The sequence below is a fragment of the Epinephelus moara genome, chromosome 6 (assembly GCF_006386435.1).
Source record: "Epinephelus moara isolate mb chromosome 6, YSFRI_EMoa_1.0, whole genome shotgun sequence".
In the NCBI taxonomy this organism is placed as follows: Eukaryota; Metazoa; Chordata; class Actinopteri; order Perciformes; family Serranidae; genus Epinephelus; species Epinephelus moara.
The window spans coordinates 28,054,533-28,117,852 of record NC_065511.1 but is presented as its reverse complement, the minus strand read 5'-3'; the positions used below and the strand labels follow the sequence as shown (position 1 = coordinate 28,117,852).

At 41.5% G+C, this 63,320-nt stretch overlaps 6 protein-coding genes across 7 annotated transcripts; 3 read left to right on the top strand and 3 right to left on the bottom strand.

The window, feature by feature from the left end:
• Window positions 1-1,601: 1,601 nt before the first annotated feature.
• On the bottom strand, window positions 1,602-12,423 carry LOC126391687 (meprin A subunit beta-like). The gene is made up of 16 exons (XM_050046590.1): window positions 12,000-12,423; window positions 11,743-11,829; window positions 11,011-11,029; window positions 10,861-10,899; window positions 10,693-10,721; window positions 9,461-9,545; window positions 8,907-9,024; window positions 8,527-8,705; window positions 7,594-7,812; window positions 6,346-6,507; window positions 4,187-4,417; window positions 3,607-4,056; window positions 3,317-3,490; window positions 3,060-3,165; window positions 2,551-2,933; window positions 1,602-2,173 (listed from the first exon to the last, which is right to left on the bottom strand). Exons 2-16 carry the CDS (start codon window positions 11,803-11,805, stop codon window positions 2,112-2,114), a joined length of 2,319 nt encoding a protein of 772 aa, XP_049902547.1. The 5' UTR covers window positions 11,806-11,829; window positions 12,000-12,423; the 3' UTR covers window positions 1,602-2,111.
• Window positions 12,424-26,433: 14,010 nt separating this feature from the next.
• On the bottom strand, window positions 26,434-28,224 carry LOC126391689 (apolipoprotein A-I-like). Of its 2 annotated transcripts, none has more exons than XM_050046593.1 (4): window positions 28,120-28,224; window positions 27,964-28,015; window positions 27,389-27,539; window positions 26,434-27,264 (listed from the first exon to the last, which is right to left on the bottom strand). In XM_050046593.1, the coding sequence occupies exons 2-4, from the start codon at window positions 28,001-28,003 to the stop codon at window positions 26,688-26,690; spliced, it is 768 nt and encodes a 255-aa protein (XP_049902550.1). In that variant the 5' UTR covers window positions 28,004-28,015; window positions 28,120-28,224; the 3' UTR covers window positions 26,434-26,687. The 2 variants fall into 2 exon arrangements, with proteins under 2 accessions (XP_049902550.1, XP_049902549.1); XM_050046592.1 differs by having other exon boundaries at window positions 27,964-28,018; window positions 28,125-28,182.
• Window positions 28,225-28,358: 134 nt separating this feature from the next.
• On the bottom strand, window positions 28,359-39,083 carry LOC126391694 (uncharacterized). Its single transcript, XM_050046597.1, has 2 exons — window positions 38,702-39,083; window positions 28,359-30,262 (listed from the first exon to the last, which is right to left on the bottom strand). The coding sequence occupies exons 1-2, from the start codon at window positions 38,789-38,791 to the stop codon at window positions 29,672-29,674; spliced, it is 681 nt and encodes a 226-aa protein (XP_049902554.1). The 5' UTR covers window positions 38,792-39,083; the 3' UTR covers window positions 28,359-29,671.
• Window positions 33,262-34,736, top strand: LOC126391691 (apolipoprotein A-IV-like). Its single transcript, XM_050046595.1, has 4 exons — window positions 33,262-33,356; window positions 33,463-33,514; window positions 33,655-33,805; window positions 33,928-34,736. The coding sequence occupies exons 2-4, from the start codon at window positions 33,475-33,477 to the stop codon at window positions 34,502-34,504; spliced, it is 768 nt and encodes a 255-aa protein (XP_049902552.1). The 5' UTR covers window positions 33,262-33,356; window positions 33,463-33,474; the 3' UTR covers window positions 34,505-34,736.
• A 3,843-nt stretch (window positions 39,084-42,926) lies between the features above and the next one.
• apoeb (apolipoprotein Eb) lies at window positions 42,927-45,228 on the top strand. The gene is made up of 5 exons (XM_050046594.1): window positions 42,927-43,022; window positions 43,279-43,340; window positions 43,424-43,574; window positions 43,744-44,031; window positions 44,126-45,228. The coding sequence occupies exons 2-5, from the start codon at window positions 43,298-43,300 to the stop codon at window positions 44,469-44,471; spliced, it is 828 nt and encodes a 275-aa protein (XP_049902551.1). The 5' UTR covers window positions 42,927-43,022; window positions 43,279-43,297; the 3' UTR covers window positions 44,472-45,228.
• A 6,807-nt stretch (window positions 45,229-52,035) lies between these two features.
• Window positions 52,036-53,200, top strand: apoc1 (apolipoprotein C-I). Its single transcript, XM_050046600.1, has 4 exons — window positions 52,036-52,162; window positions 52,529-52,598; window positions 52,703-52,838; window positions 52,954-53,200. The coding sequence occupies exons 2-4, from the start codon at window positions 52,544-52,546 to the stop codon at window positions 53,000-53,002; spliced, it is 240 nt and encodes a 79-aa protein (XP_049902557.1). The 5' UTR covers window positions 52,036-52,162; window positions 52,529-52,543; the 3' UTR covers window positions 53,003-53,200.
• Window positions 53,201-63,320: the final 10,120 nt, after the last annotated feature.

The window sequence follows — 63,320 nt, the reverse complement described above, 5'->3', positions numbered from 1 at the left end:
TGAAATTAAAACGTCATAGTATAGCATGTTGTCAAATTGGAATAAAAACGTTATAGTATAGTATGTCGTCAAAAATAGGATAAAAACGTCAGAGTATTTTATGTCGTCAAAATTGGATAAAAACGTCATAGTATATAGTATGTCGTCAAAAACAGGATAAAAACGTCATAGTATAGTATGTCGTCAAAAATAGGATAAAAACGTCATAGTACAGTATGTTGTCAAAATTGGGATAAAAAAACGTCATAGTATAGTATTTCGTCAAAAATTTCACCAAAATGTCACAGTATAGCATGTTGTAAATTTTGAGATTAAAACATCATAGTATAGTATAGTATGTCGTCAAAGATGTGACAAAAACGTCATAGTATAGTATGTCATCAAAAATAGCATAAAAACGACATAGTATAGTATGTTGTCAAAATTGGGATAAAAACGTCATAGTATAGTATGTCGTCAAAAATAGCATAAAAACGTCATAGTACAGTATGTTGTCAAAACTGTGACAAAAATGTCATCTTCTAATATGTCGTCAAAAAAATTGATAAAAACGTCATAGGATAGTATGTTGTCAAAAATGTCACCAAAATGTCATAGTATGGTATGTCGTCAAAAATTTCACCAAAATGTCATAGTATAGTATGTTGTCAATGTTGAGATTAAAAAGTCATAGCATAGTATGTCGTCAAAAACAGGATAAAAACGTCATAATATAGTATGTCGTCAAAAACAGGATAAAAACATCATAGTATAGTATGTCGTCACAATTGGGATAAAAACATCATGGTAAAGTATGTCGTCAAAAATGTCACCAAAATGTCACAGTATGGTATGTGGTCCAAAATTTCACCAAAATGTCAATGTTGAGATCAAAACATCATAGTATAGTATGTTGTCAAAATTGGAATAAAAACGCCATAGTATAGTATGTCGTCAAAAACAGGATAAAAACGTCAGAGTATAGTATGTCGTCAAAATTGGATAAAAGCGTCATAGTATATAGTATGTCGTCAAAAACTGGAGAAAAACGTCATAGTATTTTATGTAATCAAAACTGGATAAAAATGGCACAGTATAGTATGTCGTCAACAATGTGACAAAATTGTCATAGTATAGTATGTCGTCAAACACGGGATAAAAACGTCATAGTATAGTATGTCGTCAAAAACAGGATAAAAACGTCATAGTATAGTATGTCGTCAACATTGGATAAAAACGTCATAGTATAGTATGTTGTAAAAAATGTGACAAAAACGTCATAGTATAGTATGTCGTCAAAAATTTCCGAAAAATGTCATAGTATAGTATGTCGTCAAAAATGTGACAAAAAATTCTTCGTATAGTGTTGTCAAAAATTTCACAAAAACGTTATAGTATAGTATGTCGTCAAAAATGTTATAGTATAGTATGTCCCCAAAAATGTGATAAAAATGTCATAGTCTTTTATGTTAATCAAAATGTGATAAAAACGTCATATGTCTATGTCGTCAAAAATGTCACAAAATGTCATTGTGTAGTATGTCCTAAAACGTGTTAGAAATCATAAGATAGTATATCATTAAAAAAAATGAAACAACACAAAACATTTTGCATGCATTTTCTTTTATTCTTAAATATGCTTGTTGAATCACAGTACAGAAAGAGCTACAGAATTTCACCTCCTATCATAAACCTAGAGTATGTATGTATTTTTTCATGAAAAAATAAAAGGGCTCAAAGTAACCTTTTCTTTTTATTAGCCAGTTAAAATCAATTTTTTTTTCCGTTTCTTTGATGGTCTACTATATTGTAAGAAATCAAAGTACAGTTTCAACATCAGCCCAAAAAAGAAAATCCAAATATGAACAAATATATGGTCCAAACACCAAACACCACAGTAGAACAGATATTTCATTACCACCAATACGCAGCATCTACAATGAGTTCTTTACCCATTCCTTCTTTCCTTTTATTAGTTCAAGTTTTTATTATATCCACAGAAACCACAAGAGAAGAAGAAAAAAAAAGTAAAATCTGCTGAATTTCTCAGCCAGTGGCAGATCCTCTGGTCCTGTCCATGTGCAGAGGTGAGATGTGCCCGGGAGGAGACGTACATCAACGTATTAAAAGCATCAGTGCCAGCAAGAGGGTGAGGACAGGAGAGCACACCAAAGCAGCAGAGGAGCCAAAAATGCTGCAGCAGGAGGAAAGGAATGGATTAAATAAAAGACAGAGGATTTTTGACACATGCCTTATAGTACTTTGGAAAAGGCCCTATGACACCTCACTAAAAAAGGCTGCTGTGGTTTATAGGAAAATAGTTTGTGTAGTCTGCAGGTTACTAGTAGCTGTGCGCTGATCTTACTGCTATTCTGCATTGTATTGCAATCATATATCTACTTACTGCAGCCTTTGTTGCATTGCAGTGTTTCTATTTTTTATTTTTTTTTGCTTAATATGAACATACACACCTGTTTAGCCCCAAAAACATCAAATTAAACTTTTAAAGCCCACTGTGTTTATAACTAACAGTGAGTTGCAAGTGTAACATGTGTGAGTAAATCTGAATACCTGTCATCTGTTGTTCTAGGTGGATGACGGGTGATCTCTGGATGAGTGGTGATTTCTGGATGAGTCGGGGGATGTGGATGAGTGGTGATTTCTGGATGAGTGGTGGGATGTGGATGAGTGGTGATTTCTGGATGGTGGTGATTTCTGGATGAGTGGTGATTTCTGGATGAGTGGTGGGATGTGGATGAGTGGTGATTTCTGGATGAGTCGGGGGATGTGGATGAGTGGTGATTTCTGGATGAGTCGGGGGATGTGGATGAGTGATGATTTCTGGATGAGTGGTGGGATGTGGATGAGTGGTGTTTTCTGGATGAGTGGTGGGATGTGGATGAGTGGTGTTTTCTGGATGAGTGGTGGGATATGGAGGAGTGGTGGGTACAATCCTGTAAAATGCATAGCATCATTTGAAAGGCATATTAAAATCAAATAATTTTCATTAAGTTTTGTTTTAAAATGAGAAGTTGTTCAAGTGCTGAAAGTGTACTCAATTTGATAACACAATGTCCTACCGTGGTGAGCACGGGGCGTTATCCAGATCTTCAGGCGGATGTGTCATCATCACCGGTTCCACTTGAGGACATGGAAGAACACTTCCATTAACCAGAGGAGTAAGATCTAGCATAGGAAGGAAGTGTCAGTAATGATATACAACAAAATGTCCACTTAGGTGTACAGTAATGTTTCAAAGTTAGTTGTAGAATTCCAAGCAAAACAGTTAGACGGTTAAACAGTAAAAAAATAAAATAGAATAAAATAAAATATTTGCCTTGGAAGCTGAAGACAAAAACGACACTCCCTCCCTTGAGGAAGTTTCTGGTTTGTATTTCCTCTGAATCAGCAAAATAACGTTTGCCAATCAGAGGTCCGACAAAGATGGTCTCATTATTGTCATCTACATATGAAGTTCCAATCTCACGAGGATTGCCCCATAAATAGGTACCTGTTTACAGAAAGCATACAGAACATTCAAGATAACCGGTGAGGAAATGCTGTTACTGACTTTTCATTCAAGAGTTAATGATTTTTTAACCATTTCTTCGTGCTCTTTAAACTTACCATCATCGGATGTGCCTAGGTCAGTGGTGATACTTGCTTGTTTGGACATCTGCAGCTGGATGTTGGGGTTCTGATCCAGCATTTGGAAGGTCGCCTGCCTGTTTATGCAAGGCCACTCCAGCTGGTCATCATTTTCACCAGACATCAGTTGCACAAACAGTCCAAAATATGTCCCATACAGCCCAACCCCAAATGAGTAAGCATAGCCCCCACTGGAATAGTGCCGAGGGCTGTTCAGAATGGTTGCATATGCACTCGTGGTCAAAAGGTTGTCAAAATCATCAATCTGCATGGTTACGTCTGGACATTCAAGTTCGGACAGATTGATGTCATCAATTGAGAAACCGCCTGATGATGTTCCTGCTCCTCTACGAACCTCAAACTCCACCCGGAAGTGCTTGGTGGCATTCAGAGAAACATGCTGGAGCTGCCAGTGAGATGTTGGTTGACCTGGAGGGAGAGTTTTGTGATGACTGTATTACATCACTTGAATACTAATGGGTGATATATGAGGTAAAGCTTCAGTCTTAAATACTTTTAAGAGCAGATGATAGCAGAAAATCATACAGCTTTACATTACCAGTGATCTGTCCCATGAGATGGAGGGTTCCCATGGGGTCCCATTCATCTTGAAACTCTCTGATCCAGATGTTCAGCTGGTCTGACTGGTTTCCGCTATGGTAGTAGTAGAACTGGAGACACTGGACATGACAATCTCTATTAGGACTCATCGTGTGGGTCTCCAGCCGGGCTGAGTCTCCCTCCATCCCGCCCGCTGTGCTAGCATGCATGAAGTAACCTGTATCTTGACCTGGAAAATTGTTGTCCAGAATGAAAGTGTTATGGCAGATCTGCATGGAAAAGGTCCCCAGCTGGTTGGGAACCTTATACTGTATACAATAATGGAAGTAGCTTCTATGGACCTGTTTTGAAGCCTAGAATTCAGCCTTTCGGCCATCACTATCTTGATTTTTTGGAGCCAGAAGTGAACGAATTTGGACAAGAGGATGGAACTTTGGAGCAGTGAGGGGTGGATCTGACTCTAGACTGTGGTAACTTCGTGCAGACAGCCGGTCACATAAAGCAGCCCTGTGCTTAATTATGTGTAACTGAAAGCATTACTACAATGTAAATGGGTGAGTTACACTATATGGACAAAAGTATTTGGTCACACCTGTTAATTATTTAATTCAGGTGTTTCAATCAGACCCGTTGCCACAGGTGTATAAAATCAACCACCTCGCCATGCAGTCTCCATTTGCAAACATTTGTGATACAAAATGGGTCATTCTGAAGAGCTCAGAACTCAGGAAAAGAGTTTGACACTCAGACGAGTCGACAGTCTGACGCTCTGTGATTTGTTAGTTGCTTTGAGTCATTGAGTTAGTGACATGTTGTTTAACCAGTGGCTGCTGTGCTCTTCAAGTGTGGTACTGTGATAGGATGCCACCTTTGCGATAAGACGGTTTGTAAAATTTCACCCCTGCTGGATATTATTAGAAAGTGGAAGTGTTTAAGAACAACAGCAACTCAGCCACGAAGCGGAAGACCACATAAAATCACAGAGCGGGGTCAACGACTGCTCGGGCGCATGTTGCGTAAAAGTCGCCAACACGCCAACAGAGTTCATGGAATGGGTTTCCATGGCTGAGCAGCTGCATGCAAGCCTCACATCACCAGGTCCAATGCCAAATGTTGGATGGGGTGGTGTAAAGCACACCAACACTGGACTGTGGAGCAGTGGAAACGTGTTCTGTGGAGTGACGAATTACACTTCTCTGTTAGGTAGTCAGATGGGTGAATCTGGGTCTGACTGCATTGTGCCAAGTGTGAAGTTTGGTGGTGGAGGGATAATGGTATGAGGCTGTTTTTCAGGGTTTGGGTTAGGCACCTTATCTCCAGTGAAGAGCAGTCTTAATGCTTCAGCATACCAATACATTTTGGACAATGCTATGCTTCCAACTTTGTGGCAAAAGTCTGGGGAAGGCCCTTTTCTATTCCAACATGACTGTACCCCAGTGGTCAAAGCAAGGACTATTGATGAGTTTGGAAGAACTTGACTGACCTGCACAGAGCCCTGACCTCAACCCCATCGAGCACCTTTGGGATGAACTGGGACAGAGATTGCTAGCCAGGCCTTCTCATCCAACATCAGTGCCTCACCTCATAAATGCTCTACAAAATAAATGGCCAGCGGCCGCAAATTTCCACAGAAAAACTCCAAAATCTTGTAGAAAGCCTTCCAAGAAGTGTGGAAGCAGTTACAGCTGCAAAAGGGGGATCAACTACATATTAAAGTATATGTATTTGAATACAATAGTCCCTGTCGGTATAATGGTCAGGCGTCCGAATACTTGTGTCCATATCATATAAATTCACCCCCTCAACAGTTATCATAAATGCTGATATTAGCTGTAGAGACCAAAACCGTTTTATGCACCAGGCTGTAAACATGTTTATTTCTGCTGTAAAGTTGGACATTTTAACATGGGGGTCTATGGGGATTGACTCGCTTCTGGAGCCAGTCTCAAATGGGCCAATTACGGAAATGCAGGTTTTGGCACTTGAGCATCGGCTTCATTTTTCATCCCTAGAGGTTGCTGTTTAATGGAAACAGGGAATATTGTGGTTCATGGTCAGAACCTTAACCACCAGACATGAAACCCAAAAAATGTATTTCATTAAACTTTTTACAATAAACAACTGCAGACTTTTAACTTTAAAATTCTGAAATCTTACTATGATTAGAAGTGCCACTGGGTAGACTGGTGTGGTCATATGTAGGACCCCCGGGAGCATGTGTTACCATTTCCCAGCCACTGCCACTCTGTGAACAGCCATTCATTTGACACATGTTCCTGTCAGAGAAGCTGCAGTGCATCATAAATGCAATGGTTGAGTCTGTAGAGGTGAAAAAAACACAGAATTGACTATTATTCAATGAACAGTGAAAGCATCTCAGTTTATTAAAGTCTGTAGCAGATGAATCAGTGGATGATCTTTATAGCTGCAGTTTGAGCTTAGGTTGTCATTAATTTATTTAGACTTTTACACAAAAACCTTTTAGGAACCACTGAACTTGCTGTGCACCACAGCCATCACAGTATAACCTTATAGTTATCCCAATTAATCAACCTTAACCAATCCCAATTACCCCAATTAGCAGACAGAGGGGTCTACAGTCTGTGTTTGAAAGATATATCCAGGATGTCAAACTGACTCAGCAGCAACAACAGGTTAAAAAGACAAAGATAGTTAGAAGCTAAAGCCGAACTATAGGCTACAGATCACAGTGTAAAAGTGAACCACCACATCACTGCTGATCGCCACACAAGACAATGAATATACAGGGAAACTTTGCTGATATTGAACCAGCTGTGTGGCATCGCAGTGGGTGCAGATGAAAGGTGTTTGGCTTTGCCCTCGTGCTGCTGCCAGCACCTGGGCCTCTACCGCCAAATGGGCAGGGATCTCCGTGGGAAGTCAAACTATGACGATGACACACAGGTGGCTGAATATCAGCAAAGTTTCCCTGCTTCCCTTCACTGTTTCCTGTACAGCAGGATCGGTCTTTGTTTCACTGTTATAATCATTAAAAAGCAAAAGCAGCATGTGTATACATTCAGTAGGCTACATCTTCAGTAGCTAGCTAGCTAACCCTACACTTTTCAGGGTTTGATTTTGGTTTTGGAACAGGGAAGAAACGTATATCTTTTTCCAACCTCTCCAGGTAACGAGTATCATTAATACACGACGTGCCCCAGGCACAACATTTAGCTCCAAATCCACAAAACCAGCCTGAGAATGAAGGAAATCTGAAACGATTGCATTAGAGTCAATGGAGCACAGCTGTGTTGTTGTCAGACTCAGGTCAGAGCCGGCCTGATGCTACGTTATGACTGGCCAGTCTGCGTCTGGGGGCAGGACATAGTGAAGGGTCAATTACTTTTTTAGTCACAGGAATAAACAATACTTCCAAACACTTACTGCAGCTGTAGAGGAGGTTCAGCTCCTGAACATCACTGGGACTCATTTCCAGTCTTTGACCAATAACATCCTGGAACTCTGGGTCAATGGTGATAATTGTTGATCCATTGCCATTGCTGAATGCATCTTTGCCATAATGCATCACTGAATTGTAGTCATACGGGACTCCATGGGTGGTGCTGGTTTCATTGCTGACTTTATCAAAATTATGCTCACGACCTAGATGACACATATAAAAGCCAAACATCAATTACAACATAATGTAGGCCTATTAAAAAATCTCAAGAGCAGCATAGGTGCTCAAAGCATAATTCACTTATCACTGTTTCAACCAGTGGTTCTCAAACTTTTTCTTAAAATAATGTACCCCCTTTGAAAAAGTTTTTCAGCCATTCAACATTTTTGGTAGAAAAAAATAAGCAGGTACAATTCAGCAGAGAGTCAGAGTTAGTAAACAACAACCTGAAAACACCGAAATGATACATTTAAAATGTTCAGAATCCATTACAAAATTCATGGCAAACCATTTTTTTGGAATCATGCAGTGACACTAAGAAAGCATCATAGTTCCATTAAACTGCACACTTAAGTTGCACTTTCACTTTGGTGATATGATTGTTCTAGGAATTATGAATGATAAATATTAAAAAACAAAACAAAAAAACAATCTCACATACCCCCCTGCAGTACTCCAAAGTACCACTAGGGCTACATGCATACCCCTTTTCAGAATTGTTTAACGTATTAATTTTGACATTAATTGACTGATTAATTTGTAAATACTCTTGATAATGCTGCTTATAGTTTAACAATTACTAAACTGATTATAGGTTAATGAACGTATTGCTGAATGAATCTATTCAAAGTCCTTCATACGCCTTGATGTAACACATATAAAGAACAGGAATATTATAATGAAAGTCTTAATGAAACCTTCTTTGATGTTCTCGTAGACAATGGTCACATGCTCATCTCTGTCATGTCTGGACTGTTCATGGTAGAAGCCAAAAGCATGGAGGAACTCATGTTCAACGGTGGAAATTTCATCACAGTACCTCCCGATGGAAAGGACCTGTCCGTTGGGTAGTACTCGGCCAATATATGAAAAACACCTACAATGGAAAAAGCACTCATCAGTAACAGCTCATCACCTTTAAACCTTCATGTAACTGATCTGACCAGGGTCTTTATTTATCAAAGCAAACGTAGAGCGAGTTAAACATCTATGCATGAGAACTTGTTGAGTTACTTGTAGGCAAAAGTAGCAAACAACTGTCATTGGAAAACATGCAAAGTAAGAAAACCAAACGTACCCGTCTAACTTTTGGACAGAAATGTAATAGGCCTCAGAGTCCCTTGGTTTGAAGTCAATGCATGACTTTAACCTGAACTGGTTGAAGGCTCTCAGGGTGACTCCTTTGGCATTTAGCTCTTCCGTTGTTCATGGACGTTATGTTACAGGAAAGAACAAAGAAATGACAATGTAAATGTAATGCAATTGATAATCCTGCGTGTGTGCATTATTCTGAGACTCTACTCTCACAAAATTCCTCTGTGTATGCTCAGGTGGAGGGGTGGGGTGGTTGCGTTGCACAACAGGATGGTGTGAAATGATGTTGACATGACAGTAAGCCACGTCGCTTTGTTTAAATCAATGTGCTGCTGGTTTCTTTCTCCACTGAGGGGCATTGTTATGTGGCTCCTCGCTGGTTAAAGCCTCCAGCTGACTGATGCCTATTCAACTATACTGACTGGTGTACAATCGATGTCACAAATTTCACTAGTTACGTAACATGTCCCAAAGACGTGCTCCTCCTTAAATTTAGACAGACATTATTTGTTATAAAGCAGAAAAAAATATATTTACCAAGGCCATTGTCCAAAACATATGCGACTGGGGAATCCCACAGGCTGTCCACATCAGTAATGGAACTCCTTTGTATCCTTGGTTTCTAAGAAGATTTATAAGAAATGTGTTGGGTGACACACACAATCACAGATACATGTTTATTATTTTAGTAATTCACTACAAACTAGTCCATACCCATTGGTAGCTTTGTCACCTTCTACCTATGCCAATCTTCAATGCCTATGTGCAGTTTCACATAGACTGACCACGTCAGTGAGTAGAAAAACATGGGACAGACAGAATGACTGACTCAAAGAATGACACACTGACAGTTTCAGTGATTATGTACAGCATACCATACCATGATTTAGTCATAGCAAAAATTTTAAAAAAAACCCCCAAAACATTCAGCCACAGGGGGAGCCACAGCGATCGGTCGCATTTTAGCCATGTTTAAGCATTGTTCTGTTGTTATAGCGCCACCCAGTTGCCAATTAGAGTTAAATTTCTCCAGTCACCTTGAGGCGTCCTGTTCTACATATCTACCAAGTTTAGTAAAAATCGATATGGCGGTTAGGCCTAGATAGGAAATTAGCTCTCTAGCGCCCCCATTTTGTTTGATGGGGTCAATAATGGAGGGGTCCCCTCAGATTATGTGTGGTCATATGCCTACAAAGTTGCGTGGTGATTGGTGAAACCCTTGAGATGTTATACACCTTTATGTGATGAGCCACGCCCTCCGCAATATTCATTGCCTTATAGAAGCTCAGTTTTAGTAAGTTTTCCAACTTTTGCCAAGAGGGAACTTTAGATATTGGTCCCTAGATTATGTTCACCAAGTTTCATGCAGATCGGTCAAACTTCCTAGGAAGAGATCGATTTTAAGTGTTTTTCAAAAAATTCAAAATAGCAGAAAATCTATAAACCGGAAGTATGGGTTCTTGAGGCAAATTTGTTCCTCATGAGGAGAGGCATCTCTGTGCAAAGTTTCATGTCTCTATGACATACGGGGCACGAGATATGCCCATTCAAAGTTTGCCATTTCAATCGGTTGCTATAGCGCCCCCCTTTGGCCAATTGATGTAATATTGCTTCATATGCATCCTCCCATGACCCTCTACCACTGTGCCAAATTTCACATGGATTGACCAAGTCAGTGAGGAGAAAAACGTGGAACAGACACACAGACACACCCACACACAGACAGAGTTTTCATCATTATATAGTAAGATAAGATATGCTAAACTCACCTCCAGGATATCATCTTCCAATGAACCATCTGTGTTTTTTTGAGCAAAAAAATTAATAACTAATAGTTCACAACACTATGAAGCCACAACAAAGCTGCTCGGCCAAACAAAACACAAAACACTCTCACCACATGAACTATTTAATGGTACAAAGATTGTTGTCCTCACCCTTGTTTGCTGCTATAATGTCCTTGTCTTCACCAATATCTACAAAAAAACAGATGAGATGCTGCTTTATAATGATACATTGATTAAATACCAATAATTGAGTTGAATTAATTTTATGAAACAAAATTAATGTTAAATAATGTAACTTACTCACTATGAGTGCTCCATTCTGGAAAACCCCCCCCACAGATTTATTACATCAACATATAGCAATGTAATTCTCAGATATACAACATGAAATATGATGAATGGCATGGTAAATGGACGGCACTTGTATAGCGCCTTTGTTGTCATATGACCACTCAAAGTGCTTTTTATACTACGAGTCACATTCACACACCGGTGGCCGAGGCCGCCATACAAGGTGCCACTTGCCACCTGTGAGTGCAAACACACTCACACACCAATGGAACAGCCATCGGGAGCAAATGGTTCAGTATCTTGCTCAAGGATACTTCGACATGCGGACTGGAGGAACCGGGGATCAAACCGCTGATCTTCTGATTAGTGGACAACAACCTCTTCACATGATTGCATGATTGCATTTCTGTGCTACGCTGGTCTAAAATGAAAATTTACCCAATTTGAAGTCAGACAGCCATCATTCATTCATTAAATTTAAGGTAATAAAAAGTACTTAAGAAAATTTGAAATTTGTAGCATTAAATACATCACAATTTACGCTGGTCTAAAAGGAAAATGTACTCAATTGAAGTCAGACCACCGAGATTTTTCAAATGTGTCTTAGAGTCCAATTGTCCACCAAAATAAATACTTTGTTATTCATCCATTCAATTTTAGGTAATTAAAACACTTGAGAAAATGTGTAGGATAAAATACGTCATAATTTGACAGAAAGCAAAACAATAAAGTCACTCTTACTGGGTTTGGGGAGAATGCTGCTGAAACTGCCAAGTTCACAACAAGGAAAATGTAGCCTTTCATCCTTGCAGTGCGTCTTGGACCAAACTTAAATCATACAACAGAGATTATATGAAGAAACATGAAAACCTCAAAGACATATTTGCTATTACTGAAACACAATAAAGCATCTATAGATTTTTCATTTAACATCATCTGAAATACCCGTTGTTTAACTTGTATCTATAGAGGATAAAAAAATGCCCATCAGTATTTACCTGCAGCAGGCCCGATGGTCTGTTCCTCAACTGCACGCGAGATGCTTACGCTGTGACAGGGGCTTTTTAGTGGGCATGGCGAAAACAAAAAAAGGTTTTATACTTCCCGACAATTGTAGACAACTGTAGTCCTGCAGCATTGTTTAAATTCTTTCCAAATACAATGGCTGTTGTAGTTGCAATGCTGTCAAGATTAACATCTTTGTCATTGTCACTCGTCAGGCCATGAGCTTCCAACACATTATCAGAACCAGAATCAGAATTGGTTTTATTGCCAAGTAGGTTTTCACAAGAATAAAAAATATATAAAAAATATAGAGTAATTAGAAGCATACGTATAAAAAGGAAATACTATAAACAATTAAATATAAAATCGGAATGCAAATAACAATAATATAAAAAATATAAAAAATATGTAAACTGTAAACATGAATAGGGTCGCCTACAGCCCTGTGGTGGTGAGTCGTGTTTTGCCTCCAGCTAATAAAATGACATTGTGACATCGGCCTTAAAAGGGTCTATTAGACTTCATAGAAGTGGAACTCTTACACTCTTGTCACAGAGTAATGCAATAGACAAGCAAAAGTCAATTGGTGTTAAAATATCTGTATACACCACTATGACAAACCAGTCTTAAGACTCATGGCTAATAGTTTTGGTATTTGGTAAGGTATTATTTACTGAGAGGGTGTCTGAAGGAGTGAATATGGTTGATCAGTTTAATAGCCATGTCCAGACACTATCGCCTGATTAATGACGCTGAGTTCATTTAAGAAGTTGAAACCAAGCGGCAACCTCCAGGGCTTAAAAATGGAGTCAACACAGAAACACATTCTCACCTGACCTCGTCACACATTGACGTTTTGGTCATGGACCTTCCATGTCCTAATACTTCGTGCAGGGTGCCCTGGGGTATGTTGGTTGTTGACATTCTGGGACACAGTTTCAAGTTCTCTTCTTTCAAGATACACTTGCATTTTCACAGGAAATTTACTGTTTACATACAATCTCTTTCAAAGTAAACGCACTACGTTGGTACAACACAGCAAACTGACTTTTTTTTCCTTCAACAACAAAAACACGTGGTTAGGTTTAGGAAAAAAGAAGAGGTTTTTGGGTTTAGAATGTTAAAGGATGTGAACACCACTCTCTCGGGTAAAGGTCAGTGTTTGTTGGACCCATCCACCACCACTCGGACTTTCACCGCCTTAACTTTCGTCCTTGTCCCGCCGTGTTTCCCCCTGATGATATTAAGGAACACCTTTTCTTGTTGGTTTCTGACGCCGCAAGTCACTGCCCAAGCGCCGGATTTCGACAACTTTGCACCTCTTGTCTGAACTTTTGCTATTTTTAATGGTTGTTTATTTTAAATTGTAAATCATCAAGTAATTTTAAGTAATTTTCTCTTTACTCTTTTATTGTAAATCTGTATCCTTTATTATGTTTTATATTTTATTGCTCTGTAAAGCACTTTGAATTGCTCTGGTGTATGAAATGTGCTATACAAATAAAGTTGCCTTGCCTTATGTCTAAAGGTGCAGACACACCAAACCGACATCAAAGAACTAGCGGCGACGAAAGCCAGCTGTTGTGTCGTCTACATCGCCTCACGTCCCCCTGTGTCAGTTGCATATGAACACACTACACGGACTACATCCGACGGCCAAGTAGCACGTACGTTCTGCGCCTGCGTGAAAAGAGCGGAGTGACAGAGTGGTACATCCTGTCAGCCGAGGGGTTTCCTGTTTGTGCAGCCAAGCACCGCAGCATCTCCATGGACTATTACATCCAGACAGTCCCGGTGTTTCCTCCGCAGGCTCCACTTCACTCATCTTCACTCAGCTTCACTCAGCTGCCCGATAAACCCGCTGCTTCTTTCCACTTTAACCTGAATAACAAACCAGGGCTCAGTGCTCTGGTTGGATCCAACCGTCTGCTTGGTGTGTCAGGGCCTTAAGCTTAAGAAACAGGAGAATGGTCTCAAAAGAACCCTTAATCCTTCGGTTTATCAAAACAAATAGAAAAAGAAAGAAAGAGAGAAACAAAGATAACTTGGGTGACATGGGAAAAATAATTTGTTTAATAAGGTTTGTACAAAACAACTCAAAATAGTGAAAGAGAAGAATTAAAGCAGGTGCTTTAGCATGTCCAGCTATAATAACATTAAAAAACAAAGCCTTTCAAATGTCACGATTTATTGCTTTTCTATTCTATGTGTCATTATGAATTGAATATATTTGTGTATTCGAGTAGATGATCAGTCGGACAGAGGTAAAAAATGAAGGAGTGGTGACTGCGCTTTTTCGCATGCCTTCAGAAGAGGTAGGGGTTTTTACTGGTTTTGTAATACAAGATTTTCCACATTCTTTGGCTCACAGTGTCCAATGAACCATTACATCTTTCAACATACCCATTTGTATTTTGTTTTTTTCTGCAACCTTTGTCTGTCAGCTGCATCTCTGATGGCTGGTTTAGCTGGGTGCCCCTATCATCTTTTCTGCATCGGAGTCACATGACTCAGGGGGTTAGGCTCAGCCAGGTCTCAGCTGCTTAGCACAAGACTTGGTAAAACTGTAAATCAAAAAAAGAAACAGGTGTGTCATATTTCTAGTCATGTGTTTTTTGCTTGGGCTGATGTCAAAAAGATAAACATATCTTTAACATGAAATATTATTTGTGAAGAAATTTCAGGCCAAATTACATGAACATGTAAACATGCAAAAATGAAGATTATTTCCCATTTGATGTAGCAGTGCAGCCTTAACAACAAGCCGATACATAAAATATCCAGTGTAACTACTGTACTGTACGTTAAAGGTGCTTAAGGGAAGATTTATGGGGAGGCCTGGGTTTTTTAAGTACTATAACACATACTATTGAAGCACAGTGTGAATTTCCATCAGCTCTCATGGCACTGAACCACAGAAATTTAATGGATGCCATGCTGTATTTCCTTCACATGATTTAAATAGTGTAGACGATTAAATGGCATTTAACTAAGCTATTCAGCTCAGGTCTAATTTTAAGACAGTAGGGTCAGGATGCAATTGCAAGTCACATGATGGTGCAGTGGTTAGCATTGTCGCCTCACAGCAAGAGGATTCCTGGTTCAAAGCTGGGGAGGAGGATGCAAACCCTGGGGTGGGAGTGCTTGCATGTTCTATCCGTGTGTCAGCGTGGATTTTCCTCCCACAGTTCGGTTAATTGGTGACTCTAAATTGGCCGTAGGTGTGAATGTGAGTGTAAATGGTTGTCTGTCTCTATGTGTCAGCCCTGTGATAGTCTGGTGACCTGCCCAGGACATATCCTGCCTCTCTCCCAGTGTCTCCCCGGCGACGCTAAACAGGATGAGTGGTTACGGAAAATGAATAAATTAAGTTTTAATCTGAGTGTGGCAGTGAAGAGTACTCAAGTTGATCTTGCTGACGTCAGCAACACTTTCAGTCTTCCTCAGAAGTGTTGACGTCAGCAACACGTCAGATGACACTTCTGAAGAAGACTGGAGTCACAAGCCCCTTTTACACTGCCAGATTTTCTGCGAATGTTGGGCCATTTTGCCGGCAAGCTGGGGGTCATGGAACCCCTCCCAGCTGACATTGGGCAAGAGGCGGGGTACACCCTAGACAGGTTGCCAGACTATCACAGGGCTGACACATAGAGACAGACAACCATTCACGCTCACATTCACACCTACGGACAATTTAGAGTCAACCTGCATGTCTTTGGACTGTGGGAGGAAGCACCTGGAGAAAACCCACCCTGACACAGGGAGAACATGCTAACTCTGCACAGAAGGGCTCCCCAAGCCCAGGTTCAAACCAAGAACCCTTTTACTGTGAGGCGACAATGCTAACCACTGCACCACCGTGCCACCCCTTCTGTGTAAACTTAAAATTAAATCGAAAAGTCAAAAATTTTCAATCATAATAATATTTTATAAACTTGCTTGAACTGCCCCATGCCACACTGTTAATGTTGCTCATGCAGCTTTGTGTTTCATGCCACCTGCACCAGAGTATGACTCTGTACACATATCCCACTGTTGAAGGACAGCTTTAAAAACCTGTTTCGGCTTGAACAGGCACATTCACAAACAACAAATGTGGGAATACAGCCTTATCACACCATCACTCACACAAACCTGACTGAGAGCAGTCACAATGACTTAAGCTGTTCAGTTGTTGATGACCTGCTACGTGAGAAACATGTCAAACGTCTTCTCCTGTAAGCCTGTTTCTTCATTCGATGCTTCCAGTGAAGTTCCTTTAACTGACCCTGACAAAGAAATGCACAGTATTAATTCTCATAAACAGATCTCAGGCAGGTCAAACACTCTGCACCCTCTCTGTTCTAAACAAAGCTTTATAAAACACCAGTAACATAAATACAAATGGACCAATCACTATATAGAACATATGAAAATCCATCGTGAACTAATGTGTAATTTTCTCCAGCCGACTTCTGAAACATGTCGTGAGATCAAAATTATGATAATTATACATTTTTTATAAGCAATTATAATACAGATAGAGATGGTTGTGAAGTACCAAGCTGATGTTGGCCTTTGTTTCTCTTTCAGAGTGGCTGATGTGTGAAAGGAATGAAAGGAACAAGAAGTTACAATCAGTACAACTGTTACAATGTCTTTATGTATGAAGGTTTGTCATTCTTATTATTCCATTTATCTGTGCAAATGGTTAAAAGGCTTGATGTCTTACATTTTCTTGGACAGGAGCTCATGTTGACAGAAATATCTCTCATCCATCTCACTCTTGTTTGAATGCTGATTAGACTTCGCGTGCACTCCTTCTGTACATGTCATAAGACTGAAACTTGATATGATCAGTATCATACAAGCCTTTTCTTCTGCAAACTGCTGTGTCATTGCTTCAAACTCACTGTATCACACTAATATAAAGATGTCCTGTGGTCACATTCTTACCAATCTGCCCTTAAACCCCTCAAAACTTCGTACAAAAGCAACATTCAAGGTAAAAGCCGAGAAATCAATGCTTCCCTAGGTATTACTTATTTAGAGTTTTACAATCAGAACTCAACTAATCAACTTCATTGGGACACTGTGGGTGTGATTTGATCAGATTTTCTGTGGCAACAACAACAAACAACCCACTCACCTTAAGCTCATGAGACGATCGCAGATAAAAACACATATCAAGAAATCTAGCATTTTTCACGTGATGACTAAAACATAACTGACGTCAGCAGGAAATGTCGTGTTCGTTCTGGAACACAGCGCTCCTAGTTAGGAGCTAAGATATAAAAACTCAGCTAAAAATTTCCTTTGGTACAAAGACGAAAGAAAGTTACTCATACTCGTACTCGTACTCGTCATCCTCCGCTTATCCGGGTCCAGGTCGCGGGGGCAGCAGCCTCAGCGAAGAAGCCCAGACAGTCCTCTCCCCAGCCACTTTCGTCAGCTCTTCCGAGGGAACCCCGAGGCGTTCCCAGGCCAGCCAGGCGATGTAATCCCTCCAGCGTGTCCTGGGGCGGCCCCGAGGTCTCCTCCTGGTTGAACGTGCCTGAAACACCTCCCAAGGGAGGCGTCCAGAACGCATCCTTACCAGACGCCTGAACCACCTCAACTGGCTCCTCTCGATGTTGTGGAGCAGCGGCTCTACTCCGAGTCCCTCCCGGATGTCCGAGCTCCTCGACCTATCTCTAAGGCTGAGCCCAGCCACCCTGCGGAGGAAACTCATTTCGGCCGCTTGTACTCGCGATCTCATTCTTTCGGTCACTACCCAGAGCTTGTGACCATAGGTGAGGGTTGGAACGTAGATCGACTGGTAAATCGAGAGCTTCACTTTCTGGCTAAGCTCCCTTTTCACCACAATGGACCGGTTAAGCGCCTGCATCACTGCTGACGCTGCCCCAATCCGCCTGTCAATCTCCCACTCCATCCTATCCTCACTCGTGAACAAGATCCCGAGATACTTAAACTCCTCCACCTGAGACAGGACCTCCCCCCCGACCTGGAGTGGGCAATCCACCCTTTTCCGGCTGAGGACCATGGCCTCAGACTTGGAGGTGCTGATTCTCATCCCAGCCGCTTCACACTCAGCTGCGAACCATCCCAGCGAGAGCTAGAGGTCACTGTTCGATGGAGCTAGGAGGACCACGTCATCCGCAAAAAGCAGGGATAAGATCCTCCCGTCGCCGAACCTGACACCCTCCACCACTCGGCTGTGCCTAGAAATTCTGTCCATGAAAGTTATGAACAGAACCGGTGACAAAGGGCAGCCCTGGCGGAGTCCAACCCTCATCGGGAACAGGTCTGACTTACTGCCGGTCTCGCAAACCAGACTCGCGCTCCTTCGGTACAGGGACTGGATGGCCCTTAGCAAGGGGCCACGAACCCCATACTCCCGGAGCACCCCCCACAGGATGCCCCTGGGGACACGGTCGTAAGCCTTCTCCAAATCCACAAAACACGTGGACTGGTTGGGCGAACTCCCAAGCCCCCTCCTTTCTTTTTTTTTCAAGAAAGAAAGTTAAATTGAACAAAAAGTATCATATGAATGGACAGCAAAACAACAACAACAAAAAACAAAATGCTTTTATCACACTTACATTGTTACAGTTATTAACTGGATATTCTCCCTTTACATAACCCTCACAGTGAGTGATACATTAAGATCAAGAAGAGTCACAGTTTATTAAAGCTGGTTATTAAAGCTACAATGACATAGGATTAAATAAATCAGTGTATGGGGAATGATGGGTTACTGTATGGGACGTGTGCATGGAGCAGTTTCCATTTGTTTGCAGATGATACTCAAATCTATTTAAGCTGTGACCCAACAAGTGACTCAAATATCAAAAACATGACTAACCTGTTAAATTGCATTCACAAGAGGATGTCACAAAATTTCCTGCAGCTTAATGCTGACAAGACAGAGATATTGATCATTGGACAAGATGCAAGATGTGGAAATGTTCAAATATCAAACAATCTCGGTTCCCTGTCCTACTTTGTCTGGCTTCCATCATCTCAGAAATATCCCCAGAATATGATCATTCCTTTCCAACAAACATCTGGAAACTGTTATTTATGCATTCGTAACCAGTCGTTCAGGTTATTGCAGTTCCTTGCTCTCTGGCATCAGTAAAAAAAATCCCTGTCACGCCTCCAGCTCATCCAAAACTCTGCTGCTGCCAGAATCTTGACTCGCACTAGAATCACAACTTCCCTACACTGGTTATCTGCTGCTTTTAGAATTGATTTTAAGATATTACTGATTACATACAAAGCCCTGAGAGGCCTTGCCCCAAGTTATATAACAGATCTTTTATTGCCCTTCTCACACCCTGAGATCCTCAGATGCATCTTTTCCTTTTGTTCTAGAGGACTAGATTAATTCACAAAGGTGACAGAGCCTTTGCAGTTAGAGCTCCTTGACTGTGGAAAGACCTGCCTGAGGAGATCAGGGCTAAAAACTCTGTCTCATCTTTTCCCCCTGAAAACCTACTTGTTCAAAACTGCCTTTGGTAATTTTAACTGCATTATTATTGTGTGTTTTTACTCTGTTATGTGTATTCTATTTTTACTGCATTCTTTCATATACTTTATTAATCCCCCTTAGAGGAAATTAAATTTTTTCACTCTGTTGCCATGTACACACAGACCTGAAATACACACATATGCACAAACAAGACCTATACATGCATTAAATGGAGAGATGTCAGAGCGAGGGGGCTGCCCATGGACAGGCGTCCCGAGTGGTTGGGGGTTCAGTGCCGTACTCAAGGGCACCTCAGCAGTGCCCAGGAGGTGAACTGGCACCTCACCAGCTACCAGTCCACACTCCATATTTGGTCCGGGTGGGGACCCAACCCAAGTCCCTATGGACTGAGCTACTGCCGCCCCTGCATCAAATCGACGCCATACCTGCTTCGATGCAGAGCCTACATCGTACCCTACTCTGTAGCCTGATCTGCACCCCCCCAGAAATGTAACTATACGTCTTGGTGACGCAGACTTCCTGTCTGTTTTTGTAAGCTGAATAAAGCGTGGGTTTTCTCCAGGTACTCCGGCTTCCTCCCACAGTCCAAAGACATGCAGGTTGGGGATAGGTTAATTGGTGACTCTAGATTGTCCGTAGGTGTGAATGTGAGTGTGAATGGTGTCAGCCATGTGATAGTCTGGTGACCTGTCCAGGGTGTATCCCGCTTCTTGCCCAATGTCAGCTGGAATAGGCTCCAGCCCCCCCGCGGCCCTCAAGAGGATAAGCGGTTACAAAAATGGATGGATGGATGGATGGATGGATGGATGGACAATGAAGCCTCCACAAAAATAGCAGTTTAAAGGAGCTATATGTAAGAAATCTAAAGCAAATAGTCATAAAATCCTCCTAATATGTCACAGAGACTAAGGAATAAAGTTCATATAACATACTGATCTCACCGACAACAATAGTACAGCCAGAATATTCGCATTTAAAAAAATATTTTACGGTCCGCAAATCATGTTTATGTTTTGAATTTTTGTTTTGGCCTGTTGCGCCACTCACCGCCGTCTACCAGTCACGCAGTCAGTAGAGTCTCAGCATCAGTTACAGTTACGACTGAGCCACAGCAGCACAGCAAGCAGCATTAGCAGTGTCCCGCTACATAGCATTAGCAGCCGGCTCCTCCTCCGCTGTATCCCGGCAGCAGCGTTAGCAGCAGAGAAGCCGGACTTGCTCGAATGGTCTGCTGGAAAACCGAAGATCATGAATGCGGCGACACGGCCCTGCCATGGCAGCCGTCCGTGGGCAAACAAATCAGTCTCCAGCGTGCCGCTGTCCAGCAACCTCAAATCTGTAGGGGTGGGGGGGCGGACACGACTCGCGGCAGTATTTTGAATTTGAGTGCAGTAACCGTTTTGGCCACATTCTTACATACAGCACCTTTAAATCTTGTGTGTAATTTATCCTTCGGGGATTTATACTTGAGGATTTATCTTTGCTCCATATGAGCAGAGTATCTTATACTTGTTTGGAAAACGTGTTTAGTATAAGTCGGTTGTTTTGTTGGTGAACCTTGTGAGTTGTAATGGAGCTAAATTTTGTTTGTGCTAATAACATTAGCATGTTGTATTTGCGGGGAAAATGTGTCCAGATAAAGACAAGTGCTTTGTCTGTGAATGCTGCAAGTTATGATGAAGCTGATTTGTGTTCTTGTGTTTGAAATTGTCACTATTGAGCCATGTTTAATGTGTGTTTTGGGTGTATTTCAAATCAACTAAACTTTACAGCACTTCACAGAAACCTCCATCCTCCAAATTCTAGCCATGTGACTTTAGTAAAACAAGTGAACCTCTATCTGCTCATGCCTTCTACATTTTCCATCATGACAGTGTGAGATCTTTAATTCACACTCAAGGCCTAAACACTGCTCTGTCACTGTTTCACCACTGGGTGGCAGTGTAGCCTCTTCTATTGGCACAGAGAACACTGGCAGTGTTGCAGGATAAATCACAGCGTGATCAAAGATGAATTCAAGTCATTTACTTGAGTGAAAATAGGGACACCATACTATGGCAGTACTCTATTAAAGCACAAGGCCTGAAGTCAAAATTCCACTTAAGTAAAATTACAAAAGAACCATCGACAAAATGTACTCCAAGTATCAAAAGAAAAAGTGTTAATTCGTTAGAATGGGTTCTGCCAATGTTGTATCATTATATAACTGGACCATTTTATTGCTGCATTAACATGTAAGGTTATAGGTGGAGCAAATTTGAAATGCTTTATATGCTTTTGGGTGTTTTCTGTACTGATCATATGTTTTGTTTGTTGTAGACTTATATTGATCCAAAAGGTTTATTAGTGACTACAGGTGTCAAATAAATGTAGTGGAGAAGTGCAATATTTGCCTCTGAAATATAGTGGGGTAGAAGTATAAAGTAGCATACAAAATACTCAAGGTACAACATACGTACCTAGAAACTGTATTTAAGTACAGTACTTAAATAAATGTACTTTTTTGGAATAATTTTATATGAACTAACACGTAAGCACTACTTCAATGTCGAGTTGGAGCAAATTTTGACTGTTTCTCAATACTGTTGGGTAGTTCATCCCAAAATAATGTATCATATCTTATAAAACCAATCATTAGACCACATTAGAACCTTTGCCATTACTGTGCTAGTTTACTGCTTTAACCAGTAAAGCAGAGATAAAGACACAAGTCCCACCTGTGGAATCCCCAAAGCCACTTTCTAAATGATATTCACCCCTGCTTTTCTATGGCCACATACATACAGTGCTGAAGGACTGCCACCATCACCAATCTGTCCAATTCACATGCTAATTATGTCTTTAATATAGAGGCAGCTTTCTTGACAAGACACTCATCTACCAAACTCAAACTTATCTAAAGCTACAAGTTCCCTGACGACTGGACAACAGCTTTGGTTACCCCCATCTTCAAGTCAGGTGCAGCAAACCTGGCAACAAATGATTCCTGTACTTTCTATAGTCTCCAAAGCAACACATTCTCACTTTGACCTCATCACATATCGACATTTGGTCATGGACTTTCTACATCCAGATACGACATGTAAGGTACCCTGGGTGCGTTGGTTGTTGACGTTCTAGGACGCCATGTCAAGTTCTGCCATGTTACATGCATTGTCCTCTTTCAAAATACACTTCTGTTTTCACAGGAAATTTAACGATGACATACAGTCTCTTTGAAAATAAATGCTCTACGTAAATACAACTACGTCCAACTACGTCCTCCAACAACTAACGCACATGGCTGGGTTTAGGCAACAACAACACGTGGTCAGGTTTAGGAAAAAACAACAGGGTATGGCTTTCTAAGCTTACAGGACCTGAACGCCGCTCTCCCAGGTGATAGTCGATGTTTGTTGGACCCACACACCACCCCTTCGACCCCCCCCAACTCAGATTTCGCCACCTTAACTTTTGTTCTTGTCCCGCCGCGTTTCCCCCCTGACGGCACCGAGTGCCGTTAAACTATAACAGCGACCAGTCACGTATTATGCTGATGTCAAAGGACAGCTTTTTTGTCAGTGTCTGATGCCGCAAGTCACTGCCCACTGCGCCAGATTTTGAGAACTCCGGAGTGAGACTGGGCTCTCCAAAGTCTTAGAAAAGATTGTACCACCGTAATTAATGTCATATTTGGGCGATAATACTCTGCACCCAAATCCATTTAAAAAAATCGGGGGAATGTAGTTACAGCAGTCTTCCTAGACCATTCGATGAGGTGCCCATTAGCTCACCTGCTAGAGCAGGCGCCCCATGTACAAAAGCTCTGTCCTGGCCACGGTGACTGTGGGCTCGATTCCAACCTATCGCCCTTTGCTGCATTTTTGGCCAAGACACAGCAACATGAGGCGACGCAGCAGGAGGCTTTTGTCACCGCTAGTTCTCCGAAGTCGGTTTGGTGTGTCTGGGCTTCAACACTCTAGTACATCAGAAGAAAACTGTAGAATCGATTTTAAAACGTTTACTACAACAGCTGATTTCTGGTTAAAACTTTTAACCAGTTATGTGGGATTCATTCATCTGCGCTGAATAGGCTCTATGTCGATGTAGAGCCTACACCGTACTGAACGCTGTAGCCAGACATGCACCTCCCTAGAGATTTACGTCCAGTGACGCAGACCTCCTGTCTGTTTTTGTAAGCTGAAACCATTTCCCTCAGTGGTAACGAAGCTTTTATTTACTTTAATTTCACAGATAAGAAACAATAAGTTTTGAAGATAATAAAGCCTCCACTAAAATAGCATTTTAAGTCTTGTGTGTGATTTACTGTGACTGGCCTCATATGAGTAAAGGAAATCTCTCTAGGCTAATTTATACAATGCAAATAACAGTAGCATGTTATTTGATTAGAAAACGTGTTTAGTATAAGACAGTAGTTTTGCTGGTGAACCATGTGAGTTGTAATGGAGCTGAATTTTGTACCGTTACCTTTTTTAAATGTTAGTTCTGTCCCTGGCTTCATATGAGTAGAGGAAAGTTCCACTAACCGCTAGGCTAATTTATACAATGTAAAATGCCATAGTCTTGTGCTAAAAACATTAGCATGTTGTATTTGTGGGGAAAATGTGTCCAGCAAAAGACAAGTGCTTTGTCTGTGAATGCTGCGAGTTATAATGACGCTGATTTGTGTACTCGTGTTTGAAATTGTCTCTATTTAGCCATGTTTAATGTGTGTTTAATGTGTGTTTTGGGTGTGTTTTGAATTAACTAAACTTTACAGCACTTCACTGAAACCCTGCCACCGACTAGCGTTTTGGAGGTGTAACTACAGAGTGACACAGACACACCACCGCACAAGTATAAATGCTAAAGGTGTTGGCCACGTGCGTAGGCCCTGGATAGAGGTCACGCACAAGTGCACAAAGTGTCGACTTGTTGGAGATGAATAGTGTAAGTTGATTCAGGAAATACAGGAAAATGGATTGATTCATAGCACACTTTTAAATAACCTACTTATGGCCAAGCCAAAGGTTCAAGTCCAAGTGAAGTCAGGAGTCATTGGTGATTACGTCCAAGTCAAGTTCCAATTTGTCGATTGCTGAGATTGCTTGAGTCTAAAGACATCAACTTTGTGTACCCAGTCTTACTTGAGTCCTAGTCATGTCCACACCTGTCTTCAGCTACATACACATGTACATTACATTAGACACTGCTTCTACAGCTGTCAGTGTGTCTCCAGTCGAATAAATAAACTCATAATAAATTAATGATATTATGTTATTAAACTATTTTGTGGTCTAATGTAATTGCTCTCCAACAAACACGACCTTTGTGAAGCTCACAGTGGTCAATTTTTGTTTGGGCTGTTGATTAAAGGCAGAACATTTTGATGCTATCAATGGAAATATAGCTCCTGTCACCGTTTCAACAAAGTTTATACAGTAGCTTTACATATTTCTTGCACAGCTGTTGGATTTACTTAAACTAAAGATGTTCGCCTCCCAAAGAACATCATCTTACCATCCTGTCCTCTCAAAGAGAACAACAAAGGGGAGCAAAGAACACATCCTAGGAGCATTTACAAGACCCACGGACACAAGACAGCCATCTTTTCATCTCCACAGGCACTGATCTGCTTATCAAACCTGCAGCAACAGTCTAGTAACAACCTCTCATCTACATCAAAACAACACTGAACCTCTGTTTGTCACTGCGGTGATTAAGGCAAGATGTGTCTTGTTCAAAGAAACTCATGTGCGTCAAACAACACCTCACTCCTCTCAGTGGTCCGTGGTGAGGAGTTTGAATGGGGCAGACGTCAGTCTAGCTGTGTTGGAAAGTGGCCGTTGGGATCAAGGCCTTAACGATTCCTTTTGGCTGTTTCGACTGACAATGCAGTGTGAAGAGCTTTTCCCGGTGCTCACACAAGTGCTAATCAGGTGTGAAACAGGCAAGAGCATGAAAATGTGAGATCAGATTTTGCATTTGTAAATTCTCAGGGAGCTTTGCAGGGCAGATTGAATTGCAGGAACTTTCAGTTTAGGAAAAAGTGCAAACTTAGGCTTTATCCTGTGAGTATGTGAATTATTACTCACTGCAGTCTTTTGAAGGATCAGTCAAAAACAAAAATTATTCCCTGATCTGCTCTTCTATCTTCAAAAAAAACTAGTGATCTGAGATATCCAGCTATTTCAAGAATGACCCCCCCCCCCCCTTTTTTCCATGCAGTGTTTGCGGTGTCTGTTTTGATGTAGCCAGGGAACAAATATGCATTGTATGTGTGTGGGTGCATGTGAGTGTAAATGTAGTATTGTTGTTGGACTCTGAACCTCCACGTTGGATACTGGCACTGTCAACAGAGGGAGGGTAAGGCTTTGTGTTACATGTTTACATCAATAGGAGGTTGTGCAATTTTTTTTTTATGACAGAAGGTATTCTGTAGTTTTCAAAACACCAAAACACGTCATTTTATAGGATACAATAAGAATGGATCTGATTTTTCCGAGCAGCACACGTTGCTTTATCTAAAATCAAATGGTATAAATCCATATGTGACTTGTCTAGACGTCTCCCGCATCACGTTGGTCACCCACGTTTTTCACAGCCACTTCTCTATTTTAGTGTTGACACCAGGAAGGTGCAGTTTCATGGCAAGCGTTGACAAGTACCAGGTTTAGAACAACAGTCTGCCTCTGGTTAAAAGTCAGAGACGAAACTGTGACAGGAGCCAGGACATGTTAAGACACAGGAGACGAAGTGAAAATATTAATTGCCTCCTGGGAGAAAAACAGCACATGTCCCACTGCGGCTTGTGACCACAGTAGTCCCACTGCATGTTTATGTACTTTCATCAGTGGTGTGTAACGTCAGGATGACGTGTCAGCACACTGTTTACTCTAATATAGGCTGTGCTGTAGAAACACATTTCTAGTAGACTTACATATTTTGTAAAAGACTGCAAATAGAAATGAATATTTGCCAGATTCATCTATTTATTTTTGATAACTTACAGAAATTACTAAAAAACGTTACAGTTTCCAACTCAACAACACACAGTAAAAACTTTGTATTTACATTTCTGGCAAACGCAGAGGTTTGCTTTGCACCCAGCAATAAATATTAGTTTAATTTGACTTACAGTACAATTCAAACATTTTATGCTTCAAACAGAGGTAGACCAAACAAGGCCAGCATCTTTATAAATGATGGAGCAGGTGTGGAGGTTGACTTAGTTGCCTTTGACAAAGGACTGGTAGAGGGACATCAACTGGGCCTGGAGGTCCTGAGCGTAGGGGTCCAGCTTTTCCCTCAGGTCCTCAGCGTAGGGGGCCACCATCTGTTTCACCAGATTGGCTCTCTGACTCAGCTCAACCTGGACCTTCTCGGTCATGGGGGCCACACTTTCCTGGAAGTCCTGCAGGTGCTGGTCCACCTTCTGCTTCAGGTCATCGGTGTAGGGCCCCAGCTGAGATTGCAGGTCTTTCACACTCTGCTCCAGGCTGGCCTTCAGCTCCTCGCTCTTCTGTATCAGGGTGGTCCTCAGGGCCTCAGAGTCCACGGATTCCGCGTAGGGGGCCAGCTCCTGTTTGAGCTGCTCCACCCTCTGCTGGATCTGGGCCTTCATGTCCTCGGTGTAGGGCTCCAGCTTGTCCTTGACGGTGCTCAGCTCCTCGGTCAGCACGCTTCTTAGCATGTCAGCCTCTGCGCTGATCTTGGTCATCAGGTCCTGGGCTGCAGGGGGAAGCTGCTTCTGCAGGGTGACTGCGTACTTGCTGGCTATGTCGGTGCTGTCTGCCAAGCGGGCACTAGAAGATAAACAAATAAATGGTCAGATAATCAGAGGTTTGACTAAAACCATAGGGATCTTTATCACCATGTAACACATGACACTATAACCCTATTCACAGTCCTGCGTGTCACACAACTTACTTGACTTCCTGTCCAAACTGTGATTTCCTGATCATCTGGAGGGTGTCATCCGCTGTTTGGGTGGCTTTGGCAATGTAGTCCCAGAAAGCATCAGTCAGCACTTCCAGCTGTGGCTTGGGTGCATCGGCATAGAAGAGGTTGGCATGACAGCCTGTTGGATTAACAGGAGAACAGGTTGAGAACAGTGATTTTTAGCAATTCAGTTCATTCTGACTGATCTAAGTTGCTCAGTAGGGCTGGGAAATATATCGATATTATATTGATATCATGATATGAGACTGAATATCGTCTTAGATTTTGGATATCATAATATCTGTGTTGACTTTTCCCGAATTTAAGGGCTGTAGTAGAGTAAAGAGGTGTTCCAGCTGTTCTGTTATTTGCCTTTACAGCCATATTACTGCTGATTATTTTTCATAAATCTCTTTGTTTAAACATTTTGTGAAAGCACAGATAGTCAACACTACAATATTGTCCCAATATAGATATTGGTGTGATGTTTGACTTAGTCCATATTGCCCAGTAGAAGAGTAGAAAAACACTCAGAAATCCAAAACAAAAAGCTTGCAACTTACCAGACAGCACTGCAACGGCTAGTACAACGAACACCTTCATGACTGCGTCAAGCTGAAAAACATTTATAACTAGTTAACAGTCAAGGTGCATTACAAATGCTGCAAGATTTAAATTTGTTTCCTTAAGTTTGTTTTGAGATAAAGTGTAATTCTCACCTGTTTTTGCCCTGTGTATCTCTCTCAAGGTTTGGCGTGTTTGTGAGTGTGTCAGACTGGTGCTTTGTCTCTGCGTATATATAGTGATGCCGCATGACAGTTGTAGTCGAGAGCCCAAAGTCCAGGAGTCCCTTCCATGTTGTCACAATGCCTCTGCTTCTCCGGGCTACACATCACATGACCGCTGACTTTACAATGCAAACACAATCTTAACAGGATATTACGCGGCTTTCCAACACCTTGCTCCAGTTCCCTTCTGACCCCAGAAAGCCTTTAGGAAGAAGTAATTAAGTATCCACGTTGTCCAGTTCCAACAGTTTGCAGATAACTCCAGATAACCTTGGTATGCTGACACCCGTGGACTCTGTGCTCGGGTCAAGCAGCATTAATAATAAAGCAGCACAAGGCACTAAGATGTTTTTGAATGTTGTTGTAGTGAAAAAGGGTTCACACAATCACACAGTTACTAAACTATCCAGCAGTTTGAGTCAGTCAGTAAATCAGTCACTTGCACAACCTTCTTTCAGAAACACAGATTTTCCAGCTGGTTGAAGCACTGTCTTTCAATTTCAGGCCTTCATACTGGAACTCGTCAGATTGTGAAAGACATTTTGCCAGCGAGATTAAAGAGGACCATTTATTTTATAAGAGCACACAGTGGTCATTCTCTGTCTGAGATGGCGGCATAAATAGATAAGGGCTGTAAAAAGAGAGAATTACCAGACAACATTTTTTTTTACAGGTTTTACACTACTGCAAATCTGCAGGGACACTGAAGCATTACCAGGAGCTGGCGCAAACCTCTGAAACAACTTCACAGTGACAGAACACATCACACAAAAATGCATTTTTCTTTCACATCAAAACAGGTCACATATGGACGTCTATGGACAAACTGTATGTTTGATGATTTAAAAGGGAAAAATGCTCAATATAATCTCAAAAAGTGTGAGAAGCAACCAAATAAAGACTAAAATCTGATTTGCTAAATATACTTTATACAACCTGCACACCCTGACAGTGAATAAGAAACGGTTTTCCTCTTCAGTGTCTTCTCCAAGATGGCTGTCCCTACTGCTAGCCTTGTCGTCACATCATTTTAAACAGACTAAATTAGCTACTTTTGTATTTGCAGCAGTTCAACAAACAAACTGTGTATTAGTCTTTTGAAATTAGCTTAATAGAATGTGTCAGTGTTGAAGTGGATTTTATTTGGATGTATCTGCCAAAGACTGTGGTTTCGCAGGCTTTTCCATGATGGCTTGTTTACACTTAGTTCTTTTCAGGAAGTGGGACACACTGTCAGAAATTCCAAATCGGAGTTACCGTGTGAACATGACATTAACACTAGGGGTGTTACGATCCATCCATCTGGATCGATATATTGATCCATCCATCTGGATCGATATATCGATTCAATGATCAACGATCCAGCATCATTCATGCAAAGTGAAAACATCAATCTAAATCGTCATCTATTGGATAGCTGTGTCACTGTCAAACAGCGGCAGATGGCAAGAAGCCGAGAGAAAGATGATGAAGATATTGTTATTTACTGTGAGCAGTGCTGGTTATGTAGCCTGACAGCAGCAGGCAGGAAGGACCTGCGATAGTGTTCCTTCACACACTTTGGGTGAATTAGTCTATCGCTGAAGGAGCTCTCCAGAGCTTTTATCTCCTCCTGCAGAGGATGGGAGTCGTTAGTCCTCAGAGATGACAGCTTGGCTGTCATCCTCCTTTCTCCCACCACCTGCACAGAGTCCAGAGAGCATCCCAGGACAGAGCTGGCCTTCTTGATCAGCTTGTCCAGTCTCTTCCTATCTGCAGCCGAGACGCTGCTGCCCCAGCAGACCACTCCGTAAAAGATGGCTGATGCCACCACAGTGTCAAAGAAGGTCTTCAGGAGCGCCCCCTGCACTCCAAAAGACCTGAGCCGCCTCAGCAGGTAGAGTCTGCTTTGGCCTTTCCTGTACAGTGCTGTTATGTGATTAGTCCAGTCCAGTTTATTGTTAAGATGAACACCCAGGTACTTATAAGATGTCACCATCTCAATGTCCTTTCCCTGGATGTTCACCGGTGTTGGGGGGAGGAGTCTGCGCCTGCAGAAATCCACCACCAGCTCTTTGGTTTTCCCTGCGTTGATCTGAAATAATAAATCGGCAGTGTGGAAATAATTTGGATTTCGGAGAAAATACAGGTCAACAGACAGAGTACATGGCATATTTTACAATGCCCTTACAAGATAAAACACGATGTAATGTTTCTTGCCTGGTCGGGAATCTCACTCTGCTAGTGACTTAAACCTATGGTGAGCAAAAACAGTAATAATGTTATCTGTAATTTGTTATGCTATAAGTAGAGGAAAAACGAGGTCCACTAGGCGCTAGGCTAATTTATGCAGTGTAAACATGCCTAAGCTAAAAATGGGTCACTATGGGCAGCTTCTTCTGTACCAGATTGTGTTAAAGGGGCATATAATATCGTGTCATATCGATTGCAGGCCCCTAAATTGCATCGAACCGAAATTATATCGTGGCAGGCATTGTAATATCGGCAAATATCATATTGTTGTCCAAAAAATTGATATAAAACTGGTGATATATAACTCTAATTACTATAGAGCTAGTGGTTTTATATTTAATTCTTTTCCTTTTACTCTTACAGACTCCATTTGTCCCTGTGTTTACCACATTTAAAGCTGTTACTTTATATGATGACTTATGGTTAACTTTGAACGATGATATTCTGTTTATGTCTAACATGAAGCCCAGTGTAACTAATCTGACAGCTGGTCTGTAACTTTGTGAATGCAGATTCCTTGTCAATGGGCTAATTCAACACCTTTGGTTTAACTACTGTTTATGGTTATCCATCTTTTTTTTCTGATTTATTATCACTAATTGAATATGCTTTCCAATAACTTTATCACGTGTTTACCAGTGTTTCCAGGTGAGCAAGCAGCTGTCTTCAACCTTTATTGTTGTTTGGTTTGCTGCATAGCTGTGCACCTAATAGGCAGAGGAGTAGCCAAAATATTTTTAGTCATAGTCATATCAATATTCATTGCTAATGCCTTTTAGAAGTTTCGTGTCAAGACTGTCCTTCAAAATACAACCACATGGGCTGTTTTTACAAGCAAAAAGTACGATCCATCTTTATGTTTTTTTGTTGGGTGGTGACCTCTATTGGCTGTAGTGCTTATTGCGGGAAAAAAGGAGAAGGTCAGGCAACAATATAAAGAGCGAGAAAGTCCACTTAGGGTGGGAGGGAGCTGAGGTGGATGGGTCAAACATGCACTGGACTTTCACCCAGGAGTTAATTTAACAACAAAATGTATAATGTCATGTTACGGATTTCACATGATGCATGTCACGTGAGATAGGTTACCTTACCTCAGTAACAAACGTAGTTATTTTATATCAAACCATGATGTTTTATCTAAACCTAACCCCATAGTTTTGGTGAAACTGTGACTGGTTAGCCACGTGTTTAAACTGCGACCATTAACAGTCATATGCGCTATTCTGTTCTATCAGTAGGTGCGCAAATTTAAGGGTGCTTTCACACCTGCCCTGTTTGGTTCAGTTCAGTTAAACTCAAGTTCGTTTGCCCCCCAAGTGCGGTTCATTTGGGCAGGTGTGAACACAGGGTGCACACCAAAACAACTGGACAGAGACCTTCTTGAAGAGATGGTCTTGATCGGGTTACAAACAAACTGTGGTGCAGTTCGCAACTGCAGTCACATGACACATTGTTTGGGTTAAACATGAGCATGTTACAGTCCTGGAGGATTATTAATGTGCACCTCCTCCTGTACTGCCTTAATATGCACATTCAGCACATCCAATGCATCAAAACATTGTTTTCTAGTTGGAGCCGCGCCTCGTTTTCAAACTGTATGGTTTGACTAAAATGAACAATGACAGCAATATAGTCCACGATGAGCAGCGCTAAAACCAACCTGCGTAGTTGTCCCTCCATTGTGACATTAGAAAGTGTCACATTTATCTTGCAAGTGTACTCTTCTTCAACGTTTTGTTTACTTCCTGGATTTTTCGGAAATTCTGACCAATCAAGAGCAGCTTTCTCAAGACATTTTATGTGGTCCGCTTGTAAATGCTGCCGTGAGAACACGAACCAACTCTAGGCAATTATGCAACTTTGAAACAAAATTAATCCCTGATTCGGACCAAAGCAAGACAACTCTAGGTCTGAAAACAGCCTAAAAACACTCCTGAAGGTCATTTGGTTGTATGGGTTGGAGGACTCTTTGATCATGTTAGTATTCATTCAGTGGTGTTTCTAAAACTGCTTTAACCTTCAAACTGTTACCCTGCACAATTTATCACTGAGAGGAATAATTGGAATAAGTCGTTGAGAATCAAATAATTAAATGAAGCAGGAGATAAATTGATTTCAGCACACTTACATAAATGTCTTGAAGGACTCTCAGGGCAAAATGATTGAAATCTTTTCAATAAAATGTTCGAGCTTCAAGTATGAGATACTGTGAAGGATCTTTCCTCGTCTGAAGAAAAAATAAATGAAACTGAAATGCTGCTCTTCCAAAGAGGGTTAAAGACAAGTGAACTTTGGTATCTCTACTTTGTCCTTCAGAAGCTGAATGTGTTTGAGTGGACCAACCTTTGGCCAAACTGACACATAGGAAAAAGCATGACACAGAAACTAGAATCATGAGTAACTGTGGCGTTGGCTGGCAAAATGTCAAGCTAATAGAGACAATAACACACCCACATATCTAATCAAAGCTGGACATGAAAGAAATAAGAGAGAGAGGTTGTCTGTCTTGGCAGAGAGTTATCTGAGGCTACTAAAAGCTAGCAGCTAAGTGATTACAGACAGGTTATGAGGACAAGGTTCATTTTAGGTTAAACGTCAGGATTTTGTCCCATCCTAAGACTGAATCGCAGCAGGCTATAAACACCAAGTAAGGCAAATAAAAAGCTATTTGGTAGATGTTCACTAATATATATAGCTGTAGAATATTGATTATATACTTAGCATGTGTGTGTATTGGTGTAACAGTGGGTCTGTACATGTGTGCCGCGTGGATTCCTTGGCACAAGGTGTAAGTGAGGACAGCAGGGTGAGGCAAGGTGACAGCATGACACGAGCACCTGGACTTTGTGATCCTTACAGTGTGACTTGCTATAAAAGCTGCAGAATCTCACCAGCTGAACACAAGCGCTTCCAAGTGGATACACTTGCAAACTCAGGTAAGATGATGACGAATTAGCTCAGTGTAGCATCTGAGATTTTCATTTCAGAAGTACTTCTTGGTGACCATGCTTTGCTAACCAGAGATACATGTCCATGTTATAGGATTAAACAGCCATGAAGGTCCTTGCTGTGCTCGTCCTAGCCGTTTTCAGTGGTGAGCATGTTGGCAAAATATTCTTTTTTTGGAGCTTGAAAAAGTATCTACTGATATGATCAAGATAAATAACTGAACCTTAAATCAGGCTGTTATGCATGGCTGAAACATTTCTAACTGCTCTTGTGTCTATCCAAAAGGCTGTCATGCCAACCTTTTCTATGCTGATGCACCCAAGCCACAGCTGGAAGTGCTGACTGATGCCTTCTGGGACTATGTTGCCAAGGCCACCCAGACAGCTGATGACACCCTCCAGATAATCAAGAAGTCTCAGTTGGGACAGGATATCAGGTAGGTCCAACAAGACCATGGTGACTATTGTCGACATGCTTATGATGTTAAAATAAAGAGTGGTAACTGACATGCAATCACTCCTGACAATGAACTAAAGACAAACTCATTCTCTTGTCTAGTGCCAGTCTGACAGAAAGTGCTGAAGTGGCCAACAAGTACGCACTCAGCCTCCAGGAGCAGATTTCCCCTGCAGCCCAGGACCTGATCACCAAAGTCACCGCAGAGACTGAAGTGCTGAGAGAGCGCATGAACCAGGAGCTGAGCACCGTCAAGGACAGGCTGCAGCCCTACACCGACGACATGACAGCCCAGATCCAGCAGAGAGTGGAGCAGCTCAAACAGGAGCTGGCCCCCTACACAGAAACCGTGGACTCTGAAGCCCTGAGGACCGCCTTGACGCAGAGGAGCGAGGAGCTGAAGACCAGCCTGGAGCAGACTCTGAAGGACCTGCAGACTCAGCTGGGGCCCTACACCGATGACATGCAGGTGAAGGTGGACCAGCACCTGCAAGACTTCAAGGAGAAGGTTATGCCCCTGACCGAGAAGGTCCAAGGCGAGCTGGCTCAGAGAGCCCATCAGGTGAGAGAAATGGCTGCCCCCTACGTTGATGAGGTGAGGGGAAGACTAGACCCCTACGCTCAGGACCTCCAGAGCCAGCTCACCTCCCTCTACGAGTCCTTCGCCAAAACCAACTAAGTCAACCTCCACCTAAACAGAGAAAACTGTTTCGTATCCCTGGAACACGCCAATGTTTTAACAATGTGAAAACACAAGATCACCAGTTCTGAATGTTGAAATGTCTTTAGATATATTTTTAGTATTAAAACGAAGTATTAAAGATAAATACGGACTATTAAGTGTTGGTCTGTGACCACACATTGTGTTCTTTTCCTATATTATGGAAATAAAAGTAAAAGCAAAACATGAACTTGTGAGTTTGTTGTGTTGTTTGCAAAGTCCTGATGAAATTTTAAACGAGTGTCCTTCAGGTTTGAGGATGCAAAATGTGTTTCTTGCAAAATGAAGCAAGTGAAGACAGAATATCCTTTAAATTCAAATAAAAACAGACAAAAAACAAGTGCAAATCATCAATATGAAATGTGGAAATGGAACCTAGAAACTGTGTCTCCAATGTGGTCACTCACACATGCATGATCGACTAGATTAGCTTTAAATCTGTAAAGAATTAGTGCCATCTGGTGAACATAAAGAGTCACTTCATCGTATGTGTTCCTGTGCAGATATGGGCAGCATAGCGGCCTGCCATTTTCAATGCTTGCATTTCACTTTGACTGTCATAAGAAAGCAAGACATGTTCTAAATCAGCTCCACAGAAAAATAAGTGGGGAATAAATTCTTTCCTGTTTGTTCAGTTCAGGTTGCAAAATCTTGCCCCCCTGCCACGCCCCTCTAAGATTCAGTTGTGGGTCTTGGACGGGGCATGTTCAGGTTTGTCTCTGCAAGTCTGAAAGCTCACATAAACACATCCTGCTTCCACCTTGTTTTTTAGTTTTCCTTTCGTGCCTCCATCCCCGCTGCCAGATCGCTCCCACGCTGCCTTACCCAGTGGCAAACAACATTCCTCTGTTCTGCCCCCAGCTGTCACAGACTACGCTCACCGTTAACCCTCCGAGCGCACACTCAGCTCTGATCTCTCATTATGTCCGATTATGTGAAGCTTTTTGGTTATATTCCAAATCTGCATGTTAAATGTTGTAATACCTTTTTGGTGTATTAATATAAATGCTTACAGGGTTTTACTGGACTAAAGACCCACCTTTCCCCCTTTCTTTTACTTTTCTTGTTCTCCTCTGTTACAGTTGTTTGGATTGGACCTGCAGCTTTAAAATGTGAGGATTCAGGAATTAAGAACCCCATTATTACATAATTATTCAAGAAAAATAACTTTGTAGATTCTGAAAAGCCAATCCTAAGGAAATGATGGCCAGATAAAAATGAAGAAAGACAAGTGAAAACTTACATGCCATTGTGGATCACTTATAATCACTTGTGATGTTGTGCAATGTAGATTCTCAAAGCAAGAAACTCATGGCTTTGTTTATGACAAAATAATCTGCTGGTGAATGTTTGTCTTTGTCATATATGCTGATAAATGTATAAATCAAAGGAAGAAGATTGGAGTACACTGGCATGTTTTGGATGAGTTACATCCTTTTGGCCCTGACACACCAAACCAGCATTGAAGAACCAGTGGCGATAAAAGCTGACTGCAACACATTTGTACGCCAACTTTGTCACATATCGTCATTTGGTCATGGATTTTTCAAGTCCAGATACAAAGTGCAAGGTACCCTGGGTGCGTTGGTTGTTGACGTTCTGGGACGCCGTGTCAAGTTCTGCCTGTTACATGCATTGTCTTCTTTCAAAAAACACTTCTGTTTTTACAGGAAATTTACCGTTAACATACAGTCTCTTTTAAATAAATGCACTATGTCGGTACAACAACGCGAATTGATGTTTATTTTCCTCCAACAACTAATGCACGTGGTTGGGTTTAGGAAAAAAAAGAACAAGGTTTGGCTTTATGATCTTATGGGATGCTGACCACCACTCTCCCTGGTGAAAGTCGGTGTTTGTTGGACCCATCCACCACCACTCCCACCTGCCCCACTTTCGCCGCCTTAACTTTCGTTCTTGTCCCGTGGTGTCCCCCTCTAATGCTGCCAAGCACCGTTAAATGGTGACCAGCTGCGTATCATGCCAACATTAAAGGACGGCTTCCTCGACAGTGTCTGACGCTGTAAGTCACTGCCCAAGCGCCGCATTTCAGTGTCTTCGGAGTGACACCAGGTTGGTTGCTTAGCCTCATGTCACCTATGTCTGCGCACCTACACTTGAACACATCGCATAGACTACAGCCAGCTAGCATGTACGTTCTGCACAAGCGTGAGAGGAAATAACTCTCTATATCCACAGGCGACGATACTCTATATTCGTCACTCAAAAGGGGAAACCGCAAGACCGACCAGATGGATTCAAGATGCTAATTAGCTAATTAGTACATTAACATCACAACCTGGAGCGAACAATAACACAGTTACGAACCATTGTCGCTAAAGAGCTCAGTGGCTAAAAAACATGATTAAATCTAATATAACAAGGTTGTTTTGGTCTCGTGCCCTCTTGACTTTAGTTGCTTCTTTGCTCCCCTCACTTCCTTTCAAGGTGATTTCATTCGCCGACGAGCTCTGCCTGTGTCTGCTGCCGATTCAATGTGCTGAATTGGGCAAAATAAAGCCTTCATGGGTCGACTAGAGGAAATGGCACAGGACACAGTGCAAAGGTTTGGGTCTGACATTGACCAACGGCTGACCTTCGGCTCGGTGCATCTGGGCCCTTTACTCTGTGTCTGAGTATAAATCAGTCAAGTTTCATTAAATTTTTTCAACTGTCAGAAAATTTATGAAAGAAAATGCACGAGACAAATAGCTCAACATTTGGAGAAATTAACTTATCAGCTTTCTTGCAGAGAGTCAGATGAAGATCAATTCCACTGCCCTGTCTATACAATTAATATGAAGCATGAAAACAACTTTGTTCTGTCCGACGCTAAAAGACACACCTATTAACAAGTTATATCACAAGTATTGGATCCAGGCTAGCTGCTTACTCCAAGCCCCCAGGAACAGTGCCAAACAGTACTTTTCCCCATATATTAACATTGTGAAAGAGACGTCTGTATATCAGTGGATACATTTTTTTGAGCGTCACCACCTGCACGAAATGACTTGTTTCACTATCAGGCTTTGATCCATTTGGTCCCAAAAGATTTCAGCAGTCAAGAAGAGCTGCATGGTTAAATCATTTTATCCCCATTGAAGTTAGCGGAGGGCTAAACTGGGAGTTAGCCGCTTAGCAACCACAAGTCTCTGGTGCGCTTGCTCTCTGGGCCCCATGGTGCAGAAGATCTGGGAAAATTCATACCACAGAAATCAAGCTTTTTTTTGGCTTCATGCGCCACCGAGCAACTTTCATAGGCATGATCGGAGTCCGGCCTCAAATGCTGTGGCAAGTTCTCTTTATACATCCATGCTTTCTGTCTTTGTGCTAAGCTAAGCTAACTAACTCTTGGCTGAAGCTTCATTTTAACATAGGCAAAAGAGATGTATCAAATGTATTCCTAAAATGTCAAGCTATTTCTTTAATTAAATGTAATCTATACTAATTTAAAATAACATTCAGCCTAATAACATATTTTAAAGGAACATGTTGCCAACCAACCAAGTTCCTGCACAGCTTGAACTCTTCAGTAGACATGAGGCTTTTGTTTTTTGGCCTAAAAGAATAAGCACACAATTATCCTGCCCTCTTACCCTGAGCACTGTACAGGGAACAACAGCAGGCAGCAGTGTGACTCAAGGTTACCTTTGTTGATGGACACGCATGAGCTGCTGCATGCATTAAACCTGTGACCCCTTCATTACAGCGAGACAATGCTATAAACACACATCAGCCCCACTCAGACATTTGGCTCCGTCGGCACCCCTCCCCCATCAGCTGATAACTCTGACTCAGAACTAGATGATGGGGGGGACGCTGCAGGAAAAACACTCAATTGTGAACTTGGACGTCCAGTTCAACAACTTTTAACCCACAGACATTAACTGCAGTAACCTCGCTGACTCGTTGAAACAGATGTTTGCCTGTTCAGAGGGATGAGATCATCCAGACATAACCAAAAACCAAAATCTTCCACAGAACAACATCATCAGGCCGGGGTTACTTTCATTCACACTATCTTAAGATGCCCTTACACACACTGGCTCACAGCAGACGTCGGACATTGCGTCTGATGGTGTGGAGCAAAAGGAGAAGAGAAGCGGCTGCAGTTTAGATGACTGTGTCAGATTTTTTTTTTTTTTACTGTATTACCTCACGGTTCTTCTTGAGTCTAACTGTTTCACTTCCCCGTCTGTCCTCTGCCTCTTTATCCTGGAGGTTCAGCAGCAGAAGGCACGGCATTGTGGGTTTGTGTGCTGTGGCCTGTCACCTTCGTTGGTACATGTGTGTGGCGTGGTCGCTGTGGTCCATCAAATCTGCACAACACAAACACACGATCAAGTTTATATCTGTTATCTCCACAGTGGAAATGCATCTTGGTTGCTAGTGACGGTGAACGTTTTACACAAGAGAGTAAACATGTTCCTAACATCTGATTACAAGATGCAAAAAAATCCTAAAACAAAACAAAAAAGAATCATTGCGTGAAAAACTTTATGCAGAATGGTGGGATTATACTACTGATCTTGATTTGTTTGTGTGCTTGAACTGGACTGGACTTGTTATCTAGCTGAACATGCAGTATCTCTCTGTGTGTGACACACCTCCTGCAGTGACACACACACTATTGTCGTGGAATATCAACGTCAAAGGTCTTGTTTTTATCACCTAAACGTCTTGACTATAAACTGGAAATTTTATATTTCATCTCAGTCTTGATTATCATTTAAACATTTTCATTCCTACATAGCTGAACGATGCATTCAGGTACAGCCTCCTAATCACACAACAGTGTTGACCAATGCGGGGTTATCACACAGTCATGTTATCATGCTGTCATACTAATTACCTGACCATGCCAACCGATTTAAACTTTGTTCCTGTGTAAAGTTGGGTTTCTGTGAAAAATGACAACAAAGAGGCCAAGTCCTAAAGGACAAAGGGTATTACATGCGGGCTGTGATGAAATCAGAGCTGTTGTTTTATCATAACTAACAGCAGAAAAACAAACACTGATACAGTATGTCATTGCTGGTGGGGTAAACATGTGGTGCTCTATTTAAAGTAAGTCACTTTACAGTCATCTTACGACATCAAATCACAAAATATTACTGTTCATATGGCAGAAGAGTTACAGTATACGACCCTACCTTTAATGTACTGCTAACAAGAGCTCAAGGCTGAATTCATAGAGAGGTGACAGTGGTTCAACATAAGCTGTAATTAAATCACTTTACAATGTATGTTTCAAATTCACAGTTTTGTTCAAATACTGCCGAACCTATAGCTTTCACACAGGGTATGGCATTAACCTCACTAGTTTCTGGTTTGTGTGATCAAACGGTAAAGCTCACACTGTGAATAGGGAAGTCGGTGTTTGAGTTTGTGCAATCTTCGTCAGAACAGAAAAATATATTTTTTTTGCTCATGTTCTGCTACTAAACAAATGTATTGCTCAATAAGCTGAAGTCAAATCTTTCTTTCTGCATCAAACATCCCCTTTCCTGTGCCTATTTCAAAATCTTGGAAATTTCTTCCTCAACATCAGAGCAGATGTGATTTCAGTTTTGTTTTTGTAGAATTACTTCTTTTGTTCAGCGTCGGGTTTACAGGTAATAAAACACTTCATGTTCTCTGTATTTTATTACCTGTAATCCTTCTTTTGTAAAGTGGGCTCGCTGTACCTGAGTGTCCCCCAAGCCCCAACATGCCCACCTCGTGCTGACAGCTTCAGGCGCTAACTGGTAATTTAAAGCTCTGTGCTATGAAAAAGTACAAATACAGTACATAGAAAATACTCTCTGGTGCATATGATCTTAAGACAGAAAACTCACATATGCACCATTCACGGCTTGAAATATGTGAGTGGGATTGACATGCAAAGAGGCCATATGTGTTGGGGGTTGTGTGTCTGTGGGGGGCGGGTAGGTGGGGTGTCAGTAGTCGACGCTGCATTTCAATATGGATTGAAATGCATGTGTGAAAGAGTTGATGCTAATGATCCGGCAACAACCTGCAAAGTTGTGGTCACTTGGCAGAAAACCTGTGATGTTCAGAAGCAGGAGAATGGCTCAAACAAGTTACCTGCGTAAAAGTAGCCATACCACCATAAAAAAAATAACATTAACTCAAATTACACTTTAGTATCAAGAGCACATATGTCACTTGTGAAATTACAGTTTTACACACTGTTGCTAAATCCATGTCCTTTATATACAGTTGCATAACACTCTGAATCATTCCATCACGCTTAAAAGTTACTCATTCATCTGATAAGTGTAAAAAAAAAAAGTCTTTTTTTAGTTTTCAGTGACGGACTGTAACTACGTACATTTACTAAAGTGGTTTTATTTTTTAGCGTGTGTCCTTGTTATGCATTTTATTTATTTTTCCCCCACTTTGTTGACTGAATTTTCAAGTAGAACAACATTATAGGATTATTGCACTTTTAAATTGTTTGGCAAAAATGGAAAAATAGAACATTAACAGCAGCAAATGAAACAAAAACAGACAAAAAACAAACAAAACATTTAAAACAAGAATTTACAGGTCAGTTAGATCAAAATTTAACAAGACAGGCCTCTTGCATAGACAACAGAAGATGTATTAATCTGGAGGGGCATTTACTCGAGTATTGTACTTGAGTAGATTACACATGTAAGATCACTGTGGTTTAAATGAGTGTTTAATTTTTATGCTATTTCCACTCCCCAAAGGAAACATTGCGCCTTACACCGCACCACGTTGATATTCTTTATTTGGCAGCCTTATAGTGACTTTACAGATTCACACAAATCACGTGCTCCGCTTGAAAATAGTATATAAGCAGTGATGTAATGTAACATAGTACTTAAGTATTTTTTGAGAGTATGCAACTTTACTTGAGTTTTTATATTTCTATCACCTTTAACTTTTACTCAAATGCATTTCCCTAAAGGATCTTCATTGCTTATTGATTGCAAAAAAAGGAGGGAGGGAGGAAAGGAAATGAAGGAATGGAAAAACTGGATTTTGTTTTTTAAATTCTTTAAGTTGTGAAAAAGACCCTTTTTTCCTTGAAGTATAATTTAGGCTCCATTTTAAGTAAAAAGAAGAAATGAACTTCATAATTCTCCAAATTCTGACCGCTTGCTTTTTTATGAACAGCTTTTACTTGTACTTCAACTTTCAGTACTTCACCAGGTATATATATGTAATATATATAATACTGTAAGGCAGGTTTCTCTCTCCTGTCTTACCTATGAACATACCAGTTACTGAATTAACTACCAAAGGAGGTGATGTCAGAGCACAGGCACAGCTCCTCTGTGTAACTTGATCCACTTTAATGTCCCAAAAAGAACGTGGGACAACTGAACATCGACAACAATAGTGGCATCTCACATCTTCCATATATCACTCCGCCAAACTTAATCCTAACTCTCATTACCTGCACGTAAGGTGCGCAATATTAAATAGTTCCAAATTTAATGTAAATGTATCTGTACTTTACAATTAAATAGATTTAATATCTTAGTTTTGATACTTAAGTAGTTAGTACTTTTACTCAAGTAATATTGTAAAAGGTGACTTTAACTTCTACCAAAGCCATTTTCTGGTAAGATAGCTGTATTTTTTACTTTCAATTTTAAGTAGATTTAATGTCATAAAATTAATTTTGGTACTTAAATACAGTAAATATTAGATACATGAATACTTTTACTCAAGTAATATTGTAACATGTGACTTTAACTTCTACCAAAGTCATTTTCTGGTAAAATATCTTTACTTTTATTTCTAATCTTAAGTAGATTTAATTTTATAAAATTAGTTTTGATACTTAAGTACAATAAATATTAGATATATTAGTACTTTTACTCAAGTAATATTGTAAAAGGTGACTTTAACTTCTACCAAAGTCATTTTCTGTTAAAATATCTGTACTTTTACTCAAATGTGTCGTTCAGGTACTTCATCCACCCCTGTAAATAAAGCAGTTCAGGGTTCAGCTCTATGTTGAGTAGCACATCTCATGTATTTTCACCTCTGAGTGGACTAAAGAATAAAGCAGCGCATAAAGTATCCCAAATTACTTCACCAGAACATGTACTTCACTACTTTCTACCTCTGGCAGCAACACATTAAAGTTTCGCTGCTTTTGAAACTTTGTAAATTCCGCTGTGTTAAAAACACAAACACTGAACGTGAAACTTTCACCCTGTCACTCTCGTTGCAGCCTGATTGCTCAATCGCCCGCTCACACAATGCAATGGAAATGCAAATCTGTGAGAACTTCGGACGTGGTGTTGGTGCTGGCAGGTTGCGTGGAGGCAAACAGGAATCCGTGCGGACAAATCATCATCACCACGTGAACGCGCGCCTCCTCCCCGCCTCGCGCCACACGCGCAGCAGCAGCAGCAGCAGTAGTCTCCTGCCACTGTATAAAAGCCGTCAGTCACCGTCCAGGGAGCACGGAGGAAGCTCAAGCTCACAGGTGAGTGGAAGGAGCGCACCGAGACCTCGTGGCTTCTTATTAAATACGACTTTATGCAAAAGCTGCTTTCTGTTAAGGTTGTCTTTTCTGTTTAATGCTCAGATAGAGGCTGTGTTTATTTACATCTGTTAAAACTTTGACTGAATTGCTTTCTATGAAACATTTTCTTGTAGTTAGATGGAGTTAAAAATCCATCTCTGCTGCATATACTTGCATTGTTGTTGATTGCTCACATTTCTCCTCCTTTAATCCACAGGTGTATCTGTCCAACAATCATGCAGGCTGTTGCTTTGATCCTCGCTTTGGCAGTCATCACAGGTAAGTGCACTACTGATAGAAGACTAACATTAACTATTTTTATCAAATCTGATGTCTAACCACTTCACATGTTCCCACAATAGGCTGCAATGCCCGTGCTGTGCGCCAGGCTGATGCCACCCCAAGCTGGGAGGACAGCGTAAACCGCTTCTGGCAGTATGTGGCTGACCTGAATGACAAAGCCGAGGGAGCTGTGAAAGACCTCAAGGCCTCTCAGCTCAGCAGGGAGCTAGAGTAAGTGAACTTCATCATCCTCTTGTCAACTTTTCAGTGAGCTTTACTTCCACGTCTTCTCTTTCCTAGTTTATACATTTGTCTGTGATTTCCAAATCTTGTCCTCCCTGACCTCTCGGTATGCTTACATTTGTCCTCATGTCTGATCATCTTGTTTTCCTGCTTCCAGCACTCTGATCACTGACAGCATGGCAGAGCTGACAACATACAGAGATGAACTCCAGACCAAGCTGGCCCCCTACACTGATGCCTCCACCGGCCAGCTGTCTCAGGACCTGCAGCTCCTGGCCAACAGGCTCCAGAAGGACATGGTCGACGCCAAGGAGCGCAGCACCGAGTATCTGGGTGAGCTCAAGACCATGGTGGAGCAGAACAGTGACGACGTCCACGGCCGCATCACCACCTACTCCAACAAGCTGAAGAAGCGCCTGAACAAGGACACCGAGGAGATCCGCAAGTAAGTTTTGCGGAGGCTTGTGCACTTTTAACTCTTTCTTGTCTTTGTTAATATGAACTCTAAATGTCTTTTTCTTCTACCCCCCTCACCTCAGCACTGTGGCCACCTACCTGGGTGAGCTCCAGTCCCGCACCACCCAGAACCTGGATGCCGTGAGGGAACAGGTTGAGCCCTACGTCCAGCAGGCCAGTGACACCGCCAACCAGAAGCTGAGTGACATTTCAACCCTGCTCATGACCCAGGCTGAGGGCTTGGGCAAGCAGCTGGAAGACCAGGCTGAGGGCATCAAGACCCAGCTGGAGGCCACCGCCCAGGACCTGCGCACCTCCCTGGAAGGCAAGATCGACGAGCTGACACAGATGCTCTCCCCCTACGCCACTCAGCTCCGTGAGCAGATTGAGAACGTCATGGATAAGGTCAAGGAGACCACCACTTCTTAAAGACAGACTCTGATTTCTTATCACCCTGGCAAAGAGGGGGGAAGAGGGGGTGTTGAGAGTTACTGATGATATCTTCAGTGGGGTGCTTTTTTGTTAAGGATAAGAGGGTTGATGAGCTGAAGGAGGGAGGATGAGGTGTATCTTTTACAGAGCAGTCAGCAGCTAAGCGTCTGTTGGGTTCTTCTGCACAGTCACCCTCTCTTCTCTTATCAACTCCCTTCATCACTGAACACAGGCACCCCAGTCAATAACAGCCTTTAATACACAAACAGGAGACAATTATTTGTAATATGCTTCGCTTTTCTACTTTTAATCAACTGTTCTAGCTGCCTTCCCCCCCAAAACGTTTTGTATTGAATTTTCTACATTTTGTTTGGTTGTAAATATAACTGCTGAGCCTCATAGGCAGGGATCCAAGCCCATATCATCCCTAAATGCACCAAACACAAGTGTCTTTCATTTCAATAAATGCACTGAATAATGCTGACGATCAAATGATACATACAGTAACGTGTGTGTTTTTTATTTCTAAAGGTGAACCACTAAAATGCCCTTCTGTATTGTTTGCATTTCATGTTGTGCTTCGCAGAGAAGTGGAATGTAAAATGGCTCCATGCATTTCTGACAAGTGTAATGCTGCCTGTCTGTTCTTCAGTCTCTCATGAGTCACATGTCATATGCCCACCATGCTGCTCACTGTAAGTACACTGTCGGTGCGCTGAACAGTGCTGAGTGAATAAAAAAACCTAGAAAAAGACGCTCTGCTTCCGCTGCTTGTTTTTCCTCTGATCAAACATTAAAGAGTGATCTATTATTTAGGGTGAGGTTCAGTTACACTTACAAGTCTTCACAAAGCTAATTCTGGTCCAGTGGTGTATGTTTAGCCTCAAAAGCAGTTTGAATATGTCTAAAATAATCTCAAGAAGAATTGCAGTCTTAAAGGCACTACATGTGCTATTACTATATCTTGAGCAGCCTATGATAGAGTTAAATCAATACACATTACATTTATCACTTGTTGGATATAATGTCAGGGGCTAGTTATATAAAGCATGTACCTGAAGCACTTATACACCTCCTAATGCACACACACATGATCACAGAGGCCCATGCCTTCTTTGTTTCATCCAGTCTTAACTTTTGTGACAGGAGCAATGAATCTAGCTCTCTGTACCTGTACTCCACCCAAAGTTTCGGTCCGCTCTCCCCATACAGACAACCCCCCCACAATTTCTCAGCCTGCTATTTCTAGCCCAGACTTGTAAAGATGTGTTCCCAGATTCCTTTCTCTTGATCCCTGCAGGCTTTTAGGAACACGCTGTGCCCTTCACTGAATTCTCATTACGGGGACACTATCATTTCCACCTTTATCTCGGCTCAGATCACATTATAAGCCTTGCATCAGAGCGTTTACAAACACACAGATGTGCTCAGACACGCCAATAAGATAGTCCTACAAGCACAGATAGGGTTTTCAGACAGTGTGCCCACATGCACGTTTAAGTTTGTAAGCATGTGCATCCTGGTGGCCTCGAGGTTAAGATGCATATCATTAAACTGCAGTGTTAGTTTCTGGAAGGAGTTTGCTGTCTGTCTTCCAACTGTCAGCTATTGAATAAAGGCAAAGTGCCAAAAAAGGATATGTTTTCTGACAGGTCTTACAACCATTAAAGGAAAACTTCACCCACATAATGAGCCTTTTTTTTTTTATATCAGTAAGGCCCAATCCCAATACCCCCCCTTGTCCACTACCCCATAGCCCTTGGCCCTACCTCTAGCCCTTGCCCATTACCTTGGGGTAGTGGGCAAGGGCCTTGAAATGAAGCGACGAGGGGTAGTGGTTGAAATCACGTATACGTAACTATTTGAAACAGGAAGCTGTGAGCCATCTACATTTCCAACCGGCATCTACAATAGGGTCTCCAGGTGAGTCCATCCTACCGATTGCGTTTGCTGTATTCATCATGCTTTGTTTGATGAATCACAGACGGTGAAATGACATGTACAACAGGGGACTTCTGCTAGCTAGCTAGCTAGCTAGCTAACCAGCTAACATTACGAGCGCTGGTGTGCTATCATAATGTGAAAAATCTGACAATTTTGCAGAACAGGACAGATGACAGATGCCAGATAGTGCGAGCTAGCTAGCTAGCTAACAAGCAACCTGACGACGATGAGGTTAGCTAGCTGGCTAGCTTTCTGTCAACTCCAATCCTGACTAGCAATAAAAAATTGGTATACCGTTCTCTACACAAATACAGTTATTCGAAAACGTTTTCACAAAAGTTCCATGTTTATTTGCGAAATTATACGTACATGTATGAACTTTTTTCCCCGTCTCTTGCTCGGTGGTAGCCATGGCAACGTCTACCCCTCGCTGGCAAGTCAGCATCTGTAATCCCTCGCTCCGAAGAGCTAGTTTCATATCCACTACCCCTCGTTATGCCCCCTACCTCTAGACGCAAAAAGGAATTGGGACACCCCTACCCCTCGCGGGAATGCGCAAATCTAGGGGTAGGGCCAAGGGTTAGGGCTAAGGGGGGTATTGGGACGGGCCCTTAGTCATGGTGTGCTACTGTAAATTCATACAGAAAAGTTGAATTCAAAGTATGATGAACGATTTATTACATAACATTATTAAGTACCAACAGTGAAACTATATAAAAACATCTGTTCACAAACTCTCACACAGCTCGTGCAGTCTAACCCAAGTCTCATTTATCCAGTCGTATGCTCAGTGCTTCCCAAACACATGCATTATCACTACAAAAACCCTTTTACTGGAGTCTGGCTGTGAAGAGAGCATAAATAAGTTTCCCTTTCAGTCGAGTCTTAAGTAATAAGGTTGGAAAATTCATGTGTTTGGGAAGTACTGAGAAAACAAGTGGATAAATGGGACTTGGACTTCTCCATGAATGCAAGGTTACACAGCATGACTAAGTGACACACAAATGGTCATGTTGTGTGTGAAGCATTCCTTGAAGAAACAAATCTGTCCCCAATCGGAAACCTTCCCACACAATAGTGACTGCAAGGGATGTAAATCCAAAAGAGATTTTAGGCCTGCAACACGTCTGAACGTGCATGAGAGGAAAAAGATGGCTATGATTGTCCTAAACTCAGATCACTCACTTGTCCAATAAAAAAAAAGTTATGCTTATGAGACCCAGCAGGATTTTTCCTTTGAAGTGCAGAGCAGAGGCCAGCAGAGGACACCATTTGTCCCTTGATCATATCCTCTCCTCTCCTCTGACCCCTCCGCTTGAATCCATGCCGCACCAAGATGCAGCTGTGTTTTCGTTTTTGGGAGATAAAGTAAACTATATTCGCCTCATAAAGAAACACAAACCTTGTGAGTTTCAAAAGCAGAACACACATACTTTTCCAGGGATTTTAATCAAGGAGCTAGTGACGGCTTAAAAGTCTCTCTGAGGTGTGTAAAATTAAGATACAAGTATGAAATAAGAATTCATGACAACTTGAGAATTAGTCTAATAAAACTGATACTTGCATGTCATGATAGTGAGTTTGAGCTGGGCTGTTACTGTGGCCTGAGGGTCTGCTACTGAACATCCATAGATTGAATCGGACTGGAGGCCTTTGTTGGATATCAGCCGTCTCTCTCTGTCCTCACATTTCCTGCTAAACTACCTACTGTATGATATCAAAATTAAAGGCAAATGCCCCCAAATAATCTTATGTAACATGTATATGTTAAGTTAGTTGCACATTGGTCTCTGAAGTCAATCATTTATTAATATAAGCTTCTCTCCTTTACAAAACAACCTCATCGTGTCGCAAGAAAACATGTTTACCCTTTCTATCTGTGTTAAAGGGCATTGCATGTAAAGTGAAAGAATGACTAACACCATGACTATGTGTTTGTGCCTTATGATATCACTCCTGTCAGGAACCTGTGTTTATTTAGAAACAGACAAGTGAAACTCCTACATTAAACTGTCTGTTGTTGCAAGGAGCAGTCATGGATGGTAAAAACAGGAAAACCACAAGCATCCTGCCAGATCAGCACTTCTGCTCCGTCTGCTCCTATAGGGTGTCTGCACTCTGAGTACTGCCCAGCAACTAATAAAAAAAAAAAGTCCCAGCAAACTCGCAGGTGCTAGCTAGCCCATGACTGCAAGTAACCCTCCCAAAAACACCCCATGCAGAGATTTTACCTCCTATTACACCCCCCCTCTCTTCTTTCCATCCTTTCCTTCCCCTTCAGAGCTGGCACACAAAATCAGTCACCACAGGAGCCCTCGGCCAAACACAAAAACAGCCTCTTTGTAAGCTTGTTATTGCAAATTGGGAGCACGCAAGACGTGCACTTTCACGCCGTGTGCCTCCTACAATTATTCAAGAGAAGCTCATATGCACGCAAGCACAAGCTCATACATAAACTCACTGGCCACTTCATGACAAAAGAGATGGAGATTTAGCCTTTCAGAGGTAATGTGTGGGTGTTGAGGCATGTGAAGGCGCATTTAACTCAATTGTGGGCTATTCATCATAGTGTTAGCACCTTATAGGCTGAGTCATCAGCAACAAATGGGCATTTGGCCCTTTGTAGCAGACCACTCGGTGTGAAAACAGATATGTTAAGCAGTGATGAAGCCTTCAGACCATCAGACACAGACTTCCTGGCGCTAACTCAGGTCACACTTGTAATGAGGGGTTACTGCAGTTCATCTGACTGTACTGTTTTTCTGTTGCATGCTAACTTACAAGATGGACCATGGGGCATTGTCTGACCTGCTTCCCTTTAAAAAAGGGAAGCTCTGGATAAAAGAGAACTTTGAATGAGACAATGGGATTCTTAGAAGAACAGCAAAGGGACAAAGTACAGCAACACAGGATAGCAGTCTGCTTCAGAGTGAAGACTATCACCTCTGCCCCATTAACTAAATACATTCAATATATTCAATAAGGCCAGGGTGTAAAGTAACTACATGCTGTGGCCTACATTTCCAGGTACTTGTACTTTACTTGAGTATTTCCATTGTATGCTAATTTATGCTTCTAGTCCACAACATATCAGATGGATTTATTGAACTTATACTACATAGCTACCAGTTAATTTTCTAATGAATATTTTACAAACCAGAGTACCATCATCTTACTGCATAGTCACAGATTCATTCATAATTCAATTGAATTTAGCTCCACTTTGATCAAATCAATATTTGGTATTGCTTGCTTGTAGTTATTGCATCTATAATAATGATACTTAAACCTCCAATCAGAATCAGCTTTATCGGGCGAGTATGTGTACACATACAAGGAATATTTTTCAGTAAGCAGAGTAGACATACAGCTATAAACAAGGACAACAAGCTATTACTAATGTCATGGAAAGGAACAACAGTGCCAACCTACAATATGTGGCTACGTGACCTAACCAGCACGCTACATTTGGAAAGGATACGATGCGTCTTGAAGGGCAGACTCTCACAATACACAGCAATCTGGCATCGTCTCATATCACACCTCGCACAAAGTACAGTTCCTGAGTTGTAACCCACTTCTCTGCAATATTCTATTCTGATTATGACTCTATGAGTGAGGCAACAGTGAAGGATAAGGGAATAGAAAGGGTTAAAGAAGTCCTGTATCTAGACTCCCCTTCATTTCCCCACATTTCCCCAACATGTATGCACTAACTAAACAGCTAACTACTCGCTGGTGTCCTTTTACAGATCCACATCCGAGAGCATCCTCTCATGCTGTATTTCTGTGTGGTTTGCTGGGTGTTCTGGTGCAGACACAAAGGCTCTTCAGAGAATCATCAAGACAGCAGAGAAGGTCGTTGGTTGTCCCCTTCATCTCTCTGTCAGTCACTGCAAACTGCCGCACTCTCAAGAGCCAATAACATCATTAAGGACAATACACATCCCAGCCACCACCTTTTCGAACCGTTAGCCTCTGGTCCATAGAATCCAGAACCACCAGATTTATTGATAGCTTAATAATTTCACTAAACAAACATAGTTAAACAAATGCAGTCCACTCACTGCACTTTATCGCATTATTGCTCTTTTGTGTTGTATTTATTGTATTTATATGTTGTATTGTATGCACCATGGTGGAGTAGCACTCCTGATTTTGTTGTATTGTAAAGTACAATGACAATAAAGGCATTCAATTCAGTTCAGTTCAACTAACATTAGGTCACATGGGTAGACAAAAACCTGGTTTCATATATCCAAAAAACTTCTATAAAAATGAACTGCTTGGCAACCAGACCAGGAATCTAAGCTCCTGTTTATATTCAAATCCGAAAACGGTAATCTTTAGTCGCGTTGCGGCTGATCGTTTACACGACAGCGGCGTTTCGGGTGCCTGAAAACGTAACGTTTTGAAAACGGGTTCCAGAGTGCAATCTTCTGGAAACATTACCGCCTCCGCTGTCATGTAAACTTGCAATATGCAATTCCTCTGAAAACGGAGACTTTTCGCACATGCGCGTTACAGTTCCAGTCACTAGGCATGCGCGAGAAAGTCGACCATCACAACAACAATGCTGAGCTCTGTTTGTGCTGCTCACCCTGTTGAATTTATCAACGCTTCTCCAGCAAAGTGTAGATTTACTGTAGCAACTCAATGTCATTGTCCGTCCAGACAAACATTCGTGCGGTTGCCATTTTGTGTGTTTATACATCGCCACTCTGTAGAAGGAAGCGCATGTGCACAGGCACCTGTTATGTCATTACAAAGTCACACTGCCAGCTACTGGCCTGGCATGTATACTACAGCGTTTTGGTCATTTTTGAGGATCAGTGTGCAAATTGTTGATTGTTATCAAAACGTTGTCGTTTGAACTGGAAATTTTTTCAAACAATTGCGTTTTCAGTAGATTGTTTTCGTGTAAACAGGCCGAAATGAGACAGGTGTTTATTGGTCAAAATGTGTAGTCACATCGGGCTAGTACAAGGGACTGGGCCTTTAATTGGGACTAGGCTTTTAATTGACGTTTTACAATGTGCATCATTCTCACAAACCTACAGCTTCAGGCCCAGGACACTCAAATCTGGCTCCGAAGCAGTCCAGTTGCTTTATATAAAACATCTTGATTAGCCATGACCAATAAATGTAAGGCTATCTGAGTTCATGCTTGGCTGGCCAACACTTCAGGTCCAAAGGAGCTTCCAAATAGCTCAGGTCCATTGGTAATAATGTTATCAGTGCTGAACTATGTTCCTCCTGCATCACATCTCACCATATCTATTGACACCATCACAGCTGACAGATAAACTCTGATCACATCACTGTTTTATGTTACACTAAATATGCAACAGGGACACATTTCTGATAATAAAATCACCCATCTGCTGGTCTCTATTCACACCCATGAGTAGAGACTGCACACAGTGGTGGTGGTTGATGACTTTAACCAGATTCCCCTCATCAGCGTGCTGCATATAATCTCACCGCATTATGTAATTAGGCACCGCGCTGATTTGCTCAGTGGCGTCTTTATCATAATCATTATCTTTTAATGCAATAACATCGGCACTGGTAGTGCTGGTCAATAAAGGGGGCAGTGACACCTCAAGGTCTCCACGTGTACATGTTGACTGAAGTCTGGTGTTGTGCGTCACCCTCCATGCACCGAGCGCGCTTTATAAAGAGGAACACACACAGGCGCTCCAACACACTCGATTGTTTTCCTCCTCTGAGACGGACAGCAGGTATGTCTGGCAATTTCATTTGCATCACACCTACAGCTGCAACAAAATAATCTTAACTTCAGAAAAGCTTGAAGACAAATTAGAGTTTGTGTTTGTCCAAAAGTTTGGCTCTGATGTTACTTATTTCTGCGTGTTAGAAGGCGTTAATACGGTTAAAACGCAATGAGAAAAAGCAACCACAAAGATATTAGGCTTTTAGTTGTTGGTCATACATTTATAACGGGCGGGCTCGACGCAAAGGGCGCTGTCCAGTGGCTGTGGTGCTGACGCACGAGGGCGCTATTTAAAAAAAAAAAAGAAAAAAAGAAAAAGTGAAACCCTTTTGATCCTTGTGTCATGACCCTTGTGTCTGTCCTCCCTCCTCAGAGAGCCACAGCCAAGATGAGACTGTACCTTGCAATTGCCGTGCTGATGCTGGCTTTGGTTGCATACACAGGTAGGTCTTGTGTTAGATAAGCCCTTAAAATAACACGTTTTTGTTATTTTATTTCTTCCTTCTCGTTGTGTAACTGTGTCTCTGTCTGTGGCTCTCACCTGCAGAGGCCCAGGAGGACACCATCGAGCAGAAGTTCGCCAAGTTTACCGAGCAGGTGTCTCAGGTGGGCGAAAAACTGGGTGAACAGTTCAAGACCAGCTATGATGATTTCCAAACCAGCGAATTTGTAGTCAGTTCACGGTAAGCGCGCCCACACACACACACACACACACACACACACACACACACACACACAGGTATGCACGTGCACACATTGATTCTGTGATAACGCAATTTTTGTCCCTTTCCTCATTAGGGCCCGTCTCAATGAGTTTATTGAGTGGGTGAAGACAAGAACTCAATGACTCAGACAGTAAACAGGTCCCAGTCTCAAGCTTACAACCTGCCGTCTGACCGCTGACCTCTTCACACAAGTCAACGCTCTGCTCACCACAGAAAATGGTTGTGTTGCCTCTCTGTCAGTGTTTTTTGTAGATTAATTTAAATGTAATCTTTTTGGAGGAAACAATGTGAAAAAGTGCAATAAAGACATCAAAAGAAAACATTTTATTATTATTATTTATATATCCATTTTTCTCACTGGAAATAATATAAGAATGAAGTGTATTGAATAAAAAAAGTAAACAAACACACAAACAGTTCTGGTGTATAACAGTATGGCCTCCATATTTTATACAGATCACTGCAAATCTTTTCATTCCTAACTGATTAAAAAAAATAACTGGCGGGTTGACACTCACTTATTTTTAGACTTAGACTTAACCTAAATGTTCTTTGAAATTTCATAAAACAATGGATAATGTATGCAAGAAACTGGGATGGACATAGCCAATTTACAGATTTATTTGTTTATTTCAAATATTACTTTTTACAGCCAGCAAAATAAAACTTAAATTAATATTTACAGGATATTTATCAGATATTGTGGGGGAAATCAGTGGTGCCCTAAAAGAGGAAAGATATGGCCATCCAGATTACTATTTTAAAGAGGCTGTGGTGCAATCATTTTAAAGCAGTTGCAAAGGTAGTGGTACCTTGTGAAACTTGACAAAGTGAGCAGTACCACTGGTACCAACCATATTGGCATAACTTGACAGAGGCTACATTTTGGCAAGAGAACAACTGGCATGACTATTTTCTAAGTGGTTCTTTGAACTCTCACCTCAGGATGTGTGATTGAAACTGGGCTCTAAGGGTACCCACGAGTCTCCCCTAAACTTGATAAGGCTTGTTCCCAGTAAATGTTTGTTTCCTGTAATTACAGTATTTAAATGAAGTAAAAATGCTGTGATTAAATTGCCACATAATTAAACCACAGAGTAAACAGGTCCCCATCTTCAGCCTACAACCTGCCCTCTGACTGCTGACCTCTTCACATGACTCATTGCTCTGCTCACCACACCAAATGGTTATGTTGCCTCTCTGTCAAGAGATGATTGTTTTTGCGACATAATTTGAATTTATACCATGGTCTGGGTGAATACTTGATTCTGATTGGTTGCAGGGTGTCCGTTAAAACCTGACAATGGACAGCCTCCAAGTACTCCCAGTAAAACTGTCTGTTAACCATTCTAAGTTAATACGCTACCTATGTAATAGTATGAGTAACCATAGCAACAGAGATGAAGGTAGTCGAAACCTCTGTGTACAATTCATATGCAACACTAAGTGTAATCTTCCGTGCTTCATCACAGGATGGAGACTTAACACACAAGCTGCAAGAAAAACACACGCCCTCTGAACTTACTGATACTTTGTGCGCATCTGCGACCATCTCACAAACCATTAGCCATTCAGCTCGCTACTTCAGGCTTTTTATGACAGCAACGTATCATTTGTACGTGAAATTCCAACACATTCTCACTCCGACCTCGTCACATATTGACGTTTGGTTTTCCATGTCCACTTATGATGTACGAGGTACCCTGGGTGTGTTGGTTATTGACATTCTGGGACGCCGTGTCAAGTTCTGTCTGTTTCATGCACTGTCCTGGTTGGGTTTAGGCAACAAAAACATGTGGTTAGGTTTAGGAAAAAGAGCAGGGTTTGGCTGTAGAATCTAACAGGACACAAACACAACTCTCCCGGGTGAAAGTCCTGGTTTGTTGGACCCGTACACTGCCCTTCCCGCCTGCCGCACCTGGACTTTCACCACATTAACTTTCGTCTTTGTCCCGCCATGTTTCCCCCTGATGCTGCCTATCCTTTATTTTTCCTATCCTTTATTTTTCCTTTGGAAAATGACCATGGTATAAAACAGGATCGTACACTTTGAGGTGTCCATAATAAAGAATTCATGGCCTTTGAGGAGCCACCTGTCCTCTGCTGCGTATTGGACAGTGCACATCAGCCATTTATTCCAGGTAATAAACACCTTGTCTGGCATAATCTTTCTGAAGAAACAATGTGAAAAAAGTGCAATAAAAACATCAATAAACAAAAGTTAAAAGATATAAATCCTGTGTTAACATCGGTATCATCAGTGAGTGTACTGGATGAATAATAAATGAACAGGACAGGACTTAACAAGGCTGGTTCCTAGAAAGTGTTTTTTCCCTTATAATCAGTGTACTTCTATTCTATTCTATTTGAAGAACAGTGAATCATATAACATGTAAAGATGAGCCCGGTCTCACTGAGAAGTCATCGAAATCTGGCACTTGGGCAATGACTTGCAGCGTCAGACACCGATGAAAAAGCCGTCCTTTAACGTCGGCATGATACGCAGCTGGTCGCCGTTATGGTTTAATGGCGTCCAGCGGCATCAGGGGGAAACATGGCGGGACAAGGACGAAAGTTAAGGTGGCAAATGTCCGGGTCACCCTTCACTCGTGAGAACGGTGTTCACCTCCCATAAGATTCTACAGCCAAACCCTATTCTTTTTTCTTAAACCTAACCACGTGTTTTGTTGAACGAAAAAAAACGTCAATTCACAGTGTTGTATCGACGTAGTGTGTTTATTTTGAAAGAGACTGTATATAAATGTTAAGTTTCCTGTGAAAACGTGTATCTTGAAAGAAGACAATGCATGTAACAGGCAGAACTTGACGCAGTGCCCCAGAACATCAACAACCAACGCACCCAGGGTACCTTGCATTGCAACTCAAAATGTTTACTGTACCATTGTAAGCCTATGCACATCAGATGATTAGTAATATTATCTGTAAAATGAAACAATAAAGTCTATCAACATGGAATTCCTTAACTCTTTTCAGTGACCCCATCTGGCCACCCCTGTTTAAATGTTCTTTAGGGCGCCACAGGCTGGAATATTAGCAGATTAAAAGAGGCCTTTGTTCATCTCAGACATATTTTAAAGGTTGCAGTTCATTATTTAAATATGTCCCTTAATGCAATCAGAGGACAATCATTGTTATATTAAACCCAGGTGCATCTGCGTTTCATCGCACCAAAAACCTGACAATGACAATAAAGTCCCATTTTAGCAAGATTTTTTTCTGTTTTTTTTTGTGTGCTTAAAAGCAGACCTGTAAGATATTACTGTCTTGTTGAAAAACTACTGCGAAGTCGTAGAGCTGCTGTGAAACTGCGCCTTCTTAGGGCAGCAAAAAAGTTTATCAATGGAGATACTTGCACACCGATGCAACTGGGCTGGATAGCCACATAAAAAGTTTACAGGCTGAGATCAATGCAAAAAAAAAAAAATCTATTTATTTAGGACTGCCGTGCATAAAAAAAGGGCGCACAAAGTGCACTGATGACAGTCAAGGACTGAAATGTTTGCTACTGTTTTTAATCACTTTTTATTATTTTTGCACTTTGAGCACCCTTCCTTTTGTACACAGATATTCTAAATAAATAGACAATTTTTGCAATGATCTCAGCCTGTTAACCTTTTTTGTGGCTGTCCATCTCAGTGGTATCGGTGTGCAGGTATCTCCTCTGCCGTCCTAACTAAAGTTCTTTTGATGCTGTATTTCTTACCACCAACTTCTGAACATCAAAAAACAAGTCTTCCCTGACTGAAATAAACAACCAACCACTGGCTGATCACAATGTGATTAAATGAATTTACGGAACTTTAACCAAGTGATTAATTTAGACTATGAATGGGCAGTTAAGATGATCACGCTACCAAAGAATAGCCAGCAGTATCTGGCAGGTAACAGTTAATTTGTGTCAATAGCTGGTACCAAAGGGCAAGTGCCAACACGGCTGCTTTCCTGACAATTTCACAACTCCCGGGCTAAAGTCACTGTTTATGCTAGGTTAATAATCCACCAGTCATCCGAGTTCGTTGAAATTTGTTACCATGAAGAGAACAGAGTGACAGTGGGCAGCAGATGGGGTGCAGAGGTCACAGATTAGGATAATATTGCATCAGATGACATTAACTTTAAATCACTTTCACTTCAAATGGTTTATGATGCCAAGTAAACCGCTACTTCTTGGTTAGTCACTGAGCATATCCTTTTCAGACTTTTCTAATTACAGAATATAATCAAGTCAAGTCTATTTTATTTACCTCAATATTACACTCTTTCCTCAAGGGAATTTACAATCTGTACAGATTATGATACCCTCTGTCCTTAAACCCTCTTTCCAGATAAGGAAAACTCCCTTTATAATGTGCATGTTTGGAAAAAATTCTGGTTTCACTGTTTCATTCGGTGGAAAAAATACTTCCCAGTGTGGCAAACTAAAAGCACCATGACCCTAAAACCAAAGATGTTTTGTCTTGTATGTGAATAAACTGAGGGAACACTAAAATCAAACATCAGATCTTGATCATTCAAGCTGAATTTTTTTTACTGATGTACATTGTATAATTTGTTGAGAACAAAATGATGTAACAACGGTCAGTGGAAACCAAAATCATCAACCCATTGAAGACTGGATTCAAAATCACTCCGAAAATCAAAGTAAAAAATTTAAATCACAGCCTGATCTAACCTGTGTGAATTTTATCACAGCAACTCATAATGTGACTCAGTAGTGTCTGCACACCCAACAACGTCTGGGCATACTCCTGATGAGTCAGCGGATGGTGTCCTGGGGGATCTCCTCCCAGACCTGGATCAGGGCATCAGTGAGCTCCTGGACAGTCTGTGGTGGTACTTGGCGGCATCGGATGCACCGATACATAACGTCCCATAGGTGCTCAATTTGATTTAGGTCGGGGGAACAAGAGGGCCGGTCAATGGCATCAATGCCTTTGTCATACAGGAACTGCCTACACACTGGCCACATGAGGTTGGGTATTGTCCTGCACCAGGAGGAACCCAGGGCCCACTGCACCAGGAGGAACCTAGGGCCCACTGCACCAGGAGGAACCCAGGGTCCACTGCACCAAGAAGAACCCAGGGCCTGCTGCACCAGGAGGAACCCAGGGCCCACTGCACCAGGAGGTACCCAGGGCCTATTGCACCAGGAGGAACCTAGGGCTTACTGCTCCTCCTGTTCCTCTTCACACAAAGGAGCAGATACCGGTCCTACTGCTGGGTTGATGCCCTTCTATGGCTCTGTCCATCTCTCCTTGGGTAACAGCCAGTCTTCTGGTATCTCCTCCATGCTCTTGAGACTGTGCTGGGAGACAAAGCAAACCTTCTTGCGATCGCACATATGGATGTGCCATTCTGGAGGAGCTGGACTTCCTGTGCAGCCTGATTGGGCTGCAGGTACTGCCTCATGCTACCAGTAGTGACGAGGGCACTAGCAGAGCACAAAACTAGAGGAGAATCAGTCAGGAAGGATAAGGAGAGAGCAACTGTCTGTGACTACCACATGTAAAACCATTCCCTTTATGGAGGTTGTCTTGCTTTTGCCTCTCCATTGCACCTGTTGTCACTTTCATTTGCACCAAAGAAGATGAAACTGATTCACAATTCACTTTTCCTCAAGAGGTAGAAAACCTACAACTACCAGAATGCACTGCACCACACCGGGCCAATTAACACTGCTGGTGGTGAGTGATGTAATGCGTGCTTGGTCATTTTTCCACAGGAAACAATATGGTAACAAATCATCACAAACTGCTATTAAACAGTCAGTAAAATATGTTTCTGAAAGCATTTTAATTGTGAAATAGGCAATGCGGTCAGAAAATCTTGGGTTATATTTGATCAGCACTGCTTAATTCTACTGTTTGATCTCAGTTTTTTCTAGCCTCCATTTTTACAATACAGGAAACAATATGGCACCCTCTCCCTTTGCATGTATTACAGCCAAACGGTGCACTAAAATATGTTTCAAAAGTACTTTTTGGAGAGAAATAGCCAGCAAAGTAACTGAAACTTGGTTTATATTTAATCAGCACTGCCTAGTTTTACCATCTGATTTGCATTTGAGAGTGAAAGAGAGAGGGGGGCGGGTCTCTCTCTCAATCAACTTCTATACTCTTTGTTTCTGTGGTGGTGGGCATAGACAGCGTGGAGCAAAATCCCCTGGATGCTGGGGCTGGTTTATCTAGCAGATGTTGCTGGATATTTGAGCTGGGAGAGAAGCAGGGAGATCTGGATGCTGGTAAGATGGAGGGAAGTTTACTACATTCATTTACACATACTACCTCCACTGTGATGATGCAAAGCCGGTTGAAAATCTGCAAAGTATGCCTTTAATAAAATGTGAATGGTTATATGAAATTCGCCCCTGTATACTTGTCAGGAATATTGAAATTAGCTATGGAGACCAAAATCATTTTTGTACCAGGCTGTGAACATGTTTATTTCTGCTGTAAAGTTGGTCATTTTAACATGGGGGTCTATGGGGATTGACTTGCTTCTGGAGCCAGCCTCAAGTCGCCATTCAAGGAACTGCTTTTGGCACCTTTGGCACTTCATTATTCGCCCCCCAAAAGGTTGCAAATTGTCCCACAATCAAATAACAAAATTTTAAAAACTTAACCTGGAGTTAAACACCGATGACTTCATTTGGACTTAAGTCTCTTGACTCAAAAATAATTGATGCCTTCCCAAAAACCCCAAGATGAAAAAGTATGTAATCTAAAAAGTGTGCCAGGAATCAATTCATCAATCCATTCACCTTTAACACACAGTACAGAGGTATAAAATTCAACACACGATGTAAAAACCAGGAACCCCATCTGTTTAAACAGCTGTGAGATCTGGTTTGTAAGTGTGATGTACTTCTAAACTGTTGAGTTGTTCTCATTCAGGACATGCAGCAAGCACAGAGCCTCAGTACTGACTAGATTAAATTGATTTTGTGGTGGACTCTGCCCACAAAAATGCTTTGCTTGGCTGAAAATCTTTATCTTATCCCCCCTCCCCAATACACTCTCTCTCACACACACACACACACACACACACACACACACACACACACACACACACACACACTTACTTCATTAAAACCCATATCTCTCCTGCCAGAACAGAGGAACAGAGACTTTGACTGGCCTGTATACATATCAGCACCCACCTAATGGGTTGAAACATCTGATCCAAAGGGCGCCCGGACAGTTACTGAACTCAGCTTATGTTGATCTTGAAAAGATTTCAAGAGGTCAGGATCAGCAGAGCTAACATTTACACTGCCATAAAATGAAAAAAAATTGAAGAAAAGAAAAACTAATCACACAACTATCTGTGATGAATGAAAGCAGCTCTCATGTGACTCAAGTGAAGATCAAATTTCACATCAAACTAAAGCCTTTAAAATGTGTGTCTCTGAAATCTTTTAAGAAAACTATTAGTCAGAGGGGGGGCCAAGTCAGGATAAGTAGGTCTCAGGTCTTTGCACTCAACTCCTGAGTCAGATCCCAAGTCAAGGCTAACAAGTCCAAGTCCTACACAAGTCACAATGCACTCTTCATCACATGTAATGCCATTTTAATAACAACAGAGTAAAAAATAAAGTTTAAAACATCATGAATGCTTTTAAAAATTAATATTTATTTGTTAAGACATGTTTGTTTAAACAAGTGTGACACTTTCATAGCATGGCACTATTAACCACGACAGACTGAAGCTTTTATATTACTGTAAACTTCTACTGGAAAAATGTCCATAACTTTCCCTTCCCTTCTCAAGTTTGTATATTTTGCTTTGTGCCACAGAAAGATATTTAGCCCATCCGCTCATATGAGAAAAATATTTATAATTTTTAAATAAATCCCTACTTTGTCTTTGTAGCATTTTAGTCAAAGACCTGTTGCTTCGCTGTCTCTCAGATGTTCATCCAAAAAGTGATAAAAGAACAGGACTATGAATGGTCACCCGATCTGGACCAATGTTCACGCGGCTGCGGTCACCTAATACAAATAAAGCCACTTGATAACACTTGTTTGATTCAGCGTCTGTTGACCAGAGCCGGTGGAAAAGGTAAAAATACACTTTGTCACTTCTTTGCACATATTTGCTGTGAAGTGAATGAACACATCTGATTTGAAATCAGGGGATTTTATTTGACATTGTGCTGATTTTATTGCTGAAGAGAGACTGAACTGATAAAATAACGTGCTGAGAATACAGTGGTTGTGACATCTAACATGAAGTGCAGTTGGATTGACTTGACAGACAACTTCAGCATTGTAAAAATAATATCATGACATATAAGCTGCTGACGGTTGTGTTTCTCATGGCAGATGCATGTGAAAGAGCTTGTTTTCGGTCTCATCTTACTAATGCAAGGTATGGCTTTAAAAATAATCTTTCTTCATCTTCAGTCTCACTTTCTTTAATTCTGAGCTTGTCACATCTTTGCTCTTTCTCATTGACAAACATCTGTGCAGCATGTGGCCCACTTTTGGCCCAGACAGCAGCCCCAAAACAACCCGACTCTCCAGGATTACTGCAGAGGCTGGCGGAGAAAGCCAGGTATCATTATAAAAATTATCGTCATTAATGTGAGGCATGCTGGGGCAGTTATCAGAGCTGTCAACATATTTTGTTTGTGTGCACATCGATGTGTTTGTGTGTGTACCTTGTTACTCATCTGTGTGCTTGTGTGCGTTACAGGGAAGCCAAAGCTACGGTCCAGGGCTGGGGGGAACCGGTGCTGGGCTATTTTGATGCTTACTATGAAGACCACATCCATCCAGTGACCGGCAGCTATGTTGAATGGGCCTCTGATGTCAAAAGCTCTGTGTGGGAGAAGATCCAGACAACCATTGACAACTACAGGCAACTGAGAGCAACTAATCCAACTGATCAACCCTCTCAAAGCTAAAGAAGAGCTGAAAATCAATAAATATTCTTACAATTTGATATTGAAGTGATCATGTCTTAAGGTTTCATTGGGCTCTGCTGGTTTATCAAATAAAGACAGAATCTGTAATAAACCTCTGAAGTAGATGTCGCTGTATGTGCCTGGCTTGTCCTGCAAGAAAAGCAAAGAGTGGGAGGTAGAGATCATAAGAGATGATATTCAAAGGTAGCAATAAGATACAAATGTGTGATTAGGAGGTAATTCATCAACATTTTGTACATGATATGATTTCTATTCAGCAGTTACAAATAAAATCTGCAGTTTCTTAGTATTAACATGCACATTTCCTGAAGGTGGCATTTCCCTGGAAATATATTCAGTGAGTTACATTCAGTTCTGCCAATGAACAAATAAATCCTACTATTTTCAGTGGCTGCTGCTGTTAAGTGCTAATATTTGCAGAAATCTAGAAGTTATGTGGAAAGATACAATGTAAAAAAGACAAGGAGGAAAAGGAAAACCTTTAAATTATGATAACAGTGATCATTTATCACCCTGCATGGAGCCTGCATCAGGGTATGTGGGTTAAAGGTAAAGGTAGAAATCCCGGCATGCATTGCTCTGGGTACAGTGCAATGTGTCTACAAACGTCCTGGTTGATTGACCTGCTGACTATTTGACTGATCTATCGCTGAGCAGACATCATACGGTGATTCTGACTTAATGTCACAGACATGTCTACCAGCACAAGCTAATCTACTCAAAAATACCGTTCACTGTCAAAGATAAATATCTTTTATGAGCTGCTTGAAAAGTTTTCTGCCATGGTAAACGTGATGATTATGACATACACACACTGTGACATTTTGCCAACACAGCAGTATTATCAGGAGGGCTCCAAGTGCATCTCCATATGAATACAGATATAGATAAGCTTAAATTTGAGTAACACAGTCATATTTCAACAAACAATATTCAAAGTGAATATCATGTACACTGGCATTTATTTAGGGGAACGCGTGTGTGTGTTACTGCATGTGCACACATATGTGTGTGTAGGTGTGTGTATGCTCATCAGATGACGTTTGTTTGCAGTCCCCCCCTATATCAACCTGTCCAGTTGTGAGCTCTGAGTTACAGACAACTCACTTGCAGAAAAGACTGTCACATCTTGGATCTGTACATCCAACACAGCAGCAGGTAATCACTCTTCTCACTGCAGCAGCCTTTGCAGCGTCTCTTCTGAAGCTACATCTGAACAGATTTCACTAAAAGATATATTTTAAAAAGATTTAGGTATTGCATTTTTGCATTCAGTGTTTGCAGTTTTACCAACTTGTTTATCGTCTCCTGAGGTTAAAATGTCAAATGCAGAAAAGAATATTGATTCACCAAACGGAGAGATCAATTTTAAGTTCTTTTCATTTTTCTCTTTTGTTTCAGACATGAATGCAAAATACGCCTTGGCGCTGATCCTCGCTCTGCAGGGTAGGCAAAGCAACCTATGAATTTTGTTCTCAACTAAAGCTTAA

What these genes read in the sequence shown, in the direction of transcription:
- LOC126391691 (XM_050046595.1), top strand. Translation starts at nt 33,475, where the DNA reads ATGAAGGTCCTTGCTGTGCTCGTCCTAGCCGTTTTCAGTG. An exon ending in CGTCCTAGCCGTTTTCAGTG is followed by an intron (nt 33,515 to 33,654) that starts GTGAGCATGTTG and finishes TCTATCCAAAAG; the next exon opens with GCTGTCATGCCAACCTTTTC. An exon ending in CAGTTGGGACAGGATATCAG is followed by an intron (nt 33,806 to 33,927) that starts GTAGGTCCAACA and finishes TCTCTTGTCTAG; the next exon opens with TGCCAGTCTGACAGAAAGTG.
- LOC126391694 (XM_050046597.1), bottom strand. Translation starts at nt 38,791, where the DNA reads ATGCCGTGCCTTCTGCTGCTGAACCTCCAGGATAAAGAGGCAGAGGAC. An exon ending in GACTCAAGAAGAACCGTGAG is followed by an intron (nt 30,263 to 38,701) that starts GTAATACAGTAA and finishes TTATTATTTCAG; the next exon opens with ATCAACGCAGGGAAAACCAA.
- LOC126391689 (XM_050046593.1), bottom strand. Translation starts at nt 28,003, where the DNA reads ATGAAGGTGTTCGTTGTACTAGCCGTTGCAGTGCTGTCTG. An exon ending in AGCCGTTGCAGTGCTGTCTG is followed by an intron (nt 27,540 to 27,963) that starts GTAAGTTGCAAG and finishes TTAATCCAACAG; the next exon opens with GCTGTCATGCCAACCTCTTC. An exon ending in CAGTTTGGACAGGAAGTCAA is followed by an intron (nt 27,265 to 27,388) that starts GTAAGTTGTGTG and finishes TTTATCTTCTAG; the next exon opens with TGCCCGCTTGGCAGACAGCA.
- apoc1 (XM_050046600.1), top strand. Translation starts at nt 52,544, where the DNA reads ATGAGACTGTACCTTGCAATTGCCGTGCTGATGCTGGCTTTGGTTGCA. An exon ending in GGCTTTGGTTGCATACACAG is followed by an intron (nt 52,599 to 52,702) that starts GTAGGTCTTGTG and finishes TCTCACCTGCAG; the next exon opens with AGGCCCAGGAGGACACCATC. An exon ending in GAATTTGTAGTCAGTTCACG is followed by an intron (nt 52,839 to 52,953) that starts GTAAGCGCGCCC and finishes TTTCCTCATTAG; the next exon opens with GGCCCGTCTCAATGAGTTTA.
- LOC126391687 (XM_050046590.1), bottom strand. Translation starts at nt 11,805, where the DNA reads ATGAAAGGCTACATTTTCCTTGTTGTGAACTTGGCAGTTTCAGCAGCA. An exon ending in TGGAAGATGATATCCTGGAG is followed by an intron (nt 9,546 to 10,692) that starts GTGAGTTTAGCA and finishes AAATCTTCTTAG; the next exon opens with AAACCAAGGATACAAAGGAG. An exon ending in CAGTGGCACTTCTAATCATA is followed by an intron (nt 4,418 to 6,345) that starts GTAAGATTTCAG and finishes ACAATTTTCCAG; the next exon opens with GTCAAGATACAGGTTACTTC.
- apoeb (XM_050046594.1), top strand. Translation starts at nt 43,298, where the DNA reads ATGCAGGCTGTTGCTTTGATCCTCGCTTTGGCAGTCATCACAG. An exon ending in CAGCTCAGCAGGGAGCTAGA is followed by an intron (nt 43,575 to 43,743) that starts GTAAGTGAACTT and finishes TCCTGCTTCCAG; the next exon opens with CACTCTGATCACTGACAGCA. An exon ending in GACACCGAGGAGATCCGCAA is followed by an intron (nt 44,032 to 44,125) that starts GTAAGTTTTGCG and finishes CCCTCACCTCAG; the next exon opens with CACTGTGGCCACCTACCTGG.